This window comes from Nicotiana tabacum, chromosome 12, assembly GCF_000715075.1.
Source record: "Nicotiana tabacum cultivar K326 chromosome 12, ASM71507v2, whole genome shotgun sequence".
Classification (NCBI taxonomy): domain Eukaryota; kingdom Viridiplantae; phylum Streptophyta; class Magnoliopsida; order Solanales; family Solanaceae; genus Nicotiana; species Nicotiana tabacum.
In genome coordinates this window covers 12,958,833-13,030,921 of record NC_134091.1, presented here as the reverse complement: position 1 = coordinate 13,030,921, position 72,089 = coordinate 12,958,833, and the positions used below count along the sequence as shown (strand labels likewise).

The following is a 72,089-nucleotide window of genomic DNA, read 5'->3' as shown; positions in this document are numbered from 1 at the left end:
GTTGCAAGTAAAATATATAATAATTTTAAACTAATATATATATAGTGACATAAATTTTTATATGTAGTTAAATAATAAAAATTTGTGACGGAAAATGAAAGTGTTATACATTTAGTAGGGGCATTTGCATATATACCCAGCTTTGGGGTTACCATTGAACTTATACCCACTTTGCACAAAAATTTATAAATCTACCCAGTTTAGGATCAACTTCAGACTTATCGGGTCTGAAGTTGAAGAAAAAAAAAGTCTGAAGTGCAATGCACTAGGCCCATTAAGTTTAAAGCGCAAAAATTACATTTAAGATGTACTTAATGCCAAATAAGCCTGAAGTTCAACAAATATTTTCTTGCACTTAAGGCCAAATCAGGGGCGGATGTAGAGTTTATCCGCCGGGTTCAACTGAACTCAGCACTTTTGATGCGGGGCACAAATATATGTGTAAAAATTTATTAACATTGCAACAAATGGTAGGTCTGAATCCATAATTATAAAAATACAATGGGTTCAATGCTAAAAATCTTAAAAGTTGAATCCATAGAATCTAAATCCTGGATCCGCCTCTGGGCCAAATAGGTCTGAAGTAAAAAAATTACACTTAAGATGCACTTAATGCCAAATAGGTCTGAAGTGCAATAAATGTTTTCATACACTTAAGTCTAAAAAGGTGTGAAGTAAAAAATTACATTTAAGATGTACTTATGGCCAAATAAATTTGAAGTGCGGCCAATATTTTCATGCACTTAATGTCAAATAGGTATGAAGTGCAAGTTGGCCAGAAACAGAAATTTATTCTTCGAATTTCAACAATCCAATACACGATTCAACACCTAAATCTACTCCAAATAATCTCAAATTTGAAACATAACCTCCAAATATCATAAAAAATAAACCTCATTAATCATCAATTTCTCAAAATAACAATGAATCTAAAAACTCATTTTGCAATTAAGAAGAAACCCTAAGCAATAGCAAAGAAAGGAGCGCCACATCAAAGCACTATTGTAGAACACTATAAGCCTACTCACAAATACCATGTAAATTCACCGTCATCTTTGTTTTCACAACCACTAAAAAGAAGGAGGGAGATCAAATAGGGTGCCCTCGGGACAATATATATTTGGCTGATATTGAAAGATAAAGAGTATTTAAAGTTAAAACTGAAAAAGGAAAAAAACACATGTTTATATATTTTTTATTTATTTTGTGCTCGTTACGACAAATATTTTGCAGGCCTACCATATTGGATGCGAAGTTTATTCCTTTGTAATCCCAATCTCGTCTAAGGTCGTCATTTTTGAAGTCGTATACTTTGTTGAATGTTTAAATTTAAATTCAATGTATTGAAGGTTTGAAGAAGACGTACACAATTATAGCTTAACCGAATTTAGTAATTAAAACATAAAAAGAAGCTACTAACTCAAAAAAAAATTACTAAATTAAACATTAACTAATAAGAAAACAAAATAAAGAAGCTACAAGGCAGAACTACTGAAAGCATAACGAATATACATAATGAGAGAGGAAAAGAGAGAATATATACATCATGAGAGAAAGGAGAGAATATATACATAATAAGGAGAAAGAAGAAAATACTGTCAGTTATTACAAACGTCTAAAAATCATCCAAATAGCTCAAACAAACTCCAACCCCCCCCCCCCCCAACTATTTGTTCATTGGCCAGCTTTCAATCGTATAATATTTGCAACTTGTCATAAGATCATACTATATTATAAGTATGAAGTCCAAAATGCCGGGTTGAAAGATTAAAATAGACATCAAAAGTTAAATGATTGTTTTGCGCTTTACCCAAACATTATTTCAAAAACCTTTTTGGTACAAAGATGTAAATGCAAATACCATTAAGAAATACAAAAAAAAAAAAAATTGGCCAGTAAAGAGATTTTTAGAGAATTTATTATATACATTTTTCAAATTAGTCTCTTGACATTCCCATACATGTACCGTTTCTCAGCTGATAATATTATTGATATATAAAATTAGTTTCTAAATCAGTTTGACCTGAAGAAGACGAAAAAGCAGCAGCTATTGGTATGCCAACGTTAGAGAGCAATTAACATAATGATCTTGAGTACTTCGATGGAGGTCGTCAACTAAGACGAGGTAACTCTAATATTGTTGTAACATTGTTTTATTAGAAACTGTTATTATGAGTACATGTCCTTGTTGATATCTAATTTTGCCTTCATATTTTTTAAATAATATATATACTTTCAAAATATCATCTTGCATCATTATTTAATTTACAAGGGTTATAAAAGTATTCTATGTAATTTTTCATAATTTTTAAGGCTTTGAAATTAATTTTCTTGCATTTAAATTGTTCAAATATTTATTAATTACCCCTTTAAATTATTTTGTGATGACTTAATCATCAAAATATTTATTAATTACTCTTTTAAATTATTGTTTGATGCATTAATCATCAAAATTTATTATTTGTATCCACATATATGTTTCATAATATTTTACTTATTTTTATATAATTATATTTGTATTTTAAAGCGATTTTACATAATTTTGCAATAATAACCTATATTTTGTACATAATTGTATTTATTATATTATTTTATACTAAAATAGTATTTCTTATATTTTTATAAGATTGAGTTGTTATTTTCAAGCATTTTACTTCGTGAATAATAATTTACTAGTCATTTTTTATAATTATGTTTTCTTAGTTCCTCGTATTTAAAATCTAACCCAATCCCAAACCAATTTTCAGACCAAATTAATGGCCCAAACACCCCAAACCTTAGCTCAATCTGCCCTGGCCCAAACCAAACGACCTCTTTATTCCAATCCGGTCGGGATTCGTTTATTCAACTCGCCTAACCTTCCTTTTTAATCTTGACCGTTGATCTCAAATGATCAACGGCCCGAAATAAAACCCTCACTCTCCTTATATTCCCACCCCAAACTCTAGAGACCATTTTCTTTTCCCAGCCGCCCTCACACGCTCTCATCTTCTACGAACCCTAGTTGTCTTACCCCCTAAAAATCTCTCTGAATCCGGTTATACTATGGAATCCTACGATCTGTTTACCTTATTTACACTATCCTGCTACTACTCACACGCTCTTGATGCTACTTAGTACTCGCCCTAATTTTGGCAAGTATCATCATTCCAGATCGGACCTGTTCAGCTTTGATCTTTAAGATTTGGACGATATCTCGTCCATATACACGAAAAAGAGATTGATTCCCCACATCCACGGGTCGATTTTCAATTGTTCAACCCTAACTAGGGTTTGAAATTCAATTACTTCCTTTGCCGGCTCTGTTACTGATTGCATGCGATATTTTCTTTCCTTATTTATGTTTAATCGATTGTTTTCCTTGTTTGTTCATTCAAATTTAACACTATATAAACCCTTCCCTAATTCCCCTAAACGGACCTTAATCACTGTTATTCTCTCACTCTACATTCATTCTACTATTCCGAAATTTGAGACCTTGGCCGACTGAAAGCCAAGGCCACCAAAATTCAATTGTTGCTCCTTCTTAGTATGAGCACTGCCCGGGGTTCATTTGAAACCCTTGGGAACTCTGACGCACTGAGATTCTAGGAGTCTTGTTGTTTATTACTAGTTGATTTGCTGCCGGAGCTTAATTTCCTTGCTCGTTTAATTTGCAACTGGTGAGTACCTTGACTCTTGCAATTCTATGCTTAGTTGTGGTCATGACCCGAATACCATGTTTGTTCGAATTTTCTGAACCTATATGATTACAATATGTTGTTACCTTTATTTGCAATCCTATCTGCCTTGAAGTTAGTTTGTAGTCATGTGTTCTCTAGCATCTAAACTTGCCTAAATCCTGTACTCGGATGCCTGCCCACTATGTATATTTTGACCATCTTGAACCTACTTAGTCTACTATGTTTATGCACACATGAGTTTCCTATGTATGTTGCTTGCCCATGTTCATGCACTGCTCTGAGTTATTGTATTAAAACTCTTGGGATACTTATTCATGCCCAGAATTTGCTCGACTGTATTTCTTTATGCTAAGCCATTCAGGCATAACTTGCTACTTGGTCATGTCTGTATGAACTCTGAACTCTTCAAACAAGTATGTTACTCTACCATTTGTGAACCCCAATCCTCATTATAGTTGTTTGCTTTACTACCATTATGTTCTGTAGACTTATGCCTACTAATGCTAGGATTGCTCAGGTTTAATGCCTAGGGAATCTTTGATATCAATTTATATTAAGTACTTGTTCACCGACTAGTTGTGGTATTAAATTTATGATACTGTTGACTCTAAGCTTCTGTAATAGGTTTCCTTAGTAGCATTTCTACTTGCCCTGAATTGGTCTGCAACTCTTAGTTATGCCCTGCCTTAAATCCTTATATTTTTCTTGAGAAAACTATTGTGGTATATACCCCAAAGGGAGTCTATCGGGCATGTCATTATCATTTGTTAATCTTCTTAGAACTAATCCATGTCCTTAACTCTTATGCTGAGTTTCTTGCTTTTTGGATTCATGTTTCCCATAACTAATCTGGTGCATCTTAAGAATTCTATGCTTTGAACTTATTTGTTAGTTTGAAAGCCTCACTTATGTGCTCATTGTAAGGTCTTTGTACATGTGCGTCCTCTCACCTGTTAGATATCACCCTAAAGTGATACTTAAAAAATCTTTCTGCTGATGATTGTAATAATAGAAATCCATGTGTCTTTGCCTGGGCTCTAAGCCATTTGAATGACATGTTTTATGACCCCCATGTTCTTGTTATTTGTTAATGGGTAAGCAAGACAATTATTTTCATGTTTGGGGCCTGGCTTATTGGTTTGTGTGTGTTATTGGATCTGAGCATTGGTCAAATAAGCTTGCTAGCCTGGGTATTGGGCATGTTTGATATGCAAGAGTATGGTTGGTGAAGGCCCAGAAGGGCACTGCTAGGTTACTTTGTACTTGTGTTGGACCTGTAATTGTTATATTAGGGCCTATAATAGCCCTATTAAGTTTGTATTTATTTTATTATTCTAAGTTGGACCTGTAATAATTTGTAAACAAATAATTGGGGGCATTAATGAATAGGGGTTGGGGTATTCCAATACTTACATGAATGGGTTGAAAACATGCCTATAAGGTCTATTATGTTCTATTTGCTATTATGTCCAGCATGCCTTGTTTGTTTTGTTAGCTTGTGTGGCACACTGATAGGAATCACACACACACTTAACTTGTTAAAATATGCTACACCTATTTCCATGTCTTCTATTCAACGATCCTAGATAATGTGCCTATAGGATACAATAATGCCATACCTTTGCTAACCTAGATACCCTGGCTATAAGGTTTAATAATTAATCAACTGTTTCATGATGCTTTTGTACTTCCTCACTTAGATAGAATGCCTATAGGGATAAAGTATTATAAAATCAAGTCTAATAGTCAATTGTTAGAAATCCTGACTATAGGGTGTTTATTGATGCTACTAATACTGTGTTTTCGAACGACCTTACTGCCTAATTATGCGACTATTAGAGATCATGTCTGTAGGGTATTGTCACCTGCCTAAGATGCATACCTATAAAATCAGTGCTGGCAATTCAGAGTTCCGAGATTGTTTTGCATTACCTTATTACGTAAACAATTAGAAATCATATTTATAGGAATTGTAACGCTCTAATTTACCTATACGTTAGTCTAGAAATTACAACACCGCCTGTATAATACTGGAATTATATAGAAATCATGCCTACAGGACTTAAGGATTCTAATGCGTCTTAATTTTGTCTACTGCCTAACCAGAAATCTATTTGCGTGCTTTCGTGCTTATGTGTGGAGGTTAACTTGAGCCTTTTATTGCTATTGTATGCAGTCCTATCTATTATGAAAGTCGCCTAGTTTTATTATTTTGAGCAACCTAAGTAAAGTCTAGAACCACCTGATAGTAGATCCAAAGCCTCCTGGACCATAGGCATGGGACGGGTAGTGCACGCATAGGGTACGACTTAGAATTGAATTAGAACGCCTTTAAGTAAACAACTTCAATGTAGTAATCGGGTAGCAGGAGCCTGCTGAATAATACGAGCAACCTCTAACTTGAGAGAGTTGCGAAGTATTATTTATGTTGCACGGGGTGATCCTTTAGGCTAAAAAATATAGGACTCCCTCCTCTTTTTAAAAGTAAATATGCAGGGAGAACTTCCGAGGAACCGCCTCGTAGTTTCAAAAGTAAATGTGCAGGGAGAACTCCCGAGGAACCGCCTCGTAGTCTCAAAAGTAAATATGCAGGGAGAACCCCCGAGGAACCTCCTCATAGTCTCAAAAGTAAATATTCAGGGAGAACTCCCGAGGAACCGCCTCATAGTCTCAAAAGTAAATATGCAGGGAGAACTCCCGAGGAACCGCCTCGTAGTCTCAAAATGCAGGGAGAACTCCCGAGGAACCTCCTCGTAGTCTCAAAAGTAAATACACAACTCAAACCAGTAATACAATAGTTAACAACAAGACTTCTACAGATACTGATAAAGAACAAAGAAAAGCAGGAAATCAACTAGGCATGCTTCACAGAGTTCAAATAAGAAATCAAAGCACGTAGACATGCAATATTAGATTAAACAGGATAGCTACACATATTGGAATAGCTCAATTAAGAATGAAACAAACATGCTAATACTCATTTAAATGGTATAAATCAATTTAAAGGAAAGATTACTACTCAGTAAAATAAATCGTGTTTTACAGCAAATAGCCCGTTTACGTACTCATCACCTCACGTACACGGCACTCACATATCATAACAGTACCAAATCCTAAGGGGATTTCCCCCACACAAGGTTAGGCAATCCACTTACCTCGAACCAAGCTCAATCAATCCGTAAGAATGCCCTTTCCTCGATTATCCGACTCCGAATGGCCCAAATCTAACCAAACACAATTTGATATCATAAATACAACTATAAAAGACTCATCTAATTAATAAAATCAATACTTTAACAAAAATTCTGATATTCGCCCTAAAAGGTCAACCCGAGCCCATGTCTCGGAATCGGGTAAAAGTCACAAAATATGAACACTCATTCACTCACAAGTCTAACCATATATAATTTACTAAAATCCGACACCAAATGGTCCTTCAAATCCTCAAATCAAACTCTCTAAATCCCTAGTCTCAACTCCCAAATTCCACCTTAAATCCATAATAACTAAGTGAAAAAATAAATGGGGAAGCAAGATTATTGATCAAAAATAAGCACAAGGGACTTACCTAAAGATATCTCTCGAAAATGCTCTCAAAACTCGCCCTAAACCGAGTTTGCAGAGTACAAAATGATAAAAATCACAAAGCTCTTCGGTTTTAAACACTACCCAGGCATTTTCGTACCTACGGAGCCTGGGCTCGTACATGCGCGTGCGCTTGTGTGAAAAAATGAGCGCTTCTGTGCAAACCACTTATCCCCCTCTACCTCCGCACCTGCGATGAAGGGGCCGCACCTGCGCGCCTGCGGAATCCTATCCGCTTCTGCGGTCTCACTCCGCACCTGTGGTCAGCCTTACGCATCTACGGGCATCGCAGATGTGGCCTTTTCCATGCACCTGCAACCCCTGACCAATCCACCCAACTCCGCTTCTGCGCCATATTGCTCGCACCTGGGGGCAACCTTGCGCATGTGCAATTAGAACAGATGGCAGAACTTTTAGATTTTTCTTCTAAGTCTGAATTCAATCGGTTAACCATTCGAAACTCACCCGAGCCCCCGGGATCTCAACCAAACATACCAGCAAGTCCTAAAACACCATACGAACTTGGTCGAGCCCTCAAATCACATCAAACAATGCTAAAAACACGAATCACCCTCCGATTCAAACTTAATGAACTTTAAACTTTAAATTTCGACAAACCGGTGTGAAACCTATCAAATCATGCCAGATTGACCTCAAATTGTGCACACAAGTCATAATTGACATTACGGACCTACTCCATCTTCCGGAATCGGAATCCAACTCCGATATCAAAAAGTCCACTATCGGTCAAAATCTCCAAAAATTCGACTTTCACCAATTCAATCCTAAATCAGCTACAGACCTCAAATCCATATTCCGGACACGCTCCTAAGTCCAAAATCACCCAACGGAGCTAACGGAACCGAAAAAATTCCATTCCAGAATCGTCTTCACACAATTCCAACTACGGTCAAAATCCTAAGACTTAAGCTTCTGTTTTTAGGAACTACGTGTCCCAAAACACTCCAAAACCAAAAATAAAACCTCCCGGCAAGTCACATAAGTAGAAAACAGTATGGGGAAAGTAGAAAATAGGGGGTCGGGGCTATTACTCTCAAAACGACCGGCCGGGTCGTTATATCCTTCCCCTCTTAAAATAATCGTTCGTCCTCGAACGAGTATAAAGACATACCTGAAGTGGTGAAAAGCTGAGGATAACGGCTGCGCGTATCCTGCTCGGTCTCCCAAGTCGCCTCCTCGACTGGCTTACCCCTCTACTGAACTTTCACGGAAGCAATGTTCTTTGACCTCAACTTTCAAACCTGCCTGTCCAAAATAGCCACTGGCTCCTCAACATAAGATAGATCCTTGTCCAACTGGACTGAGCTAAAATCCAACACATGAGCTGGATCGTTGTGATACTTTTGGAGCATAGAAACATGGATTCTCATATGTTTTAATAAGACTCTACAACTTCTGAATTTCCCTTCTATTTATTTGATCACCTAGCTTAATTACATAATCCACATAGTCTAAAGTTCGGCCAGGACCCACAATTGTAGACCTCGAAGAGTGCCTAACACCTTCTCTTTGAGGTAATTTAAGCCCTTACCCGATCTTTGGTGGCATTGACTAGTCAAATAGAGTTATTTACAAATAGGTGCCCTAACGCTCCTTAAAAATCATTAGGTGGCGACTCTTCTCTTTCAATACTCATTTAAAAGAGTTGTCACATGTGGAAACCCGCTTTCGCGAGAAAACGGGACGCGGCAGTCCCCGAGTTTCGTTGATTTATTTCTGGTGCATTTGTTACTTTGATTTCTTATTTCTTTCACCCCCCTGATTTCTTATTTTTTCATCCCTTTTTTTTTTGCTTGATAATACTATAGATTTGATGTGGCCAAGGCAAAGATGAAATGAGAAATTGATATGAAGAAAAGATATAGAAAAAATAAAATATAATGTTACTAAGATAGATGGAGAGAGAGAAAGATCATAACAATACAAAATCAAATATGTGAGGACGGGACATATATATTTTTTTATTAGTGAGAAGGTATGTGTCACGCCCTAAAACTACGTGACCGACACCCAGTACTCTACCAGACCCGAGTGAATCATCCCATAGATTAATACACATCTATATGCCTATTAGGAGGATGCGAAAGCCTCTTCAATTACAATCATTTTAAGATATACGACAAAACATGATTAATTTTTTTAATTAAATATTTTTCCTTTGAAGGCAAAGCTTCATAAAGATAAAAGAAAGTTTCATTCATGCACGCCATATAAGTAACCATGGGATTACAACCCAAAATGAATACTATTATTGTCTATGGAATCTCTATGACACGGAATGGAATAGTCAACCAAGGCATAACCTGGTGGCTCAAAAGGATAGTAATATAATAAAGTCCTCCACGAATACTAGTGTGGAGTCTCACCAAATAACGTCAACGAGAAATGTAGAGCTGCCCTATCCACGCGGCCCAAGCTGCTCAGGTCCAGTCCCTGAAAATAGAAATGCAAATGTGACCAAAAGGCCTAAGCTCCACATGCCTAGTACGAATCATGAATCGTTCCCCAAAAGAAAATAGGACAAGATTTAAGAAGATATAAGATATGCAATAACAATTGATATCGAGAAAGAAGCCTTCATATCAATTAACAATTTAGAAAGTAAAATAAAATAATATGGTAAAACATATTTCAAAGTCTTCCTTTAGTATTTATCTTTGCAAAATCATGTTAGATTTTTCATTTACCGGGAGCACTATACCATCACCGACACGAAAGAAGGTCAACTAGGTTATGTACCTAGCGGCAAGTATCATATACCCTACTTGCTCAGGTCGTCTCATCGTTGTGCCGCACGAATCGACTCAACCATGCTAATAAAGTAGCACAATAGTACCCCTAATGGGAAGTACTCTGTCGTAGTTCCCAACCGTAAGGTAGGTTCTATGCCTACACCGGCACGTGTAGTTTCATGACCAAATGAGAAAAAGTATCCAAGGTCAATCTCGGTGAATTTAAGTAACTCCCAAAACCTTTACATTTATCGATGATGATTTTTTTATAGCCAAATCAACTATTTGAGAATAGTTAAATTCAAGATATTTCACAACTCATGTATTTCTATTTCAAAAAATATAATACAAGTGCTATTCCCTATTTATTTAGTTTAAAAAAAAAATTAAGATAAAATATTTCAAGAAAATAATATTCATAGCACTTAAAATCATTTATGATACAAGAATGGTACAATCCCAACTCCTTGTCCCCACAAGCTAGGACTCACATTTAGAAACTCAATTTAATCGTGTTTCGATATGAGTATGGAGAAAGGTTTCGAGTGTAGTAAGTTTCAACCCCCAAATGATCCAATAATGCCAGCGAGTCACATTCTATATATACGAACTCACATAATTCAAGAACGCATCACAACGATACGAATTAAATCAACTAAGTGTCTAACACTTAAGTCCAATTTCATAAGTTTAACAAAAACCTCATTTTATCATTTGAAGGTCAATCCTTAAATTTTAACTTCAACTCATTCATTAAACTTGTTATGGGATCTAGTCGTTCTACTAGAAACTCAAAATAACATCGTTCAAATAAGACCCAACACTATTCATCATTTTTACCAACCAACTCTTCAATTTCAAGACTAGCTTCTAGGGTTTTATGAATAGATGTTTAAATACAAATTTAACTTCATAAATATACTCTACTATGTCCATGGAGTATAGTACATAAGATTGGAGTGAAGAAATTACCTCTTTGTCAAACCCTAAAAGTTTCAAGGTTTGAGTTTCTTGAAATGTCCTTGAGTTTATCTTCAAAAATCTATGAATCCCACGATGTTGGAGGGCTAAGAGATGTAATAAATGAACCAAATCTATCAAACAAAGACATTTAATTCTTATCTTGAAGATATATTAATGGTAAAGACTTCTCCTTCTCTCTAATCCCCAAGACCAAGTCCAAAATAATATAATTTCTCTCTCTACAAAATGCCTATAAAAATTTCAGCTGTGGGTTTTAAATTTCGGGTGTTGAGTTGCACGCCTTCTCTACACTTCACTGTCTCACGCTGGGTTCTAATTTATTCCATCACTGAAGTAACATTTTGGTCTTCAACTGTAATCATTTCATTTTCCACTAATATGCTTGCCTTTTGTCTTTCATAATTACTTTCATTATTCCCTTATCTTTGCTATTTAATTAATTTCCTTGTCCCCCCACCCCCACCCCTACCCCATTTATATCCTTGTCCCCTTTGTCTCTTTGTTGACCAACAACTTTTCTAGTTTTCTAAATCCTTTCTCGTTGCCAACTGAAGGCTAGGATTTTAAATCCTTGTTTTCTTATTAAATTTCAACTCTTCAAGTTGGTTACATACCATTGAATTCTCAAAATTTCAGCACTTATGACATAGAACTTGATATACTCCAAATGCATTTGATGACCTTGTAACCTTCACTAATTCGATGATTAACTATCGATATTATACCTAAGCATTCCAATAACTTTGTTCCACTCGAATAATCATGTAGCTCAGATTTAATTACATTGTATTCTCAAACTCAAAATTAGTAGGAATTAACTAAAAGAATTTACAGGGCTTTACATTCTCCCCCACTTAGAAACATTCGTCCTTGAATGTAAATTCTTGGTCGTGTTAAAGTCTAAAAGCGTAATCTCCAAGCCTTTTGTGTAATCTCCAAGCCTTTTGCTTATTTCTTGGTCAAAATTTGACTAACTCTTCAAATTTTTAAACATTTTGACAGAGTTTCCTTCGTTAATAGGCTTATCCCAAAATTCCAACCTCACAACGAGCCATAAGAATACAATATAAAAGGTCCCACGTGGCTCAACTCATCACAGCTACCTCAATGAATGCATCCGCGACTTCATATATCTCCAGACACTAGTACATAGCCTCTCCCAACATCACAACAATAAAATTTATTACCATAAGACAAGTCTAACAACCATGTGCAAGAGATAAATCAATCAATCACTTGCCCCATGGAAGTAAATTATGATAAACTCTAAACTCAAAATTTCTAAAAAAAAAAATAGTCATACCTGAAGTAATGAATAAGTGTTGATATCGGATTTTCATATCTTCCTCGGCTAATGCATCCGCGACTTCATATATCTCCAGACACTAGTACATAGCCTCTCCCAACATCACAACAATAAAATTTATTACCATAAGACAAGTCTAGCAACCATGTGCAATAGATAAAACAATCAATCACTTGCCCCATGGAAGTAAATTATGATAAACTCTAAACTCAAAATTTCTAAAAAAAAAAATAGTCATACCTGAAGTAATGAATAAGTGTTGATATCGGATTTTCATATCTTCCTCGGCCTCCCAAGTAGCCTCATCGACGTCATGATTATGCCATAACACTTTAACTAAAGCTATGTCCTTAGTCCTCAACCTACAGACTTGCCTATCAAGAATCTCAACAAGTTCTTCCTCATAAGTTAAGCCGTCATTTATTTCTACTACCTCCGGTGAGACGATGTGAGTAGGATTGGGCACATACCCCCGTAGCATCGATACATGAAAAACAGGATGAACCAAAGTCATCAATGCAGGTAACTCCAGCTTGTAGGCTACTTCCCAATCCTTTTCAAGATACGATATGAACCAATGAATCTAGGACTTAGCTTGCCCTTCTTCCCAAATCTCATAACGCCCTTCATTGGCGATACCTTCAAGAACACTTGATCACCCTCTTTAAACTCCAACTTACGTCGATGTACATCTGAATAACCTTTTTCTCAACTTTGAGCGGTCTTAAGCCGTTGTTGAATCAAAGCCACCTTCTCTAAGGCATCATGTACAAGATCGAGACCAAGTAGTCCTACCTCAGTCGGCTCAAACCATCCAATAGGTGATCTACAATGTCGGTCGTACAAAGCCTCGTATGGAGCCATCTGGATACAAGCATGATAGCTATTATTGCAGGCAAATTCGATCAGAGGTAAGTGTTCATCCCAATTCCTACCAAAATCAAGGACACAAGCCCGCAACATATCCTCAAGCATCTGAATAGTTCTCTCAGCTTGTCCGCCAGTCTGTGAATGAAAAACAGCACTCAAATTGACACTTGTACCCAAACCCTCTTGAAAGGACTGCCAAAAATGAGCAGTAAATTGGGCCCCTCTATCAAATATAATGAAAGCTGGAATACTGTGAAGTCTGACAATTTCTTTCAAGTACAACTTAGCGTACCGTGGTGCCGTGTCAGTCATCTTTACCGGTAAGAAATGCACCGACTTTGTAAGCCGATCTACAATCATCCAAATAGAGTCATGCTTCAAGCGGGTGCGAGGCAAACTCACCACAAAGTCCATATTAATCATCTACCACTTCCAAAGCGGAATCTCAATATTTTAAGCTAACCCACCGGTCTTTGATGCTCAGCTTTTACTTGCTGGCAATTTAAACATCTAGCCACGAAGTCTGAAATATTTTCCTTCATTAGATTCCACCAATAAATCTCCTGCAACTCATTATATATTTTTGTAGACCCTGGATGTATAGAATATTTCGAGCTGTGTGCCTCAGCCATAATTTCATTACGAAGTCCATCAATATCTGGCACGTACAAGCAACTGTTCATCCTCAACACCCCATCCTCGTCAAGAGAAAAGGCGAGGATATCTTTAGATTGTACACCATTTTGATTATCCACCAAATTTGGATCTTCAAATTGCTTAGCCTTGACACGCTCAATAAGAGAGGAACGTGCTATGGCACAAATAGAAATCTCTTTAGCTATCGGTAAATGCGCCAAAGTATCTCCTGACTTTCGGCTAAGCGCGCCGGCTACCACATTCGCCTTTCCCGGATGGTAATGAATGCTCAAATCATAATCCTTCAATAGTTCTAACCATCTCGTTTGCCTCAGGTTTAATTCCCTCTACTTTAATATATATTGCAAGCTTTTATGGTCAGTGTATACTTCATAGTGCTCACTGTACAAATAATGCCGCCAAATTTTCAAAGCAAATACAACTGCGGCAAGTTCCAAGTCATGGGTCGGATAGTTCTTCTCATGGATCTTTAATTGTCTAGAAGCATAAGCGATAACCTTACCTTTCTGCATCAAGACACAACCGAACCCATCTCTATAGGAATCACAGTAAACTATAAAGTCACCTAAACCTGTTGGCAACGTCAATGCCGGCGTTGTAGTCAATCTAGCTTTCAACTCTTGAAAACTTCTCTCGCAAGCATCCGACCACTGAAACTTCGCAGCTTTCTGTGTCAACTTGGTTAACGGAGATGCAAGAGTAGAAAAACCTTCAGAAAACCGCCGATAGTAACCCGCTAATCCCAAGAAACTACGGATCTCTATCAGTGTAATTAGTCTAGGCTAACTCTTAACCGCTTCAATCTTTTGAGGATCAACCTTAATACCTTCACGAGATACTACATGACCCAAGAATGCCACGGATTCAAGCCAAAATTTACACTTAGAGAATTTGTCATATAACTCATTCTCCAAAAGCGTCTGCAACATTATTCTCAAATGATTGGCATGCTCCTCTTGACTTCGCGAATAGACTAATATGTCATCAATGAAAACAATTACGAGTCTGTCAAAAAATGGTTTGAAAACCCGATTCATTAGATCCATAAAGGATGCGGCTGCATTTGTTAGCCCAAATGAAATCATCAAAAATTCATAATGTCCGTAGCGGGTCCTAAAAGCCATTTTGGGAATATCCTTTTCTCGAATTTTCAACTGATGATACCCCGATCTTAAATCAATCTTCGAGAAGAGCTTCTCCCCTTGCAACTGGTCAAACAAGTCATCTATTCGAGGTACTGATGGTCACTTTGTTAAGTTGCCTGTAGTCAATACACATTCTCAAAGAACCATCTTTCTTTTTCACAAACAACACGGGCGCACCCCAAGGTGATACACTAGGTCTAATAAACCCTTTATCCAGTAAATCTTTCAACTGCTCCTTCAATTCTCTTAACTCGGCTGGAGCCATTCGGTATGGGGGAATAGATATCGGTTGCGTATCTGGCACCACATCTATCCCAAAGTCGATACCGGTGGAATACCCGAAAGCTCATCAGAAAACTCATTAACAATTGGCACAGTTGTGTCAATGACTCTGACTAAATGAGAAATACATCCCTTCGTGATCATCTTCTTCGCCTTAAGGTATGAAATAAATTTACCTCGAGGCTCAGCAATATTGCCTTTCCACTCACGAACTGACTCATTAGGAAACTCAAACTTGACCACTTTAGCACGACAATCAAAAATGGCATAACACTTGTATAACCAATCCATCCCCATAATCACATCAAAGTCAACCATTTCTAGCCCAATAAGGCCTGTCGTAGTCTCTCGATCTTGAATTATAATCACACAACCCCTATAAATGCGGGAGGAAATAACAAAATTTCCCACCAGAGTCGACACAGAAAATGGTTCAAGTAGTTGTTCTGGCTCTATCTTAAAATCCAAAGCAAAGTACGGAGTTACATAGGAAAAAGTAGATCCAAGATCCATAAAAGCATAAGCATCTAGAGCACAAACTATAAGTATACCTATGATGACAGCATCTGAAGCCTCTACAGTAGGGCGAGTAGGCATAACATAGAAACGAGGATGAGTTCCCTGAGAAGTAGCAGCTGTATGTGGCACATTTCCTGCATTACGCCCATTGTGGGACCCATTACCCCTAGGTGGGGGCAGTGCAGCTGAAGTAGTAGCCATAGAAGGTGTCGGGTGAGCTCCCTAACCCTGTTGCCCGTTAGGGCAAAACTTTTGGATATGACATGTCAATCCATAACCATAGCAAGGACCACAGGGTCCCCTGGTAACACTAGGCCGATGCTGATGAGAACCCACACTACTCTGACCCTGTTGTGCAGTACGGTGCTCACTCTGAACGGACCTAGACTGGCCTCTTTGTTCGGAACTATATGCCACTGGAGGGTTACTGAAAGTTGTCTACATCCTAGATTACGGTGGGCCAGATGATCCTCTGTTGTTCTGCCCCTTGCCCGAACTAGGCACTACACTGAAAGTGCCAAAATTTCGAGCCTTTTTGTTCTACTCCCTGTTGGCCCTCTCCTCCTGATGAATCCTCTCGAGATCCATTGCTAGATATACAAAGTCAGTAAAGGTAGTGTTTCTTCTCCCACTAATCGTATATTTTATGATGCCCGCAATCAAGCCACGAGCAAAGCGATTAATCTTCTCATCCTCGGTGGGGATGAGGTGGGGAGCACAACGGGATAACTTCTCGAATTTGATGCTATACTCAAGGACGGTCATGGTATCCTGCTTTAAGGTCTCAAACAATATCGCAAGGGCGGCTCTCACTCCTGGTGATAACCTCTTCTTAATGAAGATCTTCTTAAATTCTGCCCAAATCATTGGAGGTGCATCCTCCGATCGACTTTTCTCTACCCCTTTGAACCAGAGGTTAGCAATGTCTTTCAACTGGTAGGCTGCCAATCGAACCACCCGGCAGTCTTTAACTCCTAGCAAAGTAGTAGCTTTCTCAACTTCCTCCAAGAAGTCCTGAGCGTCTGCACTGGGATCTGTACCAATGAAAATCGGCAGCTCAAGTCTCACAAATTTCATGGCCAACTGTGCCATGTCCCCAATCGCTGGTGCTCTTATCCCTCCTTGTTGGAGTGCCTGAATACCCACTTGAAGGTTCTGTTGGATCTGCATAGCCATGAGATCAGCAAAAGTATCCATAGCCTTTCTAATATCAGTGAGGGTCTTTTCCAAGTGAATTTGTTCTGGAGGTGGAGCAGGTGCCTCATCAACTTCTTCCTCGAGCTCCTGGACCATCCTTGGAGCCATTGGAACTGGCACAGTCCGTGCTTTTGCAGCCTTCGGAGTTCGGCCCCTAGGTCTAGCGGGTACCCCTCCCGAAGACGCATCATGTATAGGAGCGGCTTCCCGATTCATATTACCGCCATACGTGTTCACCATCTTCTGCCAATTGATATAGCGCACGAGTTAGGAAATATTTCTTAGTTCTATTGCACGATTCTAGAATAAGAAGAAAGAGTGAAGTATTCTTATAATGTCCATATAGCCTTCTAGATATAAGTGTGGTGCACAACACACCAATAAAGAGAACTCTACCAGACACGATTCCATAGACTTCCTAGGACTCGAATTAGAACCTAGGGCTCTGATACCAAGTTTGTCACGCCCTAAAACTACGTGACCGGCACCCGGTACTCTACCAAACCCGAATGAACCATCCCATAGACTAATACACATTTATATGCCTAATAGGAGGATGCTAAAGCCTCTTCAATTACAATCATTTTAAGATATACGACAAAACATTATTAATGTCTTTAAGTAAATATTTTTCCTTTGAAGGCAAAGCTTCATAAAGATAAAAGAAAATTTCATTCATGCACGTCATGTAAGTAACCATAGTATTACAACCTAAAATAAATACTACTATTGTCTATGGAATTTCTATTAAGCGAAATGGAATAGTTAACCAAGGCATATCCTGGTGGTTCAAAAGGATAGTAATATAATAAAGTCCTCCACGAATACTAGCGTGGAGTCTCACCAAATAAAGTCAACGGGAAATGTAGAGCTGCCCTATCCACGCGGCCCAAGCTGCTCAGGTCCAGTCCCTGAAAATAGAAATGAAAATATGGCCGAAAGGCCTAAGCTCCACATGCCTAGTACGAATCATGAACCGTTCCCCAAAAAAAATAGGACAAGATTTAAGAAGATATAAGATATGCAATAACAATTGATATCGAGAAAGAAGCCTTCATATCAATTAACAATTTAGAAAGTAAAATAAAATAATATGGTAAAACATATTTCAAAGTCTTCCTTTAGCATTGATCTTTGCAAAATCATGTTTGATTTTTTATTTATCGGGAGCAATATACCATCACCGACACGAAAGAAGGTCAACTAAGTTACGTACCTAGCGGCAAGTATCATATACCCTACTTGCTAAGGTCGTCTCATCGTTGTGCCGTACGAATCGACTCAACTATGCTAATAAAGTAGCACAATAGTACCCCTAATGGGAAGTACTCTATCGTAGTTCCCAATCGTAAGGTAGGTTCTACGCCTAAACCGGCACGTGTAGTTTCATGACCAAATGAGAAAAAGTATCCAAGGTCAATCTCGGTGAATTTAAGTAACTCCCAAAACCTTTACATTTATCGATGATGATTTTTTTATAGCCAAATCAACTATTTGAGAATAGTTAAATTCAAGATATTTCACAACTCATGTATTTCCATTTCAAAAAATATAATACAAGTGCTATTCCCTATTTATTTAGTTTTAAAAAAAATTAAGATAAAATATTTCAAGAAAATAATATTCATAGCACTTAAATCATTTATGATACAAGAATGGTACAATCCCAACTCCTTGTCCCCACAAGCTAGGACTCACATTTAGAAACTCAATTTAATCGTGTTTCGACATGAGTATGGAGAAAGGTTTCGAGGGTAGTAAGTTTCAACGTACCTTAAATTGCTTCTAACCTTACCCCCAAATGATCCAATAATGCCAACGAGTTACAATCTATATATACGAACTCACATAATTCAAGAACGCATCACAAGGATACGAATTAAATCAACTAAGTGTCTAACACTTAAGTCCAATTTCATAAGTTTAACAAAAATCCTCATTTTATCATTTGAAGGTCAATCCTTAAATTTTAACTTCAACTCATTCATTAAACTTGTTATGGGATCTAGTCGTTCCACTAGAAACTCAAAATAACATCGTTCAAATAAGACCCAACACTATTCATCATCTTTACCAACCAACTCTTCAATTTCAAGACTAGCTTTTAGGATTTTATGAATAGATGTTTAAATACAAATTTAACTTCATAAATATACTCTACTACGCCCATGGAGTATAGTACATAAGATTGGAGTGAAGAAATTACCTCTTTGTCAAACCCTAAAAGTTTCAAGATTTGAGTTTCTTGAAATGTCCTTGAGATTATCTTCAAAAATCTATGAATCCCACTATGTTGGAGGGTTAAGAGATGTAATAAATGAACCGAATCTATCAAAGAAAGACATTTAATTCTTACCTTGAAGATGTATTAATGGTAAAGAGCTCATCCTTCTCTCTAATCCCCAAGACCAAGTCCAAAATAATATACTCTCTCTCTACGAAATGCCTATAAAAATTTCAGCTATGAGTTTTAAATTTGGGGTGTTGAGTTGCACGCCTACTCTGCTCTTTACTGTCTCACGCTGGGTTCCAATTTATTACATCACTGAAGCAACATTTTGGTCTTCAACTGTAATTATTTTTTTCCCAAATTAGGAGGATCTATAGTTTTTCACACTTCCCCTCCAACGTGACTCGAACTCAGGGCCTAACGGTCGTGGGTAGAGGTGCTTATCAACTGAGCAACCCTCACTTGTCACTGTAATCATTTCATTTTCCACTAATATGCTTGCTTTTTGTCTTTCATAATTACTTCTATTATTCCCTTATCTTTGCTATTTAATTAATTTTCTTGTCCTCACTTTTTATATCCTTGTCCCCTTTGTCTCTTTGTTGGCCAACAACTTTCCTAGTTTTCTAAATCCTTTCTCGTTATCATTAAAGGCTAGGATTTTAAATCCTTGTTTTCTTATTAAATTCCAACTCTTCAAGTTGGTTACATACCATTGAATTTTCAAAATTGCAGCACTTATGATATAGAACTTGATATACTCCAAATGCTTTGATGACCTCGTAACCTCCCACTAATTCAATGATTAATTATCGACATTATCCCTAAGCATTCCAATAACTTTGTTCCACTCGAATAATCATGTAGCTTAGATTTAATTACATTGCATTCTCAAACTCAATCAGTAGGAATTAACTAAAAGAATTTACGGGACTTTACAGTATGGTCCAAATTTTTTCTATTATACAAATAATCTTTCAATTTAAATATGAGTTTACGAAGGATTTGCTTTTAATTTTGAAATCGATATACCGATTAATCATTTGTAAATATGGATTTGGAGATAAACATATTAAGCATTTTATGTTTTTCTATATATAGTATAGTTGAACAAATTTTAGATTCTATGATTGTCTCCAACTTATTAAAACAACGATGATCTTAGTAGTAGATGATTGCACAAGATGAATTTGTTTTGAGCGCTTGGGAAATATTACTTCGTGATTTATAAATCAAAACATAGTTTTAAATATTACTTGTGTGAGTTTGAAATTTTTATGCCAAGTGATAAGGGTGGTCTAGAAACTAGTTAGCTTATATACAGTAACACACATCAATTTTTTTCTTTTATAAGTCCGAATTTTTGCGTCCTCCCTCGTTTGAACAAGTCTTACTTATTCTTCCCCTTCGTCGCTATTTCTGAATGAATAATGATTCCAATCTCTCTAATTAATTCTCTGTTACGCCATTGAATACACCTTTGTTTAAGAAAAATACTATGTGAGTCCTTACTGGTTTCAAGAACCAAGTCCTCTTTGAGAACAAATTAGTTCCGTTCTTTTTCGTTTTAGAACGTGAATTTGCCAAATAACAGAAATTTGTGACATTGTTTAAAAAATCTTTTAGGATGATAAAGACTATCGTTGAGAAAATGAAATGTATACAACACTTGTTTTGTCCCAGAAAATGAATTTTTATTTAGAGTCTTTGTTAGAGATTTTGGATGTCAACGGAACGGAATAAATGAAAAAAATTATAGTGTAATTGATTTAGAAAGAGCAAATTGGAAAGAGCGAAGATGTAAGTGGGGAGTGTACCCAAAGAAGGCGAAAAAGAAGCTCTCAGCATGGATGTGTGCACTGGGTCGGGCGTGCAAAAGAGATCCTGACTTTGATTCAGACCCCGACTAGAAAAATCAGGGAAGTATCCTTTATCTCTTGCTTTTTATTTGTCTGTCATGGGGACATGCCACAATTTAAAGTATGGGGTGGGAAATGTATATATGTATATGTGTGTTTGTAATCACTTCCTTTGGAAAAACAAATTGACTTTTCCCGACGATGGATTTACTCGGCTGTCTTCTTGAGGGATCAAAGTCGAAGAAAAAATATATTTTCTTAGGTCGTGTAATAATTCCTCCTTAGTTTTTCTTTATGCCGCGGTTCTTTTCCAAGGGTTTTTGTTGAACCGGGTGTAGTTAGTTTTTCTTTTAATAAGAGTAGTGACGTCTTGTGCTAGGTGTTAAAGGGAGATGACTTTTCTTGACGTTGTGTGCCTTGAGAGTAGTGAGTGCCTTAGTTGTGACGCCTAGGCTCAGTTCTTTACTCTTAAATAAACACCTTAAATTGTGTGATTGTAACGTTACTTAACTGCTTTGACTAGAGAGTCAAGATAGATCTGATCTTAAGTGAGTTATGTGCCAAGGTGTGTGTGAGGTTTTGTGCTATTCTGTGCATGTTAGTTGGTGTCTAGAACTTGTCCCGTGTGCTTGCAAGGCGAAATAGTAGTCTTGTTCAGTCTAGGAAGTGATATATGCATTTATTTATTGAGCCAGATATATGCTTTTACCCACCAAATTAATGTGTATCTTAGTTAGTCCCGTTAAGCCTGTAATCCTACTTCTTTGGCAACCACAATACAAGCATGATCCCCTTTTTTTTTGAATTGTCTATCTGTTCGAACCTTTTATCTCTCGTGATCACTTGAATTTGTATGAGCTTGTGAAAGCTAAGTAGAGGTATGGTTGAGTTTTTGAGTGGAACTATAGAAAAAGGAGAAAGGTGTATTGTTTGAAAAATGGTGGAACCCACGTGGAGAGAATTGAAAAAAAAAGTGAGTTTGCCTAAAAATCAGAACTTAAAAAAGAAAAAAAATGGATTCCATGCTAGTAGTAGTTCTCATCTTGTTTATGCTTAAAGATATTGGGAGCGTGATGTTATTATGAATGAAGGTTGGGGTTTGGTTCAACATAAGTGTGGGGTTTGAATGGTTAAGGTATATGTATTAAAGTGCTTAGGGAGGTGTAGTCACTATATCCAAATCTATGATACCCGTCCTGCATCCTACATTATAACCAAATAAAGTCATATTTGATCCTTGACTGAATGAGCTCAATTAATAGAGTGTTACACTACGGGCAAGCATATGGTGCATCTTCTGTGGCATATGAATTTTGATTCAGAGAGTGAGTGAATTCTGTCTATCTTTAGTTCCTAATTGTTCTTGAATTTTATTGTATGTGGAACTACTCTCTAATATTTGTGTGAGGGCACATGATTTGCGAAGGTAAGGTGAATTCTTTGACCTCTGTGTTAGAATAAATGAGCATGTTGTGAAAAACGTGTGGTACTTTTGAGTCGAGTCTTGAGGTTAGGATATTATGATATGGTGCTTAGTCTATTTTAAATATTCTTGGCATGATGCGTTAGGGAAGTTGTCTGATAAAAAAGTCATCTCTATGTGAAGTGCAGTTTGATTGCTCGAGGACGTGCAATGGTTTAAGTGTGGGGTGTTGATAGTAGGCTAGAATCACGTGTTTTAGTCGTAGTTTGCACTCTAATTACTGCATTTTACTTGTGTTTGAGCTTTATTGTTAGTGTATTGCACTTATTATGTGTTTTCTGCCTTGTAGGAAGTGATTTTGAGTTAAAAAGATATTCAGGAGCTAAATTGAATAAGTTGGAGCTTTGAAGTCTAAGTAAAAGCCCAAGGGATTAAATCGGGATCGCGTTCGGGGGTCGGGAGCCAAGTCTGGATGTCAAAACGTGAAACAAACGAAACACTCTGGAAAACCTTCACTGCCGCACCGCATGGGGCGGTGCGAGGCGCGACGCACCTGTGTAATTTTCTCAATCCTGTTTCGGCTAGGAAAAGGTAATTTTGTATGGGCCCACTCCTACATGGTATAAATACACCAAAAAGACATTTTTGAAGTGACTTTTGACCTTGGAAGCTTTGGGAGAGCATTGGAGGCTACAAGACACGGGATTTCATCATCTTTCCATCAATTCAATACGGGAGTTTGGATTGTAATATTAGATTGATACTTTCTTATTTTTTAATATATTTTTTTTGATGACTTGCTCCATAATTATGGAATAGTTTACCTTAGGGTTTGACATGATTTGGTGATTTGGTTATTGTTTATGGATTTGATTACTGTTTAATTGTTTGAATATATTGGAAGAGCTTTAACTCTAGTTATGATTTTATTATTTATCTTGTTTAATCGGAAGAGGAGCATAATATTGAATATTGTTGCAACGCATGCCTTAATTTATTTTGGTACTTCTTTAAAGTAATCGAAAGAGCTTTGTGATCTACCTATTAAATTGAGATTGAGAAATATTCGAGAGAAGTTTCTCTTAGACCATTCTAACCAATAGATTCTTGCAAGTTTCACCGCTTTTCACATTAGTTTATTTGAAAGATTTAGATTTAATCGAGAGAGTAGTCTAAATCGGAAGCATAAGCTAATCACATATTGAATTCGCGAGAATCGATAGAACCTCAAAAGTGAAATATAACAGTATCATATCAAGAATAGCAACCTTGCACCTATCATGTCAAAACCTTTATTCCTCACATTGATAAGAAACTAATTCTGTAAATCTCTAACTCCTTGCTGTCAATTGTCAATTACTTTATGTTAGTAGTTAAATGTAGTTCATAATCATTACAAATCAAGCTTTGGTCATCCTGAACAGCGTTAAGCTAGAAATTACTTGAGCATTGTTTAAATTCAATCCCAGTAGAGACGATAATTAAAATATATCATCTTTGGCTAGCGAGCATTAATTTTTTTTTCCCCCCCAAAAGTGAGCGCTAGTTCTTCTGTAGTCTATCTGAGATAAAATCAATGGTGTATTTATGTACAACACTTAAATGACAAAGTAGTTTAGAAAAACTACCTTGTCCACTTATAGGGTATTAAATTCATAATATGCTGTCTGAGTTATTCCTTTCATGTGGTATAACAAATGACACAATTCTGGACTGTTGGATAGGTCACTTAGTTCTAGTAATCTAAAACCAGCCAAAAAAAGCATTTAAATGTTTAACCTCATTGCTTTTGTTTAGTTATGTTGGATGTGACTCTGCCCTGTAATTCCTTAGGAATCATCTCAGGCACAAATTATATTTCATAGTTGTCATCAATGTTATTTTTTTGGTTTCTGTTGTTGTTATAGATCTATTGTCTCTTTTCGTCTTTTGAGTCGAGAGTCTTTCAGAAACAACCTCTTTATTCCTTCGGGTAGGAGTAAGGTCTGCGTACACTCTACCCTCCTCATACTCCACTTGTGAGATTTTACTGAGTGTTGTTGTTGTTGTTGTTGTCATCAATGTAAGTTGTGAGGGTTCCTGGCTCTTTCTTGTTTGCAAAAAAACCATCTTCGCTCTTCTTCTCACAACAGAGAACAATCAACGACTCTCCAAACGGATTCTCTACTTGGGAACTTTTCACTATATATAGCATTGTCTAATATTAGAATATCTTTCTGATTTTGATTATTACCATTTTCTATGATCGAAATTATAAGCCAATGACCAATTCCATTACTCTCTTTGTGTCCTAATCACTTTCTGAAACTTTGGTAATCACTTGTATCATCATAGTTTCATTGACTCTTCAAGCCTAAAATACATAATTTATCTGTTAATCTTGTAGGCTTTTTCTGTTGTTTATTGCAGATATGAACTCCAAGAATCGTAGCCCTCCATCAATGTGGGGGCTCATCCAATTTACCCCCTTTCGAGCCATTGAAGTTAAATATATTGAGAGTGCAAGTTTGAGACTTTAGCCGATGCAGATCTTCAGTTGTTAATATTACATAGTTGCACTGAGTACTGAACTAAAGCAGGATGGAATTTCAAGAGACCTCTGCCTTAGCTAAGAAATCAAAACATTTTCCTCTGACTCTTTTTAGAATTATAAGGGGTGTGATATGTTTATTAGTTCTACTTTCAACAGCATTCATTTTCTTGATCTATTTCGTCAGCACTCTTTATAGTAGGAAAGTTGTATCACTTCTGTTTGGTCTATGGCTTGGATTATGGCCATTCTTATTTGAAAAAATAAATGAAACCAATGTGATTTTTTCTGGTGATCGTGTTCCGCCAAAAGAACGTGTTCTGCTGATCGCCAACCACAGAACTGAGGTCGATTGGATGTACCTGTGGAATCTTGCATTGAGGAAAGGATGTTTAGGCCACATCAAATATCTACTTAAGAAAAGTTTGATGAAATTGGGTAGTCGATTAATCGGTGATAAGACAAATGCTTTCGACTTTTATCAATCCTCAGGATCCATTGTGGCTAACCGTTTTCCCTGAAGGAACAGATTACACGTAGGTTTATCTTATGCAATATTTTGTGCATTTCTTTTCTTATTTTGGTCCTTTTGGTCTTGTGTTCTTGTTTTGTTTCTACCTATGGAGCACAACAATTGAGTTTGCTAATAGCCTACATATCATATAAGTATACTTTAGCTAAAAATTTCGGCTTATAGCATTACAAAACTTCTGCATTTGTGTTACTTTTAACCTCTCTGAAGTTGTAACTTGCCTTTATTTAGTGAACAGAAATGCAAAAGAAGCCAAGAATTTGCGACCAACAACGGATTACCTGTTCTAAAGAATGTTTTGCTTCCCAAGACAAAAGGCTTTTATGCCTGCTTGGAAATACTAAGGAGCACTTTGGATGCAGGTTCTATATTGTTACCATGTCTAATAGAAATTTGTGTTTGCTTTTTCTTTTGTTGGCTCTCTTGCATTTGAGGGATAATGTTGATCTTTAATTAATTCGCATATTATCTTCAGATTGGAGATGTCTTCTAATCCATCATTTGAAGTTTTGACACTTGCATTAAGAAAACCATTTGATAGCAATAATTATATGAGTACTTGACTCAATTCTTTGAGTAATTACCGACTATATGCCTCAAGGCTGGATTGGAAAAAAATACTAATGCCTTTTGGTTTTCTAAATCGCTATGTTGCTCGGACTGTGTAAACATGCAGCCGCACCCGTGTTGAATCCTCCAAAATGCACTACTTTTGGAAAATCCGACGCGTACCCACCAGTGATATTGTCCACTTTGGACCTAGGCCTACACGACTTTAAAATGCGATACCCAGCATTTCTCCCGTGTTTTGTTGATGTGGGATTCGTTTAGGGTGTCACATACCTCAGTGTCCTCGCGTTTGCCCTACCATCGTTCAAGGTTGCACGCGGAGTGGCTCAGATACCATATGTAACAGCTGAGTCCACTAGTGATATTATCCATTTTAGGCCTACGTCAACAAGGTTTTAAAATGCGTCATTAGTGTCTAAGGCTTATTTACTAATATATCCAGTATCTCTCTTGTATTTTATCGATGTGAGATTCGCCTAGATTGTTACAACAACATAGCTAAAATGAGCATATTCAACAATTGTTTTGCTTAGAGTGACAATAAAAAGGAATGGAGTTATCTTGATCTTCATAACACCTATTTTTCTCCATTCTTATTCACACAAACTCACACTCTTCAATTTGCTGAATTTGCAGTTTATGATGTGACTATTGCATATAAAAATCAATGCCCAACTTTTTTAGACAATGCTTTTGGTGTTGATCCATCTGAAGTACATATTCATGTTCGACGCATTCCTCTTGAGAAGATACCAGAATCTGAAAAGAAGGCTTCTGAATTGTTAATTGAGACATTTCAGTTCAAAGATCAATTACTCTCTGATTTCATTGCTACTGGTCATTTCCCAAAATGAAGATACAGAACAAGAACTATCAACAGCAAAATGCTTGGTTAATTTAATAATAGTAATGACTCTTACTGAAATATTTATATTCTTTACATATTCATTCATCTGGGGAAAAATTTATGTAGGTTTCTCTTGTATATACTTTATATCTGCTGCTTACTTCAATTTTCGACCATATCCTATTTTTGGTTCTGTAAATGAAAGGCTGAAAAGAATTCTTAGAATGAAAAGTCAGTAGAAAATGTAAAACATCTGTTAGTATATATCAGTGATGCAAATAGTTAATTCTTTTTCTTTTACTTTTCATTGTTGGTAATATAATGTTTGTTCATCTTATATCCTATTTTATTCTTGCTAACTTTTGTACTGAGTTTAAGTTTTATATATTGACGAGAAGAATTTCAATTAGGCTACCAAGCCAACTACCGGATTGAGGGTCCTGATAAAATGATTATTCATGATATGTAACTGAAATCCTTTTAATACATGTTGATTAATTTCAAATGGAATTAAGTTTTTATAAACTGATAATGTAAAATTTGTCACATACAAGTTCTTAATCTCGAGAAATAAAATTAAAAAACAAACCCAAATTGTAAAAATTTGTGAATAATTATAATATACGTTCCCAATATCTCATCACTGAGTGCAACCTGCTGCCACCAAATTGAATATTTTTGTGCAGTGCGTGCCTCAGACCTTTCAATAAATGAAAAAATCTATTTATGTTAAGAGCTTTTTTTGGTTCAACCAAAATGACTCCTTATCTTTTCCTTCTTCCATATTTATCTAAGCACCAAAAATAAAAAGTGAAGGGAACAATAATTTTAGTAGAAAGTTTTGCTGGTGGATTTTACATGGCTAAACCAACTTGACATAAGCAGACAAGAAAAAACAACAGGATAAGAAAAAGAAGCAGTTAGTTCTCTCATCAAACTCACCTTAATTAAACACAATTTTAAAAGTCTTGTTTTTCGTCATTGAGTTAAGTTAAAATGAAACACCAAACATCCTATGCGTGTATTAGGTTTTTTTGTCTTCCGTTAATCCCTCACATATATATCCACACTTTTTGAAATATTTTGCTCTAATCGACTAAAATATACTGATGTGTAAAAATTCTTTGCATTATCAGTGCATATAAGTTAAGTTCATACGTACTTGAATGCGTACAAAACACCACACATATAGACACGCAAAATGATTGCATGTAAAAATTTCGAATAAATAATATCACCTTAGGCTTTTCCGAAAGGAAAAAATTAAATAAAATACTTAGGATATAAAAACATGAATCATGGCATGTTAGTGAGATGAGTCGAAGCAAGTGATCGGTAAAAGGTTACACTAAATAAGTTAAACAAACAACCTAGGGATTAAACCTCAATTCTTCATGTTTGCATTTTTGTGGTAATACAGAATCTAGATGAAAAGAAGCTCGAAATTCTTGACGGTAATTAAATAGTTTACGCAATGTTAATTGTCAAAATCTTATCAAAACCAGACCATAAATGACTTGTCAGTAATATCACGTTTTGGCCCTAGCAGAATTACTGGTCATTAAATACGCTGACCCTAACTTCATACATCATTTAGGTGAATATTCTCGTATTCCTTTTTTCATATATTTTTTTTTTCTGTTTTGTCCTCTTATCTATGATATACTGTTTTCAATTGTTTTGGGTTTGGTGAACTAATATCGAAAATGGTTTAGAAATCTAGTCATTATATCCGTGAAATAAACACCTAACTCGATTAAGGGCAGGTGAGCTAGCTTGGCAATATGCAATATTTGTTAAAGCCTATAAAATTGTTTCATTTATGTATCTTTCATTGTAATGACTATAGCAGCACGTTATGAGTTAGTTTATTTTGATTTGTAAGATTATGTACTCTAATTTCATCCAATTGAATCTTGATTATCTCAAAAGTTGCATTAATCCTAAGGAGACAGTTCAATGATCCAAAATAATTACAACGACGTACCTTCTAACATTATTTTAGCAACGCGACTGACAATTTCTTACACGAGCCAAGGATCCATGATTCCTGATAAAGAAAGAAAAGGAAAATATTTTATCCTATCTTTTTATAGGATTAATAATTATAGGGAGCAGCGAAGATGCGAAACTCATGAAATTGAAATTTGAATTACAATCTAGGTGGAGAGCTATATAATAATAATTTGAATAGGTAACGGAAATTAATTATAATTTTGAATTGAATTAAATTTATGTGTGTTGAAAGTAGTAGTAATACTTTTGTACTATTAAATTAAGATTCCTACAATAACATATTAGTAATATTTTATAATAAATGTGATCAGATAACCTAAAAATAACGTAAATAACATACTATTGTATTTATGCTTAACTATACGAACAAACTTTTTTTCCAAACTGTTAAAAATTTGGCCATGCAAATATGTGCATGTTGTAACTGCCAATGAGACGTGTGACTGAATCCTCTGTTTAATGTCTCAGATGACTGAATCCCTTGGCTTTAAAATATGTCGCGTCACGTGCTTCATGGAGGCCTAGCACGTGACCCGTGTAGCAGCTCTTTCTTATTTATTTTTTTCTTTTCTTTTGCTGTCTTTAGTATCATGAAAATCATTATGTTCTCTATACAAAATAAATTGTTGGTGTTTAACTAGGTTACCATCAAAATGGAACAAAGACTTCCCCAACTTATGCATATGAGCCATTCTCTGTAGAATCTTGACTTTTAACTTAAATTAATTGTTACAGTTAATATTTTTGACATTATTCTTTAGGTTTCAAAATTTTTATCAAAGTATGTACTCAACATTTTCTAACGTTATTAATAACCTTTAATATATATCTTCTTTTGAAAAATATTTTCCCACCAACAAAACACCATAAATGGAAAATATTTTTCTTCCCAGGAAACGGATGGAATACGTTTTCCGAAAAAATATCTTCTATGAAAAATAACTTCTGTAATATGAAACACAGCTTAATATTAAAAGTTTTTCAAACATGATTAATACTCGATGGAAGTTAGAGAACCATTCTCATTTCCCCTTATAACAAGAATAGGTTTGCGAATAAATGTGGTTTACTATAAATACAATTTCTTTCCTATTTTGTAACTTACCTTAACAAAGCGGAATTAATATATAGTTCTTTCTTGTAATATTGTGCACGTAGTGTTTTCTCACACCAAGTACTACTGTCACGATCCGGAATTCCCACCGTCGGGACCGTGATGGCGCCTAACGTTTTCCTTACTAGGCAAGTCAACGTTAGAGAATCATTAAACCAAATCCTTATTTTCATTCAATAAATAACAATAATTAGCTAAGATGAAATATAATAAGTGCGGAATAATATAAAAACTATATTAATTACTACCACCCGGATCTGGAGTCACAATTCACGAGCATTCTAGAATTTACTACAAGTAATAGTATGAAAGAAATACAATATGTTGAATGAAAGAAACAGTAGAACAGAAAAGATAGACGGGGACTTCAAGATTTGTGGACGCCGAGAGATCTGCTTTGAGTCTCCGGATAGCGGTCCAATAGCAAAATCTCGATCAACCCGAGCAGGTACCAAAATCTGCACAGAAAGTGAAGAGTGCAGTATCAGTACAATTGACCCCATGTACTGGTAAATGTTGAGTCTAACCTCGACGAAGTAGTGACGAGGCTAAGACAAGACACCTACAAATCAACCTGTACAATTTAACACTGTATATACAAATAACAGTAATGAAGAGCTAGACATGAAGTATCGGGAGGAAAAAAATATGCTGGGGGAAATACGAGATAAGGAACTACAGCAGAATGATAACTGGAAGTCTGGAACAAACAATATACTATGAATCAACAGAAACAACGAATACAGTAAAGGAAAGAATAATGTACGGCATCACCCTTCGTGTTTTTACTCTCAATCTCACCATAAAAATCAATAGAAACGGCACGGCATCACCCTTCGTGCATTAACTCTCATATCATGGCACGGCATCACCCTTCGTGCTTTTACACTCACAATATGGCACGGCATCACCCTGTGTGCATTAACACTCACAATATGGCACGGCATCACCCTTAGTGCATTAACGCTCACAATATGGAACGGCATCACCATTCGTTCTTTTACTCTCAATCTCACCATAAAAATTAATAGAAACGGCACGGCATCACCCTTCGTGCATTAACTCTCATATCATGGCACGACATCACCCTTCGTGCATTAACTATCAAATATGGCACGACATCACCCTTCGTGCATTAACACTCACAATATGGCACGGCATCACCCTTCGTGCATTAACTCTCACAATATGGCACGGCATCACCCTTCGTGCATTTTACACTCACAATATGGCACGGCATCACCCTTCGTGCATTAACACTCTCCCTTACCATAATGCAATGCATAAATAATAACATGGAGATAGAATAACAAGTACAAGCCTTACTTCAACATTTGGTTCCACAATATCAATCTGAACTTTAAAATAAATACTCAATTATCACCAGAGAATCCATAATCATGATAAGATTTAACAACACTAGTCTAAACACGTAACAATTAGGCATAGGAAAGAGACAATATAAGAAAAACGGGAAAAAACAGGAAAAACAGGAAAATTGGCGGCGCATAAGTACTCGTCACCTCACATATACGCCGCTCACATGAAATTCACAGATAACTCATGAATATCATATTGGACCTACACCGGGCTCCGGAACCAAAATACGGACATGGTATCAACAATGCCTAACATCAATCAATTCTTAAAAATAATTAATTTTCAGGCTTTTAAATTTTCATCAAAAAATCATAACTCGAGTTAGGGACCTCCGAATTCTATTCCGGGCATACGCCCACATCTCATAATTTGATACGGACCCACCGGGACCGTCAAAATATGGATCCGGGCCCCTTTACCAAAAATATTGACCGAAATCAACTAAAATCAACTTTTAAGGTAAATATTCTTATTTTCATCAATTTTCAACATAAAAGTTTTTCAGAAATACGCCCGGACTACGCACGCAAATCGAGAAGGGTAAAATGAGATTTTTAAGGCTTAAGAGCGCATATTCGAGTTCTAAAACATAAGATGACCTTTTGGGTCATCACATTCTCCACCTCTAAAACAAACGTTCGTCCTCGAACGGACTTAGAAAAGTACCTGAGCTAGTGAAAAGGTGGGGATATCTACTCCGCATATCGGACTCGGACTCCCAAGTATCTGCCTCAACAGGCTGACCTCTCTACTACACTCGAACGGAAGGGTAACTCTTTGATCTCAACTGGCGAACTTGTCGGGCTAGAATAGCCACCGGCTCCTCCTCATAAGTCAAACCCTTGCCCAACTGGACAGAGCTGAAATCTAACACAAGGGACGGATCACCGTGATACTTTCGAAGCATGGACACATGGAATACCGGATGAACAACTGCTAAACTAGGTGGCAATGCAAGCTTGTAAGCCACATCTTTTACCCTCTCTAGAATCTCAAAAGGTCCGATATACCTAGGGCTCAACTTGCCCTTCTTTCCGAACCTCATTACACCCTTCATGGGTGATACCCGAAGCAACACTCTTTCCCCGACCATGAATGCAACATCACAAACTTTGCGGTCGGCATAACTCTTCTGCCTGGACTGAGCTGTGCGAAGTCGATCCTGAATAATCTTGACCTTATCCAAGGCATCATATACTAAGTCTGTGCCCAACAATCGAGCTTCCCCCAGCTCAAACTATCCGACCGACGATCGACACTGTCTACTATATAGTGCCTCATAGGGAGCCATCTAAATGCTCGACTGGTAGTTGTTGTTGTAGACGAACTCTGCAAGGGGAAAGAACTGATCCCACGATCCTCCGAAGTCTATAACACATACGCGGAGCATATCCTCTAAGATCTGAATATTATGCTCGGACTGCCCGTCCGTCTGAGGATGAAATTATGTGCTCAACTCAACCTGCGTACCCAACTCGCGTTGTACTGCCCTCCAGAAGTGCGGGGTGAACTGCGTACCTCGATTAGAAATGATAGACACGGGCATACCGTGAAGACGGACGATCTCACGTATGTAAATCTCTGCCAACTGCTCCGAAGAATAGGTAACTGCCACAGGAATGAAGTGTGCTGACTTGGTCAGCCTGTCCACAATGACCCAAACTGCATCGAACTTAATCTGAGTCTGTGGGAGTCCAACAACAAAATCCATAGTGATACACTCCCACTTCCACTCAGGAATCTCTATCTTCTGAAGCAAACCACCAGGTCTCTGATGCTCGTACTTTACTTGCTGGCAATTTAGTCACCGAGCTACATATGCAACTATGTCTTTTTTCATCCTCCTCCACCAATAATGTTGCCGCAAGTCCTGATACATCTTGGCGGCGCCCGGATGAATAGAATAACGGGAACTGTGGGCCTCCTCAAGAATCAACTCACGAAGTCCATCCACTTTAGGCACACAAATACGACCCTACATCCTCAAAACTCCGTCATCTCCAACAATAACTTGCTTGGTACCACCGTGCCACACTATGTCTCTAAGGACAAGTAAATGAGGATCGTCATCCTGCCAATCTTTGATGATCTCAAACAAAGAAGACCGAGTAACTGTACAAGCTAGAACACGGCTGTGCTCAAAAACATCCAACCTCACGAACTGGTTGGCCAAGGCCTGAACATCCAATGCTAGCGGTCTCTCACCAACTGGAATATAAGCAAGGCTACCCATACTAGCTGACTTTCTACTCAAAGCATCGGCCACCACATTGGCCTTCCCGGGATGATACAATATGGTGATATCATAGTCTTTCAATAGCTCCAACCACCTCCTCTGCCTCAAATTGAGTTCCTTCTTCTTGAACAAATACTGCAAGCTCTGATGATCCATGAATACCTCACATGGCACGCCGTAAAGATAGTGCCTCTAAATCTTCAGCGCGTGAACAATGGCTGCTAGCTCTAGATCATGAATAAGGTGATTCTTCTCGTGAACCTTCAACTACCGCGAAGCATATGCAATAACCTTGCCACTCTGTATCAATACCGCACCCAGACCAATATGAGATGTGTCACAATATACTGTATAAGATTATGAATATATGGGTAACACCAATACCGATGCCGAAGTCAAATTTGTCTTGCGCTTCTGGAAGCTCGCCTCACACTCGTCTGACCACCTAAATGGGGTACCGTTTTGGGTTAACTTGGTCAATGGGGCTGCTATAGATGAAAACCCCTCCACAAATCGACGGTAGTAGCCCGCCAAACCCAGAAAACTACGAATCTATGTAGCTTATGTAGGTCTAGGCCAGTTCTGAACTGCCTCAATCTTCCTAGGATCCACCTGAATACCCTCTGCTGATACAACGTGACCCAAGAAAGCAACTGAACTCAACCAAAACTCGCATTTTGAAAACTTAGCATATAATTGGCTGTCTCTTAGAGTATGAAGAACGATCCGAAGGTACTGCTTGTGCTCCTCTCGGCTGTGGGAGTAGACCAAGATATCATCAATAAACACAATCACAAAGGAATCCAAGTAAGGCTTGAACACCCGGTTCATCAAATCTATGAATGTTGCTGGGGCATTTGTTAGCCTAAGTGATATAACTAGAAACTCATAATGCCCATACCGAATCCGAAAAGCTGTCTTAGGGACATCGGATGCCCTAATCCTCAACTGATGGTAGCCGGATCTCCGATCAATCTTCGAAAACACCTGGGCACCCTAAAGCTGATCAAATAAATCATCAATCCTCAACAATGGGTACTTGTTCATGATGGTGACTTTGTTCATCTACCGATAATATATACACATCCTCATCGATCCATCTTTCTTCTTCACAAACAACACAGGTGCACCCCAGGGCGAGACACTAGGTCGAATGAAGCCCTTATCAAGAAAATCTTATAATTGTTCCTTTAATTCTTTCAAATATGGTGGGGCCATACGGTATGGCGGAATGGAAATGGGCTGAGTGCCCGAAGCCAAACCAATGCACAAATCAATGTCCCTATCGGGCGGCATCCTCGGAAGGTCTGCAGGAAACACCTCTGGAAACTCACGAACAACTTCCACTGAATCCATGGAAGGAACTCCGCACTAGAATCGCAAACATAAGCCAAATAAGCTAGACACCCCTTCTCGACCATATGTCGAGCCTTCGCATAAGAGATAACCTTGCTGGAAGAATGGCCAAGAGTACCTCTCCACTCTAATCGAGGCAACCCTGGCAAGGCTAAGGTCATCGTCTTGGCGTGATAATCTAATATAACATGATAAGGTGACAGCCAATCCATACCCAGAATGACATCAAAATCAACCATATCGAGAAGTAGAAGATCTACACGAGTCTCAAGACTCCCAATGGTGACCACACACGAACGATAAATACGGTCTACAATAATAGCATCCCCCACTGGCGTGGACACATACACAGGAGCACTCAAAGAATCACAGGGCACAACCAAATATGAAGCAAACTAGGATGACACATAGGAGTAAGTAGATCCCTAATCAAATAGAACTGAAGCATCTCTACTGCAAACTGAAACAGTACATGTGATAACAGCATCAGATGACTCAGCCTCAGGCCTGGCTGGGAAAGCATAACACCGGGGCTGGGCCCCACCACTCTGAACTACGTCCCTGGGACTGCCTCTAACTAGCTGGTCTCCATCCCTAACGGCCTGACCTCCACCTCTAACAGTCTGGCCTCTACCTCTGGCTGCCTGACCCCTGCCTCTAGCTGGCTGAGCAGGTGGTGCAGCAACTGGTGTCGGAACCATGGCACGAGAACTATGATACTGTGAGCTACCCGTTGCCCAAGGACAAAATCTAGCAATGTGCCTCGGATCACCACAAATATAACATAACCTCGGCTGCTATGACTGCTGACCCTGAAACTGACCCTGTCGACCTGAGTAACCACCCTGATAACTCTAGAGTTGAGGTGCACTAATAGGAGCTGGTGGTGCACTGTAGGCTAGCTGGTCGGAATAAGGCATATGGGGACCACGACCACCTGAGGCACTGTGGGATGCCTAGAGTGCTGAATGAAACGGCCTGGGAGGATGGCCTCTACCAAAAGTAACACTGCCTCTAGATGAGGCACCGCTAAACTCACCAGAATAACGAGGTCTCTTATCAGACCCCTGACCTCCCCGAGCAAGAACCATCTCGACTCGTCTCGCTACATTAGCAGCCGCCTGAAAAGAAATTTCACTCCCAGTCTCCTTAGCCATCTTCAATTTGATATGCTGAGCAAGTCCATCAATAAACCTCCTCACCCTCTCTCTCTGGGTGGGAAACAGAAGAATAGCATGACGAGCCAAGTCCACAAAACGGGTCTCATACTGAGTAACAGCCATACTGCCCTGTTGGAGACGCTCAAACTGACGGCGATGCTCCTCTCTCAATGTGATAGGCAGAAACTTATATATGAAGAGCTGAGAGAATTGGTCCCAAGTAAGAGCAGGAGACCCAGCTGGTCTGGTCAACAAATAATCTCTCCACCATTTCTTGGCGTAACCAGTCATCTGAAATACAGCAAAATCGACCCTATTGGTCTTCACTATACCCATGTTCCGTAGAACCTCGTGACAGCTATCGAGATACTACTGGGATCCTCTAAAGGATCACCACCGAAGTGAACTGGAAAGATCTTGGTAAACCTGTCCAATCTCCACAAAGCCTCAGAAGACATAGCTAATCCATCACCAATATGTGGCGCAAAAACTGGCTGAACTACTCTGACTGGATGAGCTGTTGGAGCCTGATACTGGGGAGCTATCTACTCCGGAACGGGAGTAGTGGGAGTATGGGCCCCTCCTCCAGCCTGAGAGGCGGCTGGTGCCATGGGAAATGCGCCAATCTGGGCCACACTCTCCATAAGGCCCACCAAATGGACCAAAGCATCCTGAAGTACTGGGGTGGCAATGAACCCCTCCGGAACCTGAGTTGGTCCGGCAGGAACAGTCTGGGCTGGAACCTCCTCGTCAAGCTCTATCTGAGGCTCCATTACTGGGGCTGCTGCTCGGGCTCTAGGATGAGCCCTACCCCTAACTCGACCTCTACCCCGCGTAGGAGCTGCCACTGGAGGCTCTGGCTACTGCTCGGCTGAAGAAGTGGGACGTGTTCTCGCCATCTGCGAGAAAATAAGAGTAGAAAAGTTCAATCAGTATTGAGAAAACGACATCGCACGACAGAGGAGAATAGAAGTGAAATTTGTTCCTAAACTTCATAGCCTCTGAAAGATAAGCACAGACGTCTCTGTACCGATCCTCCAGACTCTACTAAGCTTGCTCGTGAATCGTGAGACCTAGGCAACCTAGTGCTCTGATACCAACTTGTCACGACCTGGAATTCCCACCGTCGAGACCGTGATGACATCTAACATTTTCCTTGCTAGGAAAGCCAACGTTAGAGAATCATTAAACCAAATCCTTATTTCCATTCAATAAATAACAATAATTAGCTAAGATAAAATATAATAAGTGCGAAATAATATAAAAACTGTATTAATTACTACCACCCGGATCTGAAGTCACAATTCACGAGCATTCTAGAATTTACTACAAGTAATAGTATGAAAGAAATACAGTTGTCTGAATGAAAGAAACAGTAGAACAGAAAAGATAGACGGAGACTTCAAGGTTTGTGGACGCCGACAGATTTACCTTGAGTTTCCGGATAGCGGTCCAATAGTAAAATCTCGATCAACCCTAGCCGGTACCAAAATGTGCACAGAAAGTGAAGAGTGCAGTATCTATACAATCGACCCCATGTATTGGTAAGTGTTGAGCCTAACCTCGACGAAGTAGTGACGAGGCTAAGGCAAGGCACCTACAGATCAACTTGTACAATTTAACAGTGTATATACAAATAACAGTAATGAAGAGCTAGACAGGAAGTATCGGGAGGGGGAAAACATGCTGGAGGAAATACGAGATAAGGAACTACAACAGAATGATAACTAGAACAACCAATATACTATGAATCAACAGAAACAACGAATACAGTAAAGGAAAGAAAAATGCACGGCATCACCATTCGTGTTTTTACTCTCAATCTCACAATAAAAATCAATAGAAACGGCACGACATCACCCTTCGTGCATTATCATGTCACAACATCACCCCTCGTGCTTTTACACTCGCAATATGGAACGGCATCACCCTGTATGCATTAACACTCACAATATGGCACAGCATCACCCTTAGTGCATTAACGCTCACAATATGGCACGGCATCACCCTTCGTGCTTTTACTCTCACAATATGGCACGGCATCACCCTTTGTGCATTAACACTCTTCCTTACCATAATGCAATGCATAAATGACAATACGGAGATAGAATAACAAGTACAAGCCTTACTTTAATATTTGGTTCCACAATATCAATCTCAACTTTGAAATAAATACTCAATTATCTCCAGAGAATTCGTAATCATGATAAAAACGATCAATTTAACAATACTAGTCTAAACACGTAATAATTAGGTATAGGAAAGAGACAATATAAGAAAAATGGGAGAAAACAGGAAAAATAAGTAAATTGGCGACGAATAAGTACTCGTCACCTAACCTTAGGATTAGGATAGCAAAGAGAAGAACCCCAGACTGATGGCTTCACAAGATTGGACTCTGAACAAACTGATATGTCCAAATGCTAAGGAAAATGCTGAACCCATCATATGGTATTTTTGGAGATTGTTGAATCATTTGTCAGTGGTATTAGCATGCTTTCAAGCTCAATCTGAGGATGGTTTAGTAATGTTTTGAATGATGTCTACATTAAAGGTTCTAGTAGGGAAGGATCAATGCTTACAAGATCACAAAAAGGCACAGGCTGGCCTTTGCCTTGCAAAGTCTTCTTAAAGCCAGATCATTCCTGGCTTTTGCCTTGTAAAGCCAGCCTAAAGCCAGCTCATGCCTGGCTTTTGCCTTGTAAAGCCTGGCTTGCCAACTCATGCCTGGCTTTTGTCTTGTAAAGCCTGGCTAAAGCCAGCTCACGCCTGGCCTTTGCCTTGTAAAGCCTGCCTAAAGCCAGCTCACGCCTGGCCTTTGGCCTGCAAAAGCCTGCCTAAAGCCAGCTCATGCCTGACTTTTGCCTTACAAAGCCTGCCTAAAGCCAGCGCATGCCTGGCCTTTGCCTTGTAAAGCCTGCCTAAAGCCAGCTCAAGCCTGGCTTTTGCCTTGCAAAGCCTGCCTAAAGTCAGGCTCCTCTTCTACACATTAATCTTGATGAGTGAGCACATGATTAATACTTGAACAAAATCAATCCACTGCATATGGAGATCATATAGTAGCGGCACTTGGAGGACGATGCAGACTTCAACTCTGCGGTAGAGATGTTTGGAATTCATTTTAGACTATGGACAATATACCCTGGCACCTGGTGAGAGCTTGATAGGTGCTGCTTGGTATTTGCCAATGACAATTGGATTCACATACACTAATAGGAGAAGGAAGCATTGGACTTATCATGTTGTAATAGTTAGTTCATTAGATTTTAGCTTTTCTATCTTTTTTAATAGCTAGTAGCTTCATGCAACTTCTATTTTGATTTTTGGTTTGGACAGCTTGTAAGCATTAGACCCATTTTTGGGATTTTATTTATATATTAGCTCTTAGGCAAAAAAAAAAAAAAGTACTCGTCACCTCACATATACGCCGCTCACATGAATTTCACAGATAAGTCATGAATATTATAATGGACCTATACCAGGCTCCAAAACCAAAATACAGACCCGGTATCAACAAAGCCAAACATCAACCAATTCTTAAAAATAATTAATTTACAAGCTTTTAAATTTTCATCAAAAATTCATAACTCGAGCTAGGGACCTCCGAATTCGATTCCGGGCATACGCCCAGGTCCCATAATTCGATACGGACCCACCGGGACCGTTAAAATACGAATCTGGACCCGTTTACCAAAAATATTGGTCGAAATCAACTAAAATCAACTTTTAAGGCAAAATTTTTTATTTTCATCAATTTTCAACATAAAAATTTTCCGAAAACACGCCCGGACTGCGCACGCAAATCGAAGAGGGTAAAAATAAGATTTTTAAGGCATAAGAGCGCAGATTCGAGTTCTAAAACATAAGATGACCTTTTGGGTCATCACAACTCCATGCTAGAATTTTAAGTTTTTTTCTAAAAGTAAAAAAATTGTAGAATTTGCAAATTCCATCATGCTTTTATTTAGAAAATTTAAGATGGAGCTGGTAATTAATACTCCCCCGTTCCAATTTATGTGAACCTGTTTGACTAGCACGGAGTTTAAGAAACAATGAAGATTTTTGAAATTTGTAGTCCAAAACAAGTCAAAAAGGGGTCGAGAGTATTTATGTGGTTATACAAGTTTCTTATTAAGGGTAAAATTAGAAGTTTAAGCTAAATTATTTTCAAATTTAGAAATTGGTCTTCTTTTTGGAACGGAGGGAATAGGAGGTTTTGAATCCGTGCTTGCTGGAGATGTTTTCTACTAATAACCGGAGAATTAATGAAGTAAATAGAGAAAAATAACCAAAGGCAAAGGGAGTGTCATATATTTTTGGAAAAATCTAAAAGTTTTTAATTGCCATTAAACGAAATCTTTGCGTGTACATGTAGTTAATGGAACTTGACCACAAAGATAGCTTTGCATGGCAATAAAATCTATGGGATTTTAAATAGCACGCAAAGAAATCAATGTTTTCGCCTACAAATTCGCACACAACACAGGTCATGGTAAATATGCAGATACCCAATAAATTCCATCAATGGTAATTAAATACTATAAACATATTAGTCTCGCTCTTTCGACCTAATGACAAGGCTCCGTCTAATTTGAAGTATAAAAAGATTTAATATGTATAAAATTCCATATTATAGTATACCGTTTTTGTTTTATAAATAAAATTGTGCATGACTAATAATATCATAATAATAAGGTAAAATAAGTAGTATTTTTTTTTATAGACACTGGTTTTTTCATGCAAATTATTTTTACTACGTGATGGGACGGGTGAGGTGGGATATGGGAATAATGGGTTATAAATAGACAGAGAATCCAACGCTTTGATAGTCCAAATTTAACTTCCACAAATCTAGTAGCTGAATCTCCACTTCCCCGATTTTCTCCCCCCAATTACTACCATTATACTCCTTAATTGTTTGTTTCCTCTGCTAATTAATTCCAAATATGGCCGCCTTGCAAAAACAGCCTCTTTTGCTCCTAATTGCCCTCTTCATGTTCAGTATGTTTTCATCTGTTTTTTTTTTTCCAGATTTTATTCTTAGAGATTCATATATATAGTGTATTTTAACTAATTTGAAATTGAGATGTCGTAGTTAATACCAGGGTCAAGTGAATGTATCTTTTGTTTTTTGTTTTTTTATTGCTTTATACGTTCATACATTTTAACAAAACAGAGCATGTAACAGCTTTTTACCTTTTTTTGCAGAAGCAATTGCTGTTTCAGCCACGCAGTTTACGCTTCAAAATAATTGCGGTTACACAGTTTGGCCTGGTACTCTTTCCGGCAACGGAGTTTCTATTTCCGGCGACGCCGGTTTTGCATTAACTCCAGGCGCAACAATCCAACTCTCCGCCCCTGGTGGATGGTCCGGCCGGTTCTGGGCGAGAACCGGTTGCAGCTTCGACGATTCCGGCAACGGTAAGTGTAAAACCGGCGACTGCGGCGCATTGAAGTGCATCGGTGGCGGCGAACCGCCGGTAAGTCTAGTTGAATTCACCATTGCTAATGCTAACGGCAACGATCAGAAGGACTTTTACGATGTTAGCCTTGTCGACGGATACAATGTCGGTATCGGTGTACGGCCTACCGGCGGCTCCGGCGACTGCCAATACGCTGGTTGCGTCAACGATTTAAACTTGAATTGTCCGAAGGAGTTGCAGGTGATAGATACCGGCGCAGTGGTGGCATGTAAGAGCGCGTGCGCACAATTTAACACGTCGGAGTATTGCTGCACCGGCGATCATGCAACGCCGGCGACTTGCTCGCCGACGCAGTATTCGAAAATGTTTAAGGATGCGTGCCCTACTGCTTATAGCTATGCATATGATGATGCTACAAGTACCTGCACTTGCTCTGGTACTGATTATTTGATCACATTTTGTCCGACCAATTCATAAGTTTTTTTATGATTAACAATTTATTTTTATTATTATTATTGTAGGAGAACTAATTTTTGTATCTCCATTGAGTTAGCATTATGGATAGAATTTAATGTTATAAGGATACTAGTCTTTGATTTAGTAACGTTTTGGTCCTTAATAACAAGAATAATACTATCATTTACTTCCTATTATTTTATCGCAATTTATCCAAGCAGTTCATGAAATTATATGGTTGATCATTTATTTGGTTGTTACGCGGGTAATAGCAAAAGAGTGAATAACGAATGATCCTTCAAATTAAAAGAGTGATTGAGTCCGACTCTAACGAATGAGTGGAAGGCGTCTCAAGAGAGCAAGTTCAACTCGCTAATAAGGAAATTCAAATCGAGATAAGCTCCTTGAGCATCATAGCATAGGTAAGGGAACGAGGAGGCAAGTGCAACCCCCACCCCACCCCACCTCACCCCACATCTTGTTCTCTTTTCTCCTTGAGTCGGATGAAACGAGGTTCCAAACTTTTCAAAAGTGATAGGCATGTGTTATTTTTTGGCACTCTCTAAGACTTATTATTCCTTTATACCTGGATATAAAAGCCTGAAAGAAAGTAGCTTCTTTGATAAGACTGCAATAAGGAAGCAAGAGAAAATTTGGCGAACTAAAACATGAACTTTCGATCTAAAAGATTTTTATTTTCATGACTCGAACTCTCGGGAGGAAGAATTCTATCTGTCCCACGGCATCCCCGGAGGTGTACCTCTCTGATTCTTCCTTGCTCCCTAATCTAAAACTATGTGAAAATAATAAAGTAATCCATTTTATTATAATTTTGAGGTGAAAAGATTCTTTTCTTGGTCGGTGCGAATCTTGTGAAAATTAGGTATATCTATACATTGGAGTTCAAAATGGTCTATTTGCGGACGGAGAAGAGTCAAATCATTGGTTGATTAAATGATAAATTTGGTTGAACAAATTAAAAAAAAAAAAAAAAAAAAGGACAGAAGTCAGTGGGATTTGTCCATTTCCAGGGGATTGCAACTGAAGTAACACTTAAAAAAATAGTATCGATCACTCGAGGACACTGAAATTTTCTATTAATTTAATATCCAAACGCTCGACTGTTCTGAAAATGTTAACATGGATTAATAAATAATTAAATGTTTAATCCAATGTAGAGCTTCATCATTGGTGACCTGATAGCTCCAGCGAATATAATAACCAAGCCTATTAGTTGCTTGGGATTTTTAATCTCTGGATTAAGTTTAAGATGAAGCTTACGAGAGAACAAGCTATTTAAAGGGGTTAGCGGGGAAGTTTGTACAACAGTTGGAAAACAGAATATAAAATAACAAAAGCTCCAACTTTTACAACAATAACAAGAAATTCAATGCAATTCCACAAGTAGGGTCGGTATGCAAACTTACCCCTACTTTGAAAAGATAGAGTAACTATTTCAATAGACCATCAACTCAAAAAAAGATAAAAAGAAGCAATAGCAAGTAAACAATAACACCATCAAAGTAGTAAAAAACCGACACAACAATTAGGTAATAAGAAAACCAAAGCGATACTGTCAATATATAAAATTTAAATTCTTGACCCAATTAGTACTTGGCCAATATGCTCACGCAGAGCAGCGCAAATTCAACTCAAACTTGAGGCTAGAAATCGAGTATTAGACTCAGCCAAGCATATCAACCTAGCTACGAACTTAAATAGAAGAGATAAAATATAATACTATCTCGACACCACGATTATTAAAAAAAAATGTTAAATCAAAAGAATGTAAAATGCTCCACAGTTCAAAGAGCAAGCATAAAATCTAGGAAGAGTAAGGATTAGGTAAGGTACAAGCCAATATGAATACACAATTAATTGATGCAAAGGCCTTGGGCCAATTCATTTTTCCTCCTCTTTTTTTTTCTATTATCCTTGTCCTTGTACAATTTCTCTACATCTGAGACTTTCATTTTTGAAAGCCAAAATCTCAAATTAATTTCCCACCCAAATCTTTTACCAAATGATATTTGGGCTGGGAACTAAAAACCAAAAAAAAAACACTAACCTATGAGCGCTTCGCGCACACATTTTCCTACCCGAGAAAAAAGCTTACAACACATTACAAGCCAATTAAAAAGAAAAAGAAAAAAAAAACTAACTACCCTACAATTTACACCAAATTCATTTTCTAAAACCAATTTTTGCCTGAATAGTGCCCTCTAAAACCAAGCGTCCAATTCGCCCCAACCTGTGCAAAGACCTTTACCCTCGTGTTCACTGCTAAAAAGTGTCTGGTCCGAGCAATCGAGAGATGCTCCACATGCCACATTATATGATTGGCAAGCCGAATGACACACTCGTAGCCGGTTGTCACCATCATTGTCACATTTTTGGATTGAGATCTGTTTTTAACCAGTTTGACAAGAACAATGAATAAACTCTACGCACAAATGCATGATAAACTTCTTTGAGATCAATAACAAGAAAAAGCATAGAATTCTTTTCGCATCAAGTGTTGAGGACATAGCGGATAAAGAAACTCACCCAGCAGGCTAGTCGTTTAGCAGCTCCATCACAATCTCTACCCCTAAAAATGTTCAAAATTTTTCGAGGACCAGCTGGGAACAATCGATTGTAGTTGGGCATCACCACTACTTCTTCCAGCTGCTGCAAGATACTTAACTCGCTAGGTGCACAGTGTTGTCCCGATACATCATTTTGAAGCACGTCTTTGCAAACAGAGAGACTGGGAAGAAGTGTGGAGCTATTTTGGCACGTGTAACCAGCATAGTCAGAACAACGGAACTCACAGACTCCATTGTCACAGACCCCACCATGAAGGCTGCACTGCTCGTCACAAACAGCTGCATATCACCATAGAAAATTTAAGCTAAAGTAAACAAATCAACCTTCACGCATCCTTTGCGTGATGTATCATTTAAAGGACAAAGTGAGACATGCATAAATATAAGGTATAACATAAAGTAAATGTAGGCAGAATGCTGTCTTATAGGAGTAGTCAAATTTGACAGTTACAAGATATTTCTCTACCTAATGGTTTCTTCAATTCGATTACTTCCAAGCTCCATTTCAAAAATAATTTGTTTTACTTAAAAAAAAAAAAAGAGTGACTGCTATTCCAAGAATTTCCTTCCTTTTTATCTTTTCTGAGCCGAGGGTAAGCCGAAAACAGTCTCTCTACCCTCCCATGCCCTACTTGTAGGATAACACTGGGTTTGTTGTTGTTGTTTGTTGCTATTCCAAGAATTATGAGCTGGTTCGACATACTGAGTTGACTATTTTTACAGCATAACTAACATATGCTACTGACAAAGTATATGGCTTCAATAATACTACATTACCTGTGGAACAGTCGATGCCCGTATACCCATTTTGACATTCACAAACACCACTCCCAAGACATTTGCCACGTCCGCTACAATTCCCAGGACAGGAGCCTGTAAATAGAACGCAGAAGTCATCACACCAATTAAACCGACTTTCCAAAAGTTTACAAAATCACAGAAAAAGTATGGCAGCTCACGTTTGCTACAATCCTGACCACCAAACCCAATAAAGCATTGACATTTTCCACCTAAGCAATCTCCATTGAAATTGCATGAATTGGGACAATGACTAGACAAAGAAACTGGATCCACATCACAGAGTTCATGGTATGCCGGGCAGATTAGCTCACCTACAATTGAGAAAAAATAAAGGAAAAGGAGGGTTAAAATTGCATAAGTAAACAAAGAGACACTTTAGTGATTAACCAAAAGTATCACAACTATTATTACCATTAAAGGCAGGAAACTGGATAGGTCCACCAGCTTTAGGACAAACTTTCCAAATGCCGTCTACAGCAACCTGCGGAGAAATGTCACCATATAATAGATAAACGTGAGCTACTCTGCCCCGAGATTTGTTTCTTTTTTTTCATATAACCTAAGCTGGAAGAAATGAACTAGGATAAATATAGATCTAAAGCATAGAAAGAGGAATCCTGAAATTTCACTACTAGCACGTGAACTTTTACAGATATTAACATGACACTCGCCTCTGTACCATTTTTAATGACCCATTGCCCAATTTAGTCCATCATACAATATTGACCGCTCCTTGGTGACAATTTACAATATTCCCATAATCAGATTGACTTCAGTAATACTACTACTTATTTTAATTTTGATTTTGAAGGACATAAATGCTATTTCCACATTTTCCAACGGCTGTTTATCTTTTTCTAATAAAATAATATGATAACTACATCCACTATTTCTCTTTTTATCTCTGCATTATTCAAACTATGCATTCTCACGGATGGTTAAATAGCCTTCTAATATTAGAAGGGGCAATATTCACGAAGTTGTTACAGTTATGCTTCAGAAGAATGTTGTTTCTTGTAGGTACTAAAGTCTATTCCAAATAAAAATGGATAAATAGGAATAGAGTTATTTAGTATATTGTGGTATAGGCATATTACAAATATATAACTTCACGTCTTTAGATCTCCAAACTGCAAACTCGGAGATTGAGAATAGAAAGGAATGGAAGAGAACGATCTCCAGTTACTATCTTCTCATGAGCTAATATACATTCTCTTGCACAAGCAACTAAATGAAAATAAAAGATGAATAACTGAATACAACAGACAAGTAATTTCCGAAGTCATACCTCTAACGAATTGTTTGAGCACCTATGCTGATAACAACCATTGCCTTGGGTCATAGAGCCACGTACAAATCCAGTACGCACTAAAGACGAAGCCATGCACCTGTATTGTTTCAAACTAAAACTAGTGAGCTAAATATCCAATTAGATGTAGATCTCCAAAAGCTACAGAAGAACGCCTCACCTTGAACTGCTTCCTCTCACTTCACCTAACATTCTGTCAGGTGCACGAGCACCATTGGTGTCTGTGCATGATCCATCAGAGTAAGCAACAAAATAAGTGCAATAATCAGCCAACGATGACTGACCACCTGCAACAGCCATCCACCATAAGTTACAAAAAAAAGAAGCTAGTTCAAGAACCTTATTAAACCAGTAATAATGGTTTGTAAATGGTAATTGGAATTTACCCAACGATATTATTAGTTAAACTTATTTCTCTGGAAAAGTTCAAAGTAGACAAGATTGTGTATCCAAGACAAAAATCAGTTTTCAATGACTTTGAAATTATCATAAGAATAATGGCACACCTCTGTTAGCCTGTGGAAAATAACGAGCCCATTGAGGAAGATCCCCACTATAATTTACAAGTGGACAATAACCTTCTGCCTCCCTATTATATGTACATCCAGATAACTGGGTAGTGTTACAATGATAGGCTCCGTTCCAGTGATTGCAGGGAGAGGTAACAAATTCAGATCCTTGGTTGCGACCCCAATCAAGACGGTCAGCCATGCTATAATTAGCGCGGTACCATCCACTGTCCTCAAGTAAAGCAAGAGTCATTTTTGAAACCACTGATCTTGTATCCACCGACCCGGTCATGATCTCATTCATCAATAGCCTTTTCTCCCAGTGAGAACCTGCACCAATTTGTTAATTACACAATGGATCCATATTTATTTAGCAAAAATACACTATAAAGTTGACATCCTGGAACCATGAAAATGCAAGTGCGTGTATCTCAGAGGGACATATTCAAAGACCGGGAGAAAAGAGAATTATCAACCTGATGTACCACGTCCACCTCCATCTTCTAGTTCCAGTCCAGTGAAATTCTGGGAGAATGCCTGAAGGGATAAACTGGTTAAGGGTATTATACCTTTGCCCATAAATTTAACGTGGCTAAAAACTAGCTAAAATACGCTATAGGAATTAGAGAAGGAAAACTTATGAAAATGAAATACTATAGAATATACCCCATAGTGATAGCGAGCATGCATGATAACTCGAGGAAGCACCACTCGAGTTACCATTCGTCCAAGCTTTTCATCCATTGCATGTTCAGTAACCTACAGATGGAAATGACAAGTAAATGCACATGTTTCGGCATAACCAGGTTTAGGACCCTTGACTGTCTTAAAAATAGCACAATACAGAGTTCCTTTTTAGCAAATAAAGATAATGAAAAAAATACATGTGTTGAAAGGATTTTTGATATATCCAGAAATGGGCACACGAACTAGAGAAAGAGGCAACATCCTTTACAGATGCTGTAGAAGACAAAAGTTGGGAATTCCTCGAAGGCAAATATTAGATCCAAAAGGAGATTTGGGATAGTCCACATAGTTGACAGAGAAAGGCGGTGCTTCACTTTTGGGAATCCTATATGCCCTATAACAGTGACAAGTTACAGCAAACAAGAGGAGAGAGCACCAAAAAATGTAGACTAGGAGGAATTAAATCAGTTTGGGCAAGTTTTGAGCATCATCCGCAACTTCCAATTGTTCAAATAAACTATTTATAAGGTTTGACACAGTCTTTCCAGTAATAAATAAGTTGAATAGAAAATCTCCTATATTTGGAGTATAATGTAGTTGCCGAACATCGAATTGCAATCAAAAGGGAAGAGATAGAACACAGTAATAATAAGCTGAACGACTATACTTCAACATTTTGGAAAAATTTCCCCTTCGCACCTCTTTCACCCCATCTTCTAGTCTCTTTTTTCCTACATCCCGACTTCTTTCAATTGACTAATAAATCGCACTCTTGAAATAATCATAAAAGAAAAACGGAAGATGATCAATTCAATTGACTAACCATGTGCTTATCAAGATATTGAAATAAAATAAAAAACAATTGACTAATCATAAGCTTTTTCTCAAAAAAGTTAACAGAAGAATCAACTTGCAAACGCTTTCAACAGTTTGAACACAATCGACCACAGAAAAGAGCAAATTACGTTAGGGCTTTCCAAAATCTCATAGAAACCAGACTAGTGGACAATAATCTTTCATCTATGTCATAAATATTTGACATAATTCCAAAATAAGATGTACTAAAAGTTGTTTACGAAATGGATAAATAATAATAAAAACAAATGTCTTTTTCTACTACGAAACCTAAGAAAGTGCACACCATGCTTAGTCTTTTATTGTTCTTATAAATAAAAGTAGGTACATTTGCTCCATGTTTAGGTAGATGTATCACATTTTTGGCCGACCTATTTTTTAGTTCCTCAAAAAGAGAAGGAAAATTTTAGTCTATCACCATATTTTTAGTTTCTGCAGCAATGCTAACACAAGAATATCAGAATTTGTGTATATCCTCTACTTGGAAGCAAGAATACACATAACTTTTTGTTGATGATCTTTTTCAAGAGATCACCACTGCAGGGAAAGGGAGATATATTGCAGGCTATGAACTCTTACTAACATGAGTTTCTACTGGTGCTCCTCTGCTAGGTTATATCACATGCAAAAATTGATAATTACCTGATTACGTCTACGTTTCCTCTCATCACGGAAATGAGAAAAGGCATGAGGATCAAATCCAAGAACATGCATCACCTCATGTATCAAAGTAGCTTGAAGTAAAGTTTCTGCTTCAGCAGTTAAATGGCGAGGAGCAACATTGACATGCCCTGAAAACGGAAAATGTCAGATTAGCAGCTGTGTCCATAAAAGAATTTATGCAATAACATGTTTTTGCTCACAAAACACTCACCAGCAACAGCACGACCCCATTGATCACGCTCACATGCTACAGCCCACGCAAGAGTGTTGCCTGTTGTTGGCCTTGTAGTCACCAAAAGAACCAAATCCGCATTTGCAACACCCTCTGAAGTATACATGGAAAACAATATGACAATTTCTTCCCAAACACGACAATAATGAACCAAATAGAAATGAAAAGATCGCAACAGAATATCAGGAATGCCAAACAGCTGATAATCCGAATAAAATTACCTTCAACGTATTTCCTTGGGAGTTGTACACCTCCATCTTGTCCACAAGCAGAATATCCACTTAACCGCAGGTTTCCCCTGACTGGTTCAACAGCTAATGCTCTTCTAAACCAGTCTGCTGTCTGCTCAAGCGCCTGTATTGGATACAGTAAAAATATTAAAATATTGTCTTTTATCAAAGATAAAAGACTACTTGTCAACTCTGTGACTGTATATTCAGAGACTTTGTGGAATACATATTATACAAAACAAGGCCTTGCTACTAATTACTGGCATTAGAAATGGCATTGCATGACATAGATAGTCTTATCACGCATGTTCATTTTTATCAGTAACTTTTTTTTAAAAGATTCATTAATCTTGCCAGGTATTTTCATCATGCAAATACTAGATCAATTTGCAGCAGAAAAATCCAAAGACATGCTCATCTGCGACAATTTAAGAAAAAGAGGATAAACCTTGCGAAGCCGATGCCTTTTGTCCTCCCCAGCTATATCATCTGAAGTGCAGTTATACCAGCAATCACCATAAACTGGAGGATCCCCATGTGGATTACAAGAAGATGTACCAGAAAAAGAAGCACCTGGTGGCTCCCCAAGCTAATTAAGCAGAAAGAAAATTGATAAATCAGTAAAGACATATATCAAATTTCTCATAAGCATTTTCCAACCGATGATAAGTACTTGCCTTCACAATGTCCCCGACTTTTTGACAGTCTCTCTCACATGAATGACCAACAGCATCATAATTCAAAAAGATTCTAATGGGTTGCATGACATCATTTTGTTCTTTGGGAATTTCAAGCAATGCCCTTCCTCTACGGTGAGGCAGATTTGAAACCACAGACTCCTCATACACCTGCGGGGTGATGGAATACACTTGCAAACCAGGTCTTTTTCTTTGTTCAATTATCTGATCATGGATGCAAGAATGGGATATGGTACTCTTATCTTCTTGTCTCAACAATTCATGGTCCGGCAAAGTTGCTAAACTGGTCTCTAAACACACTAGTAGCAATAGAACCTAAGAGAGGCAAGATACAGAAAATTTCAGAAACAACATCAATCAAAATTTAGCTTTTCATTTCCTAAATGTTATCACCGTAACACCTTAACCAATGGAGCAGGGAAAAACTATGCCTCGAGCAAATTAAGATTAAGAAATAGATGCTCAAAACTTAAAAAAGCATTTTTTTTAAATGTCTCTTCCAAAGATTAACAGCTAATCTCCAAAATCTACATCAATGGTTGAAATCCATAAGCAGTTCAAACCAAATCCACAGGAAAGCATTTTTTTTAAATGTCTCTTCCAAAGATTAACAGCTAATCTCCAAAATCTACATCAATGGTTGAAATCCATAAGCAGTTCAAACCAAATCCACAAGCTTACTAGAGCTGGCCAAGAACCTTACAAACACTAAAGCTTACTAGAGCTGGTTAAGAAACTTACAAAAAATTAACAACTACCCCAAGCTGAATAAAGTCCATGACTATCAGGGAAAATAAAGATATTAACCCCTCAAGCAGAAAGCCTCAATCTTTAAACTCCAATTCAATCACAAAGGTGAAAACTTTTACCCTTATTTGAGCTAATTAATCAAATATACAAAGTTTATCAAAATACCCATTACCCAAAATAAAAAAGAAGTAGAAAATGAAACTTCATAAGGAACAAGAAGATCTTATAAATGGAAATTACCATAAAATGCAACAAGTTCTTGAGGGTAAAAGAGCAACATAACTTCAGTAGATCCAAAAAAAAAATCCCAAAGTCTCCAAAATCTTTTACAAGTAAGAAAACACCTTAAAATTTTCCTCTTTATAACTTCAGATAATTTTCCAACTATCCCAACAGCTTCCCAAAACTCAACATTTCTAGTATTAAGATACCAGCATATTCTCCCAAAAATAAAAACACAATTAACCAAAAAAATGAAATAATAAACCCTAAATCCCCTTATTTTAAAATTTAAAAAAAGCTTACCTGAGGGAAAAATATAGCAAATCGAAGCTTAGCTGAAGAGCTGGATTTTGAATGAACACTTAAAGTACTACTACTACTACTACTACTACTACTACTACTACTACTACTACTACTACTACTACACCAAATCTTCAACTCCATGAAACGCTGCGTTTAACAAAACACAACTCTGCTAACAACAACCTCGGACCCATCAAATCGCCGCCGTGGACGGCGTTTCTCCGATCAGACTCCTCCACATTATACAAAAATGATGTAAAGATTGAAACTTTACCACCCACTGAGGTGAAAAAATTGAAACTTTACCAATCTTGAAGACACCCTTTTGAGAATTAAGAACAATGAGAATTAAAAAATGTGGAAAATATAGAAAAATCTCAGTTCTTGAATTTTCTCTGAACTGGGTTTTTGTGGTTCTGGGCAAAGGTTACTTTTTTAGCTTCTTCTTACAGAGTGAACCAAAAATCTGTATACTTTTTGTAAAGCAAAGTTCTTGTATTTGTTTGGACACTATGAATAATAAAGTAGAAATATTCAAGAGGATGATATGAAATGTATATGGTATAATTTAATATAATATAAAGTGAATAAGAATAGGTAAGGGTGGGTGGAGTTTGGATTAGATTAATATTTTATGGTTTTGTTTAATTGAAAAAATGTTACACTTGTTATAAAATATCATGGTGTTTTATGAAAGGAGTTTTGCTTTTTGTTGGAATTACTGAAATACCATTGCCTTTTTCATCCATTATATAAAATGAGTGGCTTACGCAAACCATTGTATGATTAATTATTAGTTGAAAATATATTGTATTATAACCTTTACTTTGTAGAAATGATAAGGAAGACCCAAAATACTAATTTGGTTTTGTTTCATTAATATAAATTTATATTTATCTTACTTATATAAAGATGATGGCGTAACTGTTAAAATTGTTATCATGTGACTAGGAGATCACGTGTTCGAGTCGTGGAAACAGACTCTTATAAAAATGTAGAGTAAGACTGTGTATAATTAACCATTGTGGTCTGATCCTTTCCTGAACCCTGCGCATATCGGGAGCTTAGTGCACCAAGTTGTTCCGCCGTTTCATTAATATAAATTTCTTTCTGTAATTATTTGTAAAGAACAAAATAATTGTCTGTTTTCTGTCCAGACAGACCTTAAATTTTGGGCTTGAAACTTGTCAATTTAGAATTTCAGTTGCAATGAGTAAATTAAGGTTTCATTGAATGACATTTGGGTAATTTTTTATTATGGTTTTTGTTTTATTGGTTTTAAATTTTGCGATGACAGCATGCTGGTTATTATTTGCAGCAGTTCGAGGAATATAATTAAAAATATATTTTGGTGTCCAATTTTATATACATGACAAAACAAAATATAGGTAAAGACTCGTAAAGGAATACAGCAAAATCAACAATGGAAAAGTTTGTTGTCAGCTAGCTAGGGGTTTTATATAGGGGTTTTATATTCATTTTCGTCACAGCACTAACAACTTTATTATAGACACATAAACTCGACAATTATGTCTATATAAGTAATATACTAACTAATTAGATTTTAATCATGTTAATATATTTAGTTTAAATTCAATGTTCGCTAGGTTATTTTTTCGAGATTTTTATATTAGTAAAAATATATTTCAAAAAAATATTTCTAGCATACATAAAAACTGAGAATACATATAATTGATCAAAATTTAGTTGGAATTGAAACATATTAATTGGCGTAACTATGTATTAAACTAGAAAACAAAATATTTTTGATCCAATGGCTAGTGTAGTCAAATGTATCTCATTTTCATTCATGTAGTATTAGTATTATTCTCGTATTCTTTTATTCTTATAACTATTTGCTGTTTCTTTTGCTTCGATTTTCATATCATCTTATTTTGTTGATTGTTACTATTTTTAGGTAATGCTTCTTTTTTATCTGTTTTTGAGTCGAAAGTTTATCGAAAATAGTTTATCTTGCTTCATAATGGAGTAAGATATGCGTAAATACTACCATTTTTAAATTTCACTTGTAAAATTATACATAGTTTGTTGTTATTATTTGCGAGCGGGTCATGGATTGTGACTCGGCATTTTACCCTATTGTGTTTTTCCCCTTTTGTTAAAGGTGTTGCAACAAAGAGCAAATCGTGTATGTATTTATTGTACACGCGTGTGTACAAGTAGTACTTTTCTCTCTTTCAAAGGGCAAATCCTGTAACCTTTTAATGGCTCGAGGATTTGGAGCAATTTACAACATAAATTGGGCAATTAGTTGCATTTAAGTTATGCATATTCTTCTTTTTCGTCCTTTCCAGAAAAACATACATGATAGATACTGTAGCTGATTTATCAAATAAATTCCATACATGGGTTTAATAACAAGTTACATACCTGATAAAATAAAACTACTGAAAAATATACTAAAAGTATAAACAATAATTATTATATTCCAATCTCAAACGAATAGGGGTTGACGATATGAAGTATGTATTATATCATGAATTGACAAGTTTTTTGTTGGTTGTCAACCTACTGCAATCCTACTCCTTTATTCGAACTTGACATTGATAATACGAGCAAACTCATACAAGTGAAATTAAAACAAATGTACTAAAATTATAATCTACAAATTAGTTCCTAACTTTGAAAGTAATCCAAGATCCTTAGTTGACCGCCAAAATATTTTTTTTGGTCAATTGAAATATAACTCTACCATATATGTTGTTGATTATTCAGTTGTTTCCACCATTCCCAAATGAAGCATTCTGTCTTAAAATATTTAGTTAAATAAAGGTGATAAAATGTGGCAACCTAGTGGAGTAATAGGAAGAAATTCTTAAGAGAAACTGAAACGAATAGGGTTGAGGTAATAGTAAGTTAGCTACTATTGTTATTGTGTTATTGCTAATACTTATATTATCTTATAAGTAATTTGATTATCTAAATATTTTTTTACAACACATCGAATAAATTTTTTACTCAAATATAGGAAGAAGCCTCGAATTTCTAAATCAAAGACGAAATACTTCTATGTTAAGTATTCTTTTTGCTATGCATTCTTTTTACTGTGGAAGAATGGAAGAGAAAAATAAAAAAACTAGTGTCCTAATTTTAAAAATTATGGAATTATGAAAAATAAAAAAAAATGGTAAATTAAATGAAAGTCATGTCAGCAGACACATTCGCTAATATATTGGAGTACAATTGTTTGTCGGTTATTAACTTATTGATTCAGTCAAACGGCTAGAGCTAGTGGCTGAATTTATTTTTAATACTATGAACGGTCATTAATTTGTTTAGTCAGTAATATAAGTTTTAACGGAGTAATTATAGAGTGCTAACTGTTATTATTTTAACTAATTCAGTTTGACCACGTATCTTTGTACATTTCCCTAAATATTTTTACATCATTAATTTAGTTTAATATGCATGTTTACCATCGAAATCATATAACAATTAAATTTGTAAGTGGTTTTAAGGATACGCGAATTTATTTGACACAAAGCATTAAATAAAGACAAATTAAATAAATAAGGATGAAGTACGCTCAAACCACACGAGAAAAGATGATTTAAGCCTTAGTGAAATATTTGCCCTCGATCTGGGCTCGTAAAAACAAGTACTCATGAACGAAAGCAAAAGAACTAATAACAGAAACAAATAATGATATATTGCCTTGGAATGCGTGTTACAATGTGTCTAATAAATTATCAAACCCCCTTTATATAGTAGGGGAGTCATACTTTAGGTACAATTCTATAAAAGGTAAAGGATCTCTTGATTTACTGATTATCGGTTCCTTATTGATACGTGCCGAGATCCCCGCCGTAATATCCGGCCGGTCACGGATATTTCGATCTCTTGTAGACTATGTTGACAACATTTATTCGAAGTCGTTCGAGGCTAGGACAAATTCCGGGACCATGGCTTCGATATTCTCGAAGACAGGCGTTCTACCCCCGGGTTCTAGCCCGGTGAGACTTGGGGTCGATCTTCAGTCTTTTATTGTCATGTCTCGAGCCTGGCTCACCTGTCGGAAGCTAGGATGCACCACGAGTTCGACTTCACCCGCATACAGATAATCCCCTCGTTTTTCGGAGAGTTGATGGCGAGAAATAATATGAGCTTCCGATTCTTACTTCGATACATCGTGACAGAAACGACAAAACAACCAAAATATCTCGTCAGTCAAGTCTCAATGGCATTAAATGCATGTTAGCCGCCGGTCGGGCATTCCTAGATGCGAACAGCCTTTGAAATACTATAAATACCCTTTTGTTCGTTCATTTTAACTTTATATCCAACCTTTCTACCCTCGTACCTTTAAATTTTCAATACTTTCTAGCACTTTTACTCTAGTTTATTTGAGATCCTTTGCAAGATTTCTTGTCCATCTTCACCTCAAGCCAACAAGTACGATCCTTCAACATCCTTTCCTTCCCCATTTTCCCTCTATTTTCTAAATAAATGGCAAAAATTTCTAAAATTGTTCCCCAAAAAGAAGCCCATTCCACTTCGTGGCCGGCTACTGAAGCCGAGGAGACCGTTTCGCGCGCTGCCTTCGATAAACCGGTACCTGAACCTCCTTTGAAAATGTTCATCCCCGGAGGATGCTCGGTCAACGCCAATATCAAGGTTGAAAAAACTTCCTCCGTACAAGGCCGGTATGAGGAGGTCTCGAGATACATCTGCTCGATCACTGAAGAAGTCCTCCCTACGTTCCGAAAAGACTGTAACTAGGCCGATAAGGACATAGTGGTTCCCGAACCCGATGAAGCCATTACCACCCATGTCGAGGGATACCTAAGTATTTACACTTATCCCTTTACATTTGGCTAGGTGGATCCGGTCATTTTGGATTTCTGCAGAAAGTACAACGTGTGCCTAGGCCAGATTCACTAGTCGCTCTGGAGGATCGTGATCCTCCTCCGATTCTTTGTGAACAAAATCAATGGATGTTCGTTCACCATCGACCATCTTCTACGCTTATACAGTCCCCGAATCTTCCGAGTGGGGACTGACAAAGCTTGTACGGCGGGCCAGTAAAGCCCCGTTCTCAAGTATTGATGAGGACCGGGATCGGGGTTGGCAAGGTCATTTTGTCTGAGTAAGGATTTCGGACTTGATCCCAGTCAAGTACATGTCATTCCCCGAGAAGTAGAATACATCACGTAAGTATAATTTTACTTTCGAAAGTCAATTTTATACTTATTTCCTTCTTTCTTATTGGTGTTTTGTGGTGGTGCAACCGTCGCTCAGGTCCCGAATGATGTCCTCGACTCAAGGAGTGGGTTGAGGGTATCGTATCACATATGCCATACTCCGAGCGCTCATGGCGCAATCTCTCGAAGGGCCGTTGGGAGGCCCGTTCCCACGGTGAGACTCCTTTCCTGAGTAGGTGATATTTGGATTCCTCTTTTATCTTTAAGTCCTTACTCCCTTTACTTCTTTTTGCAGGTTTATCCAAAGATGCAGAACTGAGGCCTCCATCCGGTGGCGAGAACTTACCTGTTGAGTCCCATGTTCCGAGACAGGCTGAAGAGAAGAAAAGAAAAAGTGCTCTGAGTTCCCCGAGCTCAGAGAAAAAGAAAATAAGAAGGAGGCTGGTGCGCAAACCAAAAGAAGACACTTGTGCATGAGCACCACCTCCGAATTCGCTCTACCGGCTGAGAGATGAATCCAAACAAGAAGAAGCATTTGTCCTGATGGTCCGCGTGTCGTCGCAGCTCGATAGGCAAGGGGCCTCCAAACATAGAACCTCGAGGCTGACCTGCCTGAAGCTAAGGAGGTCGATGGGGAGGCTAGGGCCGAGGCTTCCCGGGATGCGGGCGGTGCCCCGAAGGAAGCACTCGGTATGATAGACATCATCGAATCACCCTCGCTTACTGAGTACATGTATAACGAGACCCAAACGATGAAAGAACGTCCCAACGAGGGGGCCCATGGAGCGGACGACCCCTTCCATGACTTTTTTGATGTCGTGGATTCACCGCCACAAAGGACATCACTGGATTGGTGACTTAGAGGTACCGAAGAAGAGTCCATCTTCGGGAGCAAGCGGGTCTTCCTCGAGCGGTCGAGCTCGAAACTGATCAACTGGTTCCCAGCTCTGAGTGTGGATCCTGACCAGAAGCGATCCATCATCATCTCTGTTCCGGAGGATGCTCGAGTCCTCTCTGCCCCCATAGGGGTGGCCAGTTACCTTCGATGCCTGGTGACTGAGGAAGACCAAGCCAAGATGAACGAGGTAGACGAGCCTTGCATGTTCAATGAATCACAACAGGCGTTGAACCGGGTAACTTCAGATATCTCTCGATGACTTCAATTTATCCTTTTGTACTTAGACTAATCCATAGATAATCCTAACATTTTTCTTTGTATTTGTAGGCCTCAGAGCTTCACCATGAAACTTTCCTTCGGTATCGGGACGAGCTGAACCAACTTGAAACCGAAGTCCGAGGGCTTATTGAGAAGAGAGATATTTACAAACTCCTCAGCGAGCAACGTGAAGGAGAGTCTAAGAGCCTTCGAGCTAAGTTGGAGGTGGCTCAGAAGGAACACACCGACCTGGTTGAACATGTAAAAATATTTGAAGTTAGTGACGATGAGCTAGATACGGTGACTAATGGTCGGAACCCGCAGGTCCAATAGAAGATCGATCGGATCGACCAACTCCGAGCCGAGATTGATGCAGTCAAGGTCGAGGTCGAAGAATGGAGAGGCAGGATGGACCACCTGGCCTTAGAAAAGAAGACTGCCTGGGCGCAGTTGACCTCGACAGAGGTCCAAGTTCAGGTGACAAAAGAAAAGGCCGAGGTATAGGCCCAAAAAGTTGAGGAGCTCCAGTCTCACCTAAGCTCGTCTGTCTCCGGTCGAGAAACCCTTGCCAAGGAGTTCAGCGGCCAAGTCGATGGTTGAAGTGACCAAAGCTGATGCCGACAAGATGGTGGCCCAGTATAAGGCCGACGCCGAGGCAGCCCAGGAGTGCTTAAGGGACACGGTCGAATACACGAGGTGACTGTCCCGAAGGGAGGCCCTCGAGGAGATTCATGCTTGGGTTTTGATGTGTCAGTCGAGATCGCGGCCGCTAAGGGGTTCGAGGCCGAGGCCAAGAAGTTGGCGTACCCCGAGGATGAATAAGACTTTGAGGGATCGGGCGGATCCGAGGACGGAGGAGACTCTGATGGTCCCGGTAATGAGGCAGGCTCCGGTGGAGACCAAGCCATTTAAGTACTTTGTATATTTTTTCTTTGTTTTTGTATTTTGCACTTTTGTACCTTTTTGTCAAGTCCATTTGGTCTTTTTTAATGATCTTTTCATATATATATATATATATATATATATATATATATATATATATATATAAGGCTCTCTTTTTTTTTGTTTCCTTCGACAATTTTTAAGCTCGTTTCTTTTTGCTTTGTTCTTTATGACTACAAAGATATCGAAATGCCTTAGCATGTAATAATTAGGTCTTGTTTGGAGGTTCGAATATGCCTTTCTTTCGATATTATTTTGTTTAAGATTCACGGGGGTTCGGTATGACCGGAAGCTTTCCCCAAAATACTTAGAACGTTTTAGATGATAATTTTGCCGAGGGTAGCCTTTTGAACCGGTTTAGAAACTTTGAAGACCTTTTTTTTTGTTACGGGTCTTGGACGTCTCCGAGCCATTTTAGTATGGCCGTAGCCTTTTTAGTTCGGGTATTTCCCAGTGAAATTGTTACCCCGAGTTATCTGGGCTTGTCCAATATAACAGTCTCCGAATGGGGATGGCCGTAACCTTTATGGTTCGGGCGCTGCCTAATAGGTCTTGTGCCCCCGGAACCTGATAGCCCGGGTCGTCCGAGTTTGTCTATGGATGGCAGTCCCCAAGTAAGAGCGTTCCTTTGAAATCTAACAAAGGCAGCCCTTGGGCTCGATATCTTTAGGGGATCGATTGTAGGAAATTCCTTATGGGGAAAAAAACTTTTAAGGGACAAGATATTTATCCGCAAGGTAGAAACTTCTTTTTATTTCTATATACGATTACACATGTGTACAAGCTTTATGTCAGAGCCCGAGTAGTCTATGTGGGCACAATTCATGTGACTGTTTGGCCCTTACAATTAATCTTATCGATCGAGCCTAGACTATTCGATCACAAAGTTTCTTTCCTTGCTAAAGTCATTATCCGAGGGTGATGCCCCTAGTATTCGAGGCCGATCAAAGAGAAGCCTCGAATACTGTTGTCGTGATCTTCGACACCGATTCATAGCCGGCCTTCAATTCTAAGTTAGCACGATTTACCGTTGACTCGTTAAAAATATTGTCGGAAAATCCATTTGGGACAAAATCGATTCAAGAAAAAAAGAGTGCAACTCGTGCTTTCAGGCCTACAAATTGTGTCGTCCTTTGACGGTCGCCTGCAAGTGTTAGTTCAAAATGCAAATAAGTAAAAGGGATGAATGGGGTTGTACCTTAGCAATAATATCGCTTCGAGTGAGTTATATTCCAGTTGTTCGGTAGTTGCTCACCGTTCATTGTTCCGAGTTTATATAATCCTTTTCCAGTGATTTCCCAGTTCGGCTCCAATTTTCTTTTGCTCGGATTTCGGATGCTTAGCGTGACCTTCCTTAACACTAAGTCCCCGACATTGAAATATCGAAGGTTGGCTATTTGATTGTAATACCTTTCGATACGCTGTTTTTCGGTGGCCAAACGAACAAGGGCGGCTTCACGCCTTTCATCTATCAAATCCAGGCTCGTATTCATGGCTTCGTCGTTTGATTCTTTTGTTGCATATCGAAACCTGAGACTCGGTTCTCCGACTGGTATTAGGGCTTCGGTGTCTTAAACCAGCAAGAACGGGGTGGCCCCGGTACTGGACTTCGAGGTCGTACGGTATGCCCACAGGACTTCGGGCAAGATTTATTTCCATTTTCCCTTGGCGTCGATCAACCTCTTTTTGAGGTTTTGGAGTATGGTTTTGTTAGTGGACTCTACTTGTCCGTTTCCCATTAGGGTGGTAGGATGTTGATATGATCCTTTTGATCTTATGGTCCTCGAGAAACTTACTTACTTTGTTGTCGATGAACTATTTTCCATTGTCGCACACGATCTCGGCCGACATTCCGAACCGGCATATGATGTGGTCCTAAATGAAATTGATGACTTGTTTCTCCTGGCCTTTTAATATGCCTGGGATTCCACCCACTTAGAAAATAGCCAGTCATAACTAATATAAATTGAGCCTTACTGGGTGCCCATTGAATGGAGGCCAACAATGTTCATCCCCCATTTCATGAACGTCCAGGGTGACAAGACCGAATGCAGCAACTCCTCGGGTTGATGAATTATCGGAGCATGCCTTTGACATTCATCACATTTTCGTAAGAACTCCTTCGCATCCTTTTCCATGTCGATCCAGAAGTAGCTGGCTCTGATTATTGTTTGAACCAATGATTCGGCGCCTGAATAATTTTCGCAAGTACCTTCGTGAATTTCCCTCAAAATGTACTTGGTATCTCCTGGTCCTAGACATATTGCGAGCGGACCATCGAATGTTCTTCTGAACAGGGTTCCGTCTTCAGACAAGCTAAATCGAGTTACCTTCGTACGCAGGGCCCTCGATTCTTTTGGATCTGAGGGAAGTTTTCCGGTCTTCAAATATACTATATATTTGTTTCTCCAGTTTCAAGTTAGGCTTATTGAGTTTATCTCGGCGTGGCCTTCTTCCACTACCGATCTCATGAGTTGTACGACTTCCCCCGAGTCAAACTCATCGTCCTCGACCGACGACCCCAAGTTAGCAAGGGCGTCGACCTCACTGTTTTGATCCTGAGGTACGTGTTATAAAGTCCATTCCTTGAACCAATGTAATGTTACCTGCAACTTATCCAGGTACCTTTGCATTTCTTCCTCTCTGACCTCGAATGTCCCATTAACTTGGTTCACCACAAGGAGGGAGTCGCACTTAGCTTCGATCACCTCCGCCCCCAAGCTTTTGGCTAATTCAAGATCTGCAATCATGGCCTCATATTCGGCTTCGCTGTTAGTCAATTTTACAGTCTTAATATATTGTCTAATTACATTGCCTGTTGGTGGCTTCAATACGATTCCAAGTCCGGACCCTTTTGTGTTCGAGGCGCCATCCGTAAAGAGGGTCCAGATCCCCGAAGAATTCCCCGAGTTCAACAATAATTCTCTTTCGACCTCGGGTATTAGGGTCTGCGTAAATTCGACCAAAATTCTAATTTAATGGCGGTCCGGGGCTGATATTCAGTATCGTACCTGCTGATATCCAGGCCAATTTGGCCAACCGTCCCGAGAGCTCGTGTTTATGCATTACATTCCTCAATGGGTTAGTAGTTACAACACATATGGGGTGACATTGAAAATACGATTTTAGTTTCCTAGATGCGCTTAGCAAAGCGAGCACCAATTTCTCTAGGTGAGGGTATCTAGTTTCGACCTCGCCTAAAGTCGTGCTAACATAGTATATGGGAAATTGCATACCTTTCTTCTCCCGGACCAGGACTCCACTACCGTTATATCTCATACTTCCAGGTACAAGTACAACTGCTCGTCAGTCTTCAGCGTGTGGAGAAGCGGTGGGCTCGATAGATATCGCTTGAGCTCCTCTTAGGCGTGTTGGCACTCTGGGGTCCACAAGAAGTTATTCTTCTTTTTCAACAGTGAGAAGAACCGGTGGCTCTTGTCGTAAGACCTCGAGATGAATCGCCCTAGGGTGGCTATGCGTACGGTTAATCTTTGTACGGCCTTCACGTTGTCCACAAAAGTGATATCTTCGATGGCTTTGATATTATCAGGGTTGATCTCGATTCCCCGGTTAGATACCATGACTCTAAATGCACACTTCTCCCGATTCAACTTTATATTGTATTTCTTTAATATGCTGAAGGTTCCATGCAAATGTTTTAAATGGTCCTCTGCTCGCAGGGACTTAACCAACATATCATCAATATAAACCTCCATTGATTTTCCTATTTGTTCCTCGAACATCCGGTTTACTAGGCGTTGGTAAGTGTCTCCGGCATGTTTTAGTCAGAATGGCATCACATTATAGCAGTAGGTGCCGTACTTAGTGATGAAGGAGGTTTTTTCCTGATCACACGGGTTCATCCGTATTAGGTTGTACCCGGAATAGGCATCGAGAAAACTGAGGATCTCGTGGCCGGCCATTGCATCGATCATGCGATCGATGTTGGGAAGAGGGAAGGATTCCTTGGGACATGCCTTATTCAAATCTTTATAGTCTGCACACATTCTTAATTTATTCTCTTTTTTAGGGACTACCACTATGTTTGCTAACCAATCCGGGTATTTAACCTCCCGAATGGACCCTAATTTAAGGAGTTTAGATACCTCATCCTTGATGAAAGCATGTTTGACCTCAAACCGGGGTCTCCTCTTCTGCTTGACTGAGTGGAACTTCGGGTCCAGGCTTAGCTTGTGAATGGTTATTCCCGGTGGGATCCCTATCATATCAAGGTAGGACCAAGCGAAACAATCTTCAATATCTATAAGAAATTGAATGAGTTTTTTCCTGAGCTTTGGGCTTAACCCCCTGCCCAAGTATACCTTTCGATTGGGCAAGTGTTCGATTAGTACGACTTGCTCTAGTTCCTCGACCGTTGATTTGGTAGCGTCAGAATTGTCAGGGGCTATGAAAGATCTAGGAACTCCGTACTTGTCATCCTCGTCTACCCCTTGTTTCTCCGGTTCTGTCAAGGCTGGTATCGGTAATTGCTATTTGGCCTCGTGTTTGGCCATTGGATTCGGACCCTTCGATGTCGAGAGTGTGGATGTCAGGATCACCTTATCGATCGCGAACATTTCCTTGGCGTCCAGTTGCCCGTAAACTATTTTGATTCCTCCGAGTGTTGGGAATTTCAGCACCTGGTGCAGTGTGGAGGATATTGCTCTCATTTTGTGAATCCATGGCCTCTCGAACAAAGCGTTGTATCTCATATCTCCTTCGATTACATAGAACATGGCTTCCTGAATGATTCTAGTGACGTTCACCAGTAATGTTATCTCCCCTTTGGTGGTATCATATACCATGTTGAACCCGTTCAGGACTCGGACCGCAGGTACGGTCTGATCTTGTAGGTCGAATTGTTCCACGACCCTCGATCCGATAATGTTGGCTGAGCTACCTGGAGCAATTAACACACGCTTAACTCAAGATTTATTTATGAGTACCGATATTACTAGTGCATTATTGTGGGGCAGAACGATCCCCTTAGCGTCTTCGTCGTTGAAAGACATGGTTCCTTCCGGTACGTAATCCCGAGTCCATTTTTCCCTTGTGATGGATACTTTGGTGCTCTTCAGCATCGGCCCCTGGGAATATCGACCCCACTGAAGATCATGTTAATGACGTGCTGAGGTTCCTCCTGCTTGGTCTGTTTATTACAATCCGTGTTCCTGAAGTGGCTCTTGGCGATCACTCAGAAACTCTCGGAGATGTCCGTTGTTGAACAGTCGTGCCACCTTCTCTCTTAATTGTTGGCAGTCTTATGTTCTGTCGCCATGAGTGTCGTGATATTTGCACATTAGGTTAGAATCCCTTTGGGCTGGATCGGACTGTAGAGGTCGAGGCCATTTGGTATCTTTAATGCATCCGATGGAAGATACGATAGCGGCGACATCGACGTTGAAGTTGTACTCTGATAATCGTAGCGCTTCTTTAGGCCCGACGGGCCTGTTGAAGTTGTTTTTGCTCATGAGTCCTCGGTCATTTCTCCTTTCATTTCTCATAGGGTTCCGTCCAGACACACTGCTTCTTCGGTCTCCATTGTATAACTGATACCAATCATTGTTTGATCTCGGTTCACGATCGATGTCTCTCTTGACTTTGTCGAAGGTTCTGACGGGATATACGGACCATGAAGGGGCCCCAAGATGATCATCTTCGATCCTAATTTTCTATTGATACCGATTATGGACATCATCCCAAGAGACAGCCAGATATTCTACCAAGTTTTGTTTCAACTACTGTGAAGCTAACGAGCTTCGAATGTTGAGTCCTTGGGTAAAAGCCTGAACGGCCCAATCATTAGTGACCGGCGGCAGATCAATCCATTCTATTTGAAACTGGGACACGAACTCTCTAAGCATCTCATTATCCTTCTATTTTACTTTGAAAAAGTCTGACTTCCTGGTCTCGACCTTGATAGCCCCGACATGTGCTTTTTATGAAAGAATCTGCAAGCATATCAAACGAGTCAATAGCATTCGGAGGTAAGTTGTGATACCATATCATAGCTCCATTGGATAAAGTGTCCCTGAATTTCTTCAGCAGGACAGATTCGATCTCATCATCTTCCAAGTCATTTCCTTTGATGACGCATGTATAGGAGGTCACATGCTCATTTGGGTTGGTCGTTCCGTTATACTTAGAAATTTTGGGCATGCGAAACTTTTTCGGGATCGGCTTCGGCGCTGCACTCAAAGGAAAAGGTTTTTGAACAAACTTATTGGAGTCCAGGCCTTTCAATATCGGGGGTTGATCACGTCCAACTATGCCTTATAAAAAGGACTAAGCAGTCGTTGCAAATATATTCTGGCTAATAAGTCCAGAGTCGAATCCCACAGGGAATTAACCTATCAAACACAGCTACTAGACTCGCACAAACTCACACAATCAATCTTCAAAAATATTTAAGTAACAATTTGGATGTTTACTAACTAAATATTACGTAATGAAAGTGCAAAAATTAATAACTAACTACTACGGGCTGTAGACAAGAATTGGAATGATCTAAGGTTGTGATTTTCCCTATTGTCGGAATCTTTTCCGCTACATTTTCTATAAATTTACCTAAGTCTTCTCTATCGATCATGAGCACTCTAACTGTCGTAACTCTCTCTCGAGTAATTACTACAATTTACTAGACATATTCTCCCGGATTACGCTAGCTGGCATTAATTACGGCTCACTCGGATCGTACCAAGGTTTCGTTATCCCTAATCCCACATTTAAACCCTTCGTACTGATCCCTCATATATATTAGGAGTGATGTTGTTCAAAAACTACCTAAATATGCACTCTCTCTCGAGTAATACTTACACGACCCGGAATTCACTAGTCGTGATGGCACCTAACCCAACCCGCTAGGTAAGCCAATTAACGATTTCTCATTCTCAATTAATATAATAACACAATTTAACAAAGGAGTTATCTAAGTCTTATGCATCTCCAAGGACTGGTAGTACAAATCATGAGCTTCTAAGAATAGAATTTACAAGCTGATATGAAGTAAATACATTTTCTGTTTGAAAAGTACATAAACAGAGTTTTTATAAATCTAGGGCTACCATGAACAAGAGGTAGCTACAACAGGAATGCAGGTACATCTTCAATCCCGACAACCATAGAACACAACAACAACAACAACCAATATCTGCACGCAATGTGCAGAAGTGTAGTATCAGTACAACCGACCCCATGTACTAAGTAAGTATCTTGTCTAACCTCGTCGAAGTAGGGACAAGGCTTTGGTTAAAAGATGGTCATTGATAAAACCTGTAATGTAACTAACAATAAAACTATACTACAGTACAACAGAGTAGAGCACACGAAATGATTATACAAAGCAATAACGGAGTACTAAAAGAAAACACAATTCAACAGGTATCAAAATCTCACCCAATCCTTTCCTCAAAGCGAAAGACAATAAATCACAACAATCATATCAAAACTTTCATAATGTGAGAAATATACCCAAGACATCAAATTCAACGGCACGGCAACACCCTTCGTGCATTTATCTCATCCTCACTAATTATGCATAAAGTAGTACCAGCCAAATGACAGAAATACCGATAACAGAAATGACAGAGTGGGAAATACGCAAATAACTATGGAGGACGAGAGTGTACATGAGAACATCAGTAACAGACTGAACAGAAAGCATATAGGTAATGACAATGATTAGGAAAAATGAATGTAATTTCGACTAACTAGCAAGGTGAAGGCATGAAGACAAATATGACAAATAAGGAAGCGGACACATGATCTTTATAAGTTAGCAAGTAGGGACAAGAACGACTAGTATGGAAGAAGACCTACACTTAAGTGCAACAAAACAGATGGTATGGATGAAATCCTAACAACGGGAAATAGGCATGATATTAGCAAGTTTAAGCAAATAGAATGCATGATAACATGACAACAAGGTGATAGAGGATAAAGACAGAACAATAACGATATATCACATAAGAACCATGAACACGACAATAACAACTCCAGGTAAAGACAATAAGGTATCTGCAAGAAAGAAATATCATAACACAATGCATGTCTCTCATCCTCACTTGCACGGAAACACCATTCGTGCCATGAACTCACCATAACATGAAAGCGTAATAATATAAATACAATGGCAAGGCATTACCCTTCGTGCTTTTACTCATATAACATGGCACGACATCACCCTTTGTGCTTTTACTCACAATGATATGGCACGACATCACCCTTTGTGCTTTTACTCTCAATAATATGGCACAACATCACCCTTCGTGCTTTTACTCTCAATAATATGGCACAGCATCACCCTTCGTGCTTTTACTCTCAATAATATGGCACGGCATCACCCTTCGTGATTTAACTCTCAAATAATATGCCACGGCATCACCCTTCGTGCTTTACACTCTCCCTCACATGATAATTCATAAACAAAGGCACGACATCACCCTTCGTGCTTTACACTCTTCCTTACAAAGCATATGTATATCAATGACAAACAAGGAAGGAAACATATATAACATCAAGGGGAATGTTTAAACGAATATTTCAAATGAATCCCAATCACAACTTTCCAAGCCAACAATAGTTCAATAAACCCACAAGAACCTTTTTATTCAAGTATTCCAACAAATTTCACAAATGATCTACAACACAAGTATAGAATCTAGCATCTCATAAATATCGGTTGTAGCAATATATTAATGATTATGCATATTGATGCCCGAATTAAACACACCAATGTATTCTCAGAATTTCCACCAAATTTGATCAAGTTATAATAAGCTAAGTCTTAGTTTCTAACATTTAATACTATGTTCTCAGTATCTAGGAGCCTAGTAAGGAATGAGGCAAGAAGATCACGTGATTCTACAAGACACAGTTTATAACATATTTGACCCCCGAGCATGGTTACCTTGGCACATGCATATATGTTCGTCACCTCATATATGTATCACCCCCGCATGTAGCAAACAATGCCAAATAGTAAGAAAAATTCCCTCAATAAAGTTAGGCAAAATACTTACCTCAAAGAAGGCAAACCGATACTCAAAATGAACTCCTCGGATTATATGACCTCCGGGCGGCTCAAATATAATCAAAATTACTTCAAAGCACAAATAAAACTTGTAAGAGACTATTCCGGATCATAAAGTCTCAATCTTTAACAAGGTCTAAAAATCAACCCAAAAGTCGCCCCCGGGCCCGCACCTCGAAACCCGACAAATTTCACAAAATACGGCCACCCATTCAAGTACGAGTCCAACCATACTAGTTTCACTCAAATCCGACTCCGATTCGATGTTCAAAACTCAAAAATTCATATTATGAACTTTAGGCCAAAACCTCCAATTTCCTCTATAAAATTCATAATTCAATTACCAAAAACGAGGGTAGATTCGTGATATAAGATCAAAAATGAGTAGAGAACACTTACCCTAGTCCACAAGATGAAAATTGCTCCAAGAATCGCTTCAATCCGGGCTTGAAAATGTTAAAATGAAGTCAAAATCGCGATTTTTAAAAGAACATTGCCCATGTCTTTTATGCATCGTGAACGTGGAAGAACTATCGCGTTCGCGAAGAAGAAAACAAAAGCTGCCCAGAATACCCTTCGCGAACGCGAGAAATGGGAAGCGAACTTGATGAACAAGGGACAAGACTTACGTGAACGCGTAAGAGACACACGAACGCGAAGAGGAAAATGATCACCAGTGCCCAGGGCCTGGTTTGCACTTCGCGAACGCGACATATGGAATGCGTACGCGAAAAAGGAGGTGGCAGAACTTCACGAACGCGACATATGGAATGCGTACGCGAAAAAGGAGGTGGCAGAACTTCGTGAACGCGAGAGGGTAGCTGCGAATGCTAAGAGGAAATATTCCACCCTCCAAAATAACACTACGCGAACGCGAGTGCAAGGACGCAAACACGATGAAGGAAAACTAGATGACAGATTCAGTAGTTCAAAATAGGAGGAAAATGTCTCGTAGCCTACCCGGAACACATCCGAGGCCCCCGGGACCCCGTCCAAACATATCAACGAGTCCCATAACATAACACGGTCCTATTCGAAGCCTCAAAACACACAAAACAACATCGGAACGACGAATCACACCTTAATTCGAATTCAATGAACTTGAAACTTCAAACTTCCACAACCGATGCCGAAACCTATCAAATCACGTCAGATTGACCTCAAATTTTGCACACAAGTCACATTTGACATTACGGACCTGCTCCAACTTCCGAAATCGGATTCCGACCCCGAAATTAAAAAGTCTACTTCCGGTCAAACTTCTCAAAAACCTTCAAATTTTTAACTTTTGCCAAACGACTCCAAAATGACCTACAAACCTCCAAATCCATTTTCGGACGCGCTCCCAATACCAGAATCACCATACAGAGCTCTTCTCAGACTTAGAATCCCAAACAGACATCGATAACATTGAAATGCACTTCAACCCAAAATATGATAAATTTCTTCCAAAATGCTAACTTCCACAATAGGCGCCAAAATGCTCTCGGGTTATCCAAAACCCAATCCGAACATACGCCCAAGTCCGAAATCATTATACGAACCTGATGGAACCTTCAAATCCCGATTCCGAGATCATTTACCCAAAAATCCAACCTTAGTCAATTCTTCTAGCTTGGAGCTTGAATCTTGAAGTTCATCCTTCCAAATCAATTCCAGATAACTTGAAAACCAACACCGACGATTTACGCAAGTCATAACACATCATGCGGAGATGCTCGAGCTCTCAAAACTCCGAGCGAAGTGCAAATTCTCAAAACGACATGTCGGGTCGTTACATCCTTCACCACTTAAACATACGTTCGTCCTCGAACGTGGCAGGAGTCATTCTAAAGCTATCAAATCACGGTATAATCTTACTATGCATAAACCCAGGGGTGATCCCGCATCACCTTGCCCCATATAAACCTGCCAACACAACCTAAATAGAGATCCTTACTTCAACCTTGGTCCTTAAACCTTTGAACCCAATCTCTAACACCCCGAATTCATTATAAGCCCCAAATCTCACATCTATACACAGTATAAGCCTGAACAAGTTGTATTAGGCCATAACCATAAACCCCAGGATGAAATCGCATGATGCGCCCCATCACTCGGACAATCACAGTAGGAAGTGCTGACCACAATTACTGCCTAAAAACAAATCCAGTGTCGGTAGCAAACCTCATATCGATTAGAGCCTCGTTTAAAACCTTCATACCCCGCCGATGATGAACGAAACAAGCGTAACCTCTTAACCACTCATTTGATCAATAATCCAAGAAACTCACTAGTCCGACCAGGGCCATTTTGCCAGAATCCTCACCAAAACATAATATTATTCTTCCAAACCTTCCTCATCCCATTACAATAATGCCATTCTCAAGTCTAGAAACCCCATCCCAGCCATTACATGCAGCCCTACCGACTAGTATCAATAGTAATCATATGGAACCCCACATAACACGGTCCCGAACACCAACAAGTAATAATTCGGACATGACAGATAACCGTAGGAGAGCTAAATAAGAAGACTACTAAACAAGTTAAGCAGGCAGGGAAATTTTAGCATTTTACTATGAACTATTTTCAGCAAGGTGAAAGCAAAACTACACGAGGTAAACATCAGGAGTTATATTTCATCACAGTACCATTGCGGCGTGCAACCCGATCCCATCGTATCAATCCATATAAGGTACCCCTCGAGCCATAACACTCGGCTCACTGATCATATGTGCGTCAATATCAAGCTCTATAGTGTGCACAGAAATACAACCGTGGGAAAATTATCAGGAACAAACAATACTGAGAAGGACAAGCGCAGCTATAGTGCAATAAGAAATTCAACATCGCGAAGGCCATCTCGCCCATAGTACCATGAAGCCTAAACTGAATTACAATATACATGCGAAGGACCATATAACCCCCACAATCCGTTATAGTATAAGAGGAAAACATATAACATAAACCAAGGCGCGAATAACATTCATTCCGCTCGATGATATACATGTGGCAAAAGCTGCACAGGAGCAAGCAAATCCGATCCTATACTGAATACGCATCCTTATTGGGCCTACCAATGAGCCCCCGAATTAACTTCGCGCATCCCTGAACAGACAATTAGCCCTCCAAAAGTCCACAATGACATAACCGTAACACACACCATCATCTGGCTGGTTTTGGCCATATTTCATGGTCCACAACCATGAAATAATCTGTTTTTGAGAACTTCAATCTTCAAATCCATGTAACACACGAATCACCCTACTTGATCCCAACTTCACCGCCCAAATATCTAATACATCTCTCGTATATAATCATCCCACAAGGAATACTTCTGAAATTCTTCCGTGTCATATAACAAAATCTGAATCTCACCAGCAGACTAACCAGGCGAGCATCGCAATATAAATGATGCATTCGTAAGTCAAAACACAATGTGCCTTCTGAAATGCACACCCTTCTCATGCAATACCAAGTAGTAATAACATCCATTTAGATGTCCGAAACCGTCCGTGCTGTCTAAGAATTCATGACTTTCCCTTCAAAACGGAACTGTGACCTTGCATATTTAAAACTCAATCCCGTTCAGTCAGAAGCATTCTATTTGATCTCATCTAGGAGGAAATCCCAATACGCAATATGTTTCCTCACACCAATAGGAAGTATTCACCCCGAACCGTGATAGAAATCATCAAGAACCCCTGGAAATCCATTAGCACATACCCAAGCTATCAGAACTGAACCCCTCTAACTCAACCAAGCCACGTAGTTGCCCAAAACCCATGAGCATTGCCACAAAACACCTGTGGAGACCCACCACATCATAAGTACCCAAGGAACCGATCACATCATT

The 72,089-nt window shown here is 38.6% G+C and overlaps 2 protein-coding genes and 1 pseudogene across 2 annotated transcripts; 2 read left to right on the top strand and 1 right to left on the bottom strand.

The window, feature by feature from the left end:
- The first annotated feature begins 25,073 nt into the window (after nt 1-25,073).
- LOC107802611 (putative 1-acyl-sn-glycerol-3-phosphate acyltransferase 5) lies at nt 25,074-27,211 on the top strand (annotated as a pseudogene).
- Nucleotides 27,212-41,073: 13,862 nt separating this feature from the next.
- Nucleotides 41,074-42,197, top strand: LOC107802698 (pathogenesis-related protein 5-like). The gene is made up of 2 exons (XM_016626267.2): nt 41,074-41,235; nt 41,443-42,197. The coding sequence occupies exons 1-2, from the start codon at nt 41,181-41,183 to the stop codon at nt 42,132-42,134; spliced, it is 747 nt and encodes a 248-aa protein (XP_016481753.1). The 5' UTR covers nt 41,074-41,180; the 3' UTR covers nt 42,135-42,197.
- A 1,794-nt stretch (nt 42,198-43,991) lies between these two features.
- Nucleotides 43,992-52,625, bottom strand: LOC107802772 (uncharacterized). The gene is made up of 16 exons (XM_016626369.2): nt 51,961-52,625; nt 50,665-51,000; nt 50,436-50,576; nt 49,979-50,111; nt 49,737-49,850; nt 49,505-49,653; nt 47,987-48,079; nt 47,797-47,857; nt 47,318-47,650; nt 46,972-47,098; nt 46,791-46,890; nt 45,914-45,983; nt 45,661-45,813; nt 45,479-45,574; nt 44,661-44,980; nt 43,992-44,518 (listed from the first exon to the last, which is right to left on the bottom strand). Exons 1-16 carry the CDS (start codon nt 52,099-52,101, stop codon nt 44,336-44,338), a joined length of 2,550 nt encoding a protein of 849 aa, XP_016481855.1. The 5' UTR covers nt 52,102-52,625; the 3' UTR covers nt 43,992-44,335.
- Nucleotides 52,626-72,089: the final 19,464 nt, after the last annotated feature.

Bases quoted from the DNA above. Each gene is read 5' to 3' on its own strand.
- LOC107802772 (XM_016626369.2), bottom strand. From the start codon at position 52,101: ATGGAGTTGAAGATTTGGTGTAGTAGTAGTAGTAGTAGTAGTAGTAGT. The intron at 50,577-50,664 runs GCAAGTACTTAT...CTGCTTAATTAG, and splicing joins AAGTCGGGGACATTGTGAAG to CTTGGGGAGCCACCAGGTGC. The intron at 50,112-50,435 runs GTTTATCCTCTT...TATCCAATACAG, and splicing joins AAAGGCATCGGCTTCGCAAG to GCGCTTGAGCAGACAGCAGA.
- LOC107802698 (XM_016626267.2), top strand. From the start codon at position 41,181: ATGGCCGCCTTGCAAAAACAGCCTCTTTTGCTCCTAATTGCCCTCTTC. The intron at 41,236-41,442 runs GTATGTTTTCAT...CTTTTTTTGCAG, and splicing joins AATTGCCCTCTTCATGTTCA to AAGCAATTGCTGTTTCAGCC.